The 72,089-nt window shown below is 39.7% G+C and overlaps 1 protein-coding gene across 1 annotated transcript; it reads right to left on the reverse strand.

The window, feature by feature from the left end:
* Positions 1 to 3,775: 3,775 nt before the first annotated feature.
* On the reverse strand, positions 3,776 to 24,728 carry LOC122787989 (melatonin receptor type 1C-like). The gene is made up of 3 exons (XM_044054915.1): positions 24,584 to 24,728; positions 11,048 to 11,805; positions 3,776 to 3,901 (listed from the first exon to the last, which is right to left on the reverse strand). Exons 1-3 carry the CDS (start codon positions 24,726 to 24,728, stop codon positions 3,776 to 3,778), a joined length of 1,029 nt encoding a protein of 342 aa, XP_043910850.1.
* Between the last annotated feature and the right edge of the window lie 47,361 nt (positions 24,729 to 72,089).

A 72,089-nucleotide genomic window follows, 5' to 3' on the forward strand; every position in this document is an offset into this window, starting at 1 on the left:
ATAGCAGAATCCTTTTTAACCCAAACTCCTAAGTGCTTCATTATATCATGCCCCCATAAATATGGGTATTACTGAACAAATTTGTGTGTGAGTACACAGTTTACAGCTATCTTTGTTTTATCTTCATTAATTTTGTATCCCAAAAAGACTTGAAACTGTCTCAAAATATTCTACAACTCTGAAATGTCCTCTTCTGGTTTAATGAGGTAAAAAATAATATCTGCAAATAAAGCCAACTTTTCTTGATTACAACACCAATTTTATCCTTGATTTTCTGAGTCCCATATTTTCTTTGGCAGTAGTTCTAAATATAACACAAATAATAAAGGGAAAAGAGGACACCCCTGCCTGGTACCACTTTTCAAACAGAACGTATCAGATAGGATCATGCCTAGTTTAATTTTTGCTGCCAATCCCTCATGTATCCTCCTAATAAATCTTATTATTTTATCAGGGAATGCAAACGCTTCTATTGTTACCATTTTTATTCATCTCCTCCTATCCTGTTAGTAATTGAGCCTCAATTACCTCTAATCTTGGTATATTTAAGTCTTCCAAAAAATTTCCATTTGCACTTTTTCTTGATTTCCACATTTCTCTGCCTTATATAGATTTTCATAAAATTTGCAAAACAGTTCTAATACCTCTACAGGATCTCCAGTATTTTTTCCTGTTATAGGTGCCTTACGCTTGGCAACATTCTTTTCTACTTTCAGTTGCCTGAGCCATTGTGCTATACGTTTTTGTGCTCCGGAGATACTATCAAAAATAGTTGCTTAACAGCAATCTTTCTAAACTCATGCATATTATCCAGATACTCCTTATTTTGTCTTTGGCACTCTGCAGTTATTCACCTTCTTATTCTGTGAGATTTCCATTATTCTGCAATACTTTTAGCTTTGTCAGCCAGTCTAAATAATTCTACCTACTTCTTAACCATATGTCTTTTTCTTTTATTTCTACCCTATTTTAAATGCCAATTTCATTTTATCCCACTCATTTGTATGCCCTAGGGGATTGCAAATTGAAATTATTTTATCCCATAGCTATATTTTCTGGAGAAATTTCTGTCTTTCCTACTAACTCCCGAATAACTTCCACTATCTATTCCTAAAATTCTTCTCTAAAAGACAGCTGGGAAGTGCCAGTGTCTCATTTTTATTTTAGTTACTATTGGCACATGATGAGAAATAGTTATTGGATGCGTATCAAAACTTTCAATTAAATGCACATGTTCCTGTGAAATATAATTTTGCTTAGCCTAGCCCAGTTTTTGTACCTTGTAGAATAACATGTAAATTATCTGCGAGCTCCTACTATTGAATTTACATCTCCATATCAAATATTTTCAAAAAATTCTTCAAAATTGTACCCCCTTTTGTTATATTTTTCCTTCTAACCCTCATACATCCTTACTGTTGCAAATCAAATTCCAGTCCCCTTATAAGAAATAGTCCCTACTAAAATCTGATTATTTCTCCCAGAATTTTTGAAGCTCCATTGCAGCAGTTTTAGCCTCATCCTCCCTTGCCAGTAGCCCCTTACTATTACAAATCTACAATTATATTTTCCCCTCTTCTATCACTTTTGGAACTCCTCTAGCAATTAATTTAAGTACTCCCTTGCTCTTTGTCCCAGAAATTCTGCTGAATAGCCATCCTGAAATCCTTTCTTTATCAAATTCCCATGCTCAGTTCATTCAAAATGTACCTCTTGCAGCATAGGTATTTGCACTCTGCATTTTTTAACATAGTTTACTATTCCTTCTTTTTATATATACTTGTGAGGCCATTCACATTTAATGAGAATAGGGAAAGTACTGCCATTATTATAAGAAGTTATTATTCCCACCTGTTATGATTAACAGTTTTTAAACAAAATATCTAGTTTCAGCTTTTGGGTTACATGCATACATTAATGTTTCGCAGGCTATCTTTTATGTGGTTATTTATTGTCATACGCATTTGAATCTACATCATGTTACAAGACTTTTTGTTTTAATGAAAGCCCTCAAACAAAAAAAAATACACCCCAGAACACTCCCATTACCTATTAACTTAATACAAACACACAAAACTATGTACGTCATCAAATAACATAGTTTAACTCCTTTAATAGGAATAATTGTCCTAAATTGACAGCTATACTTGCAGGCTTGAATTGACCTATAATGAAGGTTATCCATGCTAAAATACATAGTGCAGCCTGTGCTTCTACTTACACTAAGTGCTACCTCTTTTTGCCTTATCTTTATCCTCTCCCAGATATAGAAAAAAAAGTATTCCATTTTTATTGCCCTAATCAGCTTGTCTCCACAGAAACATGAGAACCTTCTCATGTTGCACGATGAACATCTATTTGTTAAAGGACATTTTTTTCATCACATTCAAGGTTCTTTTATTTATTTACTTTCACTTAAAATTTGTTGTTAGCTCAAGCCAAGAGCCTTAATCCAGTCATTTTCCTATGCAAAAGTAAGAAAAAGCATATCAGTTTTACTTATACCATGCTCTTTTGTCAAGGCTTTCTTCTTTTTTTTTACAGTGCAGTGCCTAAATTTAGTAAAACTGAACAACAAAGAAAGAAAAAGGGAAATGGCACCTGTTTACTTTAAATATCCATATTACACACAAAAATAACATGTATGTCATGTTTTATAATAGTAGTGTTAGGAACAAAAACGGTTTTACTTACAGTTACCTCTTTCCTTCCTCTTCCCCTATCCTTAACTTTCTTCCAAACATTAATTACATGAAGTAGGGCATATGCTTGGGAGTCCCCTACAAGTTTAATAAAGTCAAAAAAGTCCAGTATTTCCAGGTTTTCTTGTCACTCCATATTTCATGAATGTGAATGTTGCTTTGTAATCCCACATTTATTTATTAATTTCCAATTTGCTAGCTTTCTTCCCATTGATCTCCATCTCCCAACTCCAATCTCTGGTTAATTTCCAAGGTATTCCTGTTTCTTCTAGTTACCTCCTGTGCTTTTTTTTCTGTCTCTCAAACATTTCCTTTGGAATATTGGAAAGGATTTCACTGCCATTGTCTCTCTATAAGCTTTGTTATCAAAAGAATGAGTAGCAGAACTCCCCATATGCTTGATAGCTCACTTTTGGTTGGACAAACTTTTGTATTTCCTCTTTAGCATGTTCTGCATCAAAAAATGACTTTTCCCTCCAGGAAAAATATTCTGAAGGTAGCTGGATACGGTGGCTTGAATCTTACATCTGTTTCTCAACATCCTCAGATTGGTGGAATAAATTTACTCTTCTTCTGCCTGCTGCACAGTGAGTAATCATTTTCCACAAACACTCTACTGTCTCCAACTTTTAATACTTTGTCCTTCTGCCACAGTTTTATCAGAATCAACTATTTCTGCTGGTAGGCTTGCATATTTACTATTAGAGGTCTTAACTGCTTTCTCATGGCCAGGTTTGAAACATATACATGATGTGCCCTTTCAATTAACAACTCTTAATGTGGAATACCAGTCCAGTTGCTTATTTGAGCTTTCATACAATTAATACAGTCTCCTTCCGTTTTTTTCTGGTATCTCAGAAAATCCCAGGTTTTCCCTAAGTGCTCTGTCCTCTAATTCTACCATTTTTTGAAACATCTCTTTTTGACCAGTCTCATACTCAGCCAGCCTTTTGGCAATTTTATCAGCTCATCTGAATATCTATTTAAAGCTCTGTCCTTTTTTTCAGCCTTTTTTATTTGAGTTGATATATTCCTTCAGTGTTTCATTTACTTTAATCAACTCTGAGCAAATTTTACTTATTTTGTTCTTCTAGATGTCTTACACCAAACCTGGAGCTTGAACTGCTTTTTGCTGAACAGCTGCATGATTCTTCCAAGCCACCTTTTGTGGATGATTTTCTTTCAAATTCTCTAAATTTCTTCTTTGCTGGCATCCATGCTATGTACTTACTAGCCAGTAAATGAAAATGGCCCAGAAAGTCAAATTCAATGGCTGTCTTTTCTGAATTTCTGTTTTCAAACTGGCAGAGCTCAAATTAAGCTGTTATTCAGTGTGCAGCCATCTTGAAAGTCAACTTTCTCTTCACACTGATACTTAATAGTCATTTAGGCCATTTAAAGTCTTTCATCTATCTCTAAATATACCAGTCTGTTCTCACTTAGATCATTCTTGGTATTTTTTATACTCTTGACACCAACTACTTTGAACTTCTTTATATTCAGTTGAAAAAAAACACCCCAAAATCTTTTTTTTTTGTTTGTTTTTTTTTTACTCATTTACCTGATGATCATCAGTCCCTCTCTCAGCAAACTGGCCTATTCATTCACCTTACCAGGGTGAGAACAGACCAAGAGAAACCATCCCCAAGACAGCTATTTTTTTCTATTTTTCAAGCCCTAACTCTTGCACTTGCTTGTTCATCTGCAGGGAATTAGCATGTCCATAACTTTTTTTTACTTTTTAAGTCTTTATAGTTGTATTCAGGTCAATGAAGCCAATAAAGCCAAACCCATTGACTCTATTGTCCTGAATGCAGCCACAAAGACTTAAAAAGTAAAAGAGTTATAGACATTCAGAAGCTATGTAGCTGAAACACTTGATGTCCTTAAGGGGTCATTGGCATATATTCCACAGGCCTCCAATACAGGAGGTTTAAAGTATCACACAGTGAAAGCTCTAAGATGCTATTTTACAGAAAAGGAGGTGAGTAAGTAAAATGAGACCTTGGTTTGGGTGGTATGGGCTAAGACAACTGAGATACTTAGGGCAGCATTGTAGAGTTGGGCCAATATCATGGATTAGATGTAAGTATGGATCCATACAGGCTGATTGCAGGTATGCTTGATGTAGGGAATTGCCACTATACCCTGAATTTAATATAATAATTTCTAAGATTGCTGTCCTCTAAGGAAACAAGAAATCCCAGAATACAGTGACCTTGTTTAATGAGACTACATTCTGTCCAATTGCAATTACATGAACACTTAGCAATTGTGTTAGTGATAGGCTCCCAACGAGTGCATACGCATACACAGTCACCACCCCCCCAAACAGACACGCACATCTATAAATGCACAATTTCAGCAAATAAAACACACTATGTTATAGTTTATGCTTCTGAACCGCATTTAAGCAAATAATATATGGCATGATATAATGTTTTCAAGAGGTGGGTAAAAAGATGAATCTTATTAAGAATCAAATGTTTTGAATTAAGAGATTTCCATATTATATGTATGGCATTGGTCATGTGTATTCCCTTTCTACATTTGCTCATTGTTGACAATTATACAAGTATTACATGATATAATACTTTTTGCTATACTTTCACATTGTTGATAATTGTACAAATATTATGTAATATGATACAGTGTATTTATGACCTGGGTAATTACATTGCTAAAATGGAATACTTTGAATGTCTAAGTTATATGCATATCATAGATTGTTATATTTGTTATGCAACACTTTACTTTGCATCATGGTATTTAGACAAATATTAGATGTCATAATACAAAAAACAGTGTGTTAATGAGCTGGGTGATAGTAATGTTCTGTAAAAATGCTTACTTTAAAGTAAGGGACTATTATATTACATGTGTCATATATTATAAAGTTAATATTTTTTCCAATTAATTTGTGGTTCAAAATATTTCCTTTGTACTCACAGAAATTGCCTAAAGTCATAAATATCTCAAGCAACTCAGAGAAATTCATGACAAGAAAATCTGATCAAATAATATTATGAAACTGCAGGATTCCTAAACAAGTTATAATTTTTGGACATGGTGACTGACTGTACAGATATACAGTGAAACAAATGTCAGACAAGACATTGCACAGAAATGAAACACCAGAGTACTATTCATCACATGGAGTTTGTAGATATGCTAGTAAAGGCATACAACAAGTAATAGCAGGACATCAGATACACATGGCATTAAATATACAACCCTGTCACAACAATAAATATATTAAAAAAGAGAGAAAGACATTATATTATTTCTTATTTTAATAGCCTCAAATATAATAAATAGTAATGGCATTTGATTAAAATTTTGCAGAATGTCTCCTCGGGTTCAGTGAGCTGTTTCAGGCTGTTAGCAAATGCATTGCATATTTGTCTTTTGAATTCCTGCACCCTCACATAGAGACACTAATTAGTATGAATCCTAGCATGCCTCCTGTAGCTTAACAGGTTGCCAGAAGCATTTTCACTAAATGTGAGTTTCAGGGAAAGAGAAGTTTAATGCTTTTCCTGCTAAGTTTGTTTTCAGCGTGAAAGTGATTTGTTTAGAAAATCACTGTCAGTGTTGTTTTCTGTAAAATTTGAAACCAGAAGTTTTAAACCAAATCCAAATGTCTGATAATTGTAAAAGTAAAGAAAAAAATGGTATATACACTGACAGGTTTGAACTGTGTAACTGGAGAGAGACAGGCAAGTACTCGGATATTGGAATGGCTGCTGGGGGGGGGGGGTCCTGGTCCATTACCCTACCTAGGGCCTAATTTGACCATAGTCCACTTCTGTCCTGTGGTGTGGTAAAGACGTCATTATGTGACCTTTGGCAGTGTCCATTGTGTTGGTTTACATTGTCAGGGCCTGATGTGATAGCAGGGAAGGGACAGAACTATGGGATAATTTGGATGCACTTTGAGGAGGCATCTCATGTGTTGAGCCTGATGCTCATTGCCACTCGTGACTTGGGTTATGCATATGATTGGGGGTGTAGACCATATTCTTAGGGGTGACAAGGAAGGGACAGAACTATGAGATGTGTGTGTGCAGCCTGATAAGGTATTCCAGATGGTGAGCTAGGGGAGCATCACCAACAATGACCTGGATAATGGCCATAAATGGGGTGGTAAGTTGTGTGCTGAGAGGGCACAGTGATGCTGTCTTACCAATGGTCTGTATAATCTAACTTGGGATAGATTGTACCCAACCAGCTCACTTCCAAGCTTCCTCATTGCCATGGTTTGCCACCCCATGACCTCAGCAGAACTGTGTGATACCTATTCCTATACTTCATCACTGTTCAGTTGATGCACACAGTCCCAAAAACAATGGAGCACACTCATCATGTCGACAGAGATGTGGGTGGCAGTCATCTGTGCTTTAATCTCTGAACTGCACATCCACTGGTTAATTCCCAGTACATACCTCTCAACTGTCCAGATTTTCACACAATGCCCAGATTTTTGCCTAATATGTTTGGTCTGTTTCTCATACAATTTGTGATTTTCTGGATTTTTGCAGCAAATTAGTGAGGACTGAATGCACTAAATAATGACAGGCATTTGAGTTTCAGGCTTCATATCCTTCAGAAAATATATGGTAACACAAGACCTTTTAGTTTAGCAACTTTCTAAGTTTCTAAAAGCAATATTTAAAATGTCTCCTTATTTGAGGGCTTTGTCCCCCATTATTTTTGGCTTTGTCCAGATTTTTTGTGTTAAGAGGTTAACAGTTATGTCCCACAGTCATCCCTATATCAGGGACAGTCCTGGAGTCATGGCAGTGGTGCGCCTCCATGTGCATATCTCTTATGGTGGGTATGCCCACCTAAATGCTGGCATGTATGTCTGAGGATGTGTGGGCTGGGGATACAGGTGGTGCCCTTAAGGGACTCAGAGTACAGGTTGCCTGTCATGCACTGATGAGGCTGTGGGCTCAACATGTACCTCTACAGGGGCCTCTGTAATGGTGAATGTGGGTAACACCCTCCCCCTTTAGTAGTATAGGCAGTACCTCTCTGTCATTAGACTGTGCCACTTAAATGTTCTAATCCTTGTGTGACACAGGTGCCTTAATGAAACCAGCAATATGCTGTCCTGTCATGCTGGACTCCTCATTATTGGAACCTTTGAAACCAAGAACACACATGACACTCTTTGACCCAGTGCAATACTTCTAGGTGATGGTCCACACACTGTGGTGGACCTACCTGTTGCAATATCCTGTGCTTTTTCTTTTGCTTGGGGTATCATATCAGGAATCTTTCATCACAAGTGCTGTAAAAATGACTATCCACAGTATTCACATTCTGCACCAGTCTCTGTTAAATCTCCTCTGATAATGCTTATCTGCAACATCTTTGAACAGGCAGGAAGTGCATGTCATGTGTGCAGATGGCCTGCAGGAGTAGTTCATTGTCTTGGCTAATGAAATTTCTCAAGGCATTGCCTCTCTTAGGTGGCTATGGCAGTACCTGTTCACTTGTATCAGAACATTAGTCAGTAGGTGTGTATGACACACTCTGCAATGCACATAACTTTGGCCACAACCCTTCCTTTTGTGCACCTGGATATCAATACACTTAATGATTTGCACAGCCTCCCCCTTTATATACTGTAGCCATGCCTCAAGATATGGTCTTGAAACTCTATGCCGCTTGCAGCATGTCTTCCCCGTGGTTTCCTATTTTGATGGTTTGAACCCTTACATCCACAGGTAGATGGCACCATGCTATGTCAGTGTTATGGGTTGCCAGTTACACTTACACTATGATAACAGTCTCACTACCATTGACATTCACCACATGTTGTGTTGTTACTGAGGTACTTTATCTGTCAGAATTCCTTACTTAACTCTTGGAAGTTCCACATATACAGAGGGTATATTGAAATTCCTCTATTTCGAAGCTGTACTGTTGTAAGTAGTGGTTCACAAAATGATACCAATACTTTATATTATGCTAACAAGGGCCAGTTAGCATGATAGTTAAACAAATGAGGCCAGTCAGTGCCACTTCCTGTAAATTGCTGCGAGTGTGCAGTGCACAAGCATACATATCAGCATGAACCCCACATGGTATGGTGAACACAAAGTGTGTGATCTATATGTTCCTGTATACAGTATGTGTACACACACAACACCACAGTGCAGCACTGAGTCCCTGCTGTAGCACTACATTGCATAATATCTGCTGCACAAACATCTATCCAGGCACATGGGACTACCATTTTCCTCTAAGTGGAAATGATTGAGTAGCCATGGTTAGTTTGGGCTGTGGGGAATGTAGGCCTTCAGCTAGGTGGTCCAGCAAGGGTCAGGATTTTCTTTCTGCTCAGGAAATGCAGGAAGCACCTGTGGGTCATTACAGTAGTCCATTCAGGAGAGCAGTTGCCTGGCATGAGCTAGCATGGGTGCCAATTAATAACACTGTCATCACCTGTTCTGCTGAGCAGTGCTGGCATTGTTAAATGACCTACAGCAATGCCACCCTGAATTGTTTCACCAGTAAGAAACAAAGGTTCAGTAGAGGTAGCCAGAAAGGCTCTGCATGCATTATTTTCATTGATATTGTCTTCTGCTTTCCTAACTATTTTACATTTATACTTAACAGTACATCCTTTCTTTTCCAGTAGATCAGGAGCCACGTCTCATCATGATTGGCTGACACAGTAGACAAGAGTGCCTCTTCAGACAGCAGAGTGTGAATGTGTTGCCTGCACTGGTGTTATTATCATGTGTATGTCTGGTGATCTTCTCACAATCTGTCTTTATATACAAGTCCAGCTGTGGAGAAAGGGGAGGACACATTGCTCAGATCACCTTTGTCCCTGACAGTTAATGCATCTATTGCTAAGTCACCAGTCTCACTGGCATGTCTGCCTCACAAACAGGAGGTCACCTGGAGGAGTTAATGGTGTCCTCTGTGTCTGCATCTTGGGAAGTGAGTGAAGACTCATGTCCAAAGGCTGGACAGGTGGACTTCTGGCATGAAGTGCAGAGACTTCTGACTGTCAAGGTGCATAGCCAGCTGGACGCCAAGTTAGGAAACATCAAGCATCTTTTTGTGAGGTTGGTCAAATCACAAGGCTGGCAGGCCTCAGACATAAGTCTTCCAGAGGAGCAACTGGCTCATAACATTAGACACCTGAACAATTGATCCCTGGGGTTGTTGTCTTATGGGCTGGGCTGGCAGCCAGTCTTGCCCTGAGCTCACCCTATACCTATTTTATTGTCCTTCCCTTATGCATCATTCATCATTCATTATTCATTGTCCAGCCCTCACCAGCACATTTTGTACACATGTGGCCATTCATTGTCCTTCACACCTTCTGTGTGTATACCACCCCTGTGTGTGTCTGTGTTCTATGTTTGTCATTCTGCCCCTGCTACCTACCCTTTTCCCTCTCCAACATCTCCATCCAGATCTCAGGACCTTCCCCATCTACAAATCCTTTGTAATATTTGCAAAAGGGATTGCCCACCCCCAAAATTTACCCCCCCCCAGCTAGCATGCCTTATGGTTACCCTTCAGTATTTAACTCTACTTGCTGTACTTTGTTTTCTTACTTTTGTATCTGCCCCATGTCCTTCCCATTTATGTGCTGAACAATTTTGCCATGCTGTTTACAGCTGAATTGGCCTTTCTCTGCTGTACACTCTGCTGCCCTTCTGGAGTAGAGAGGTGGTGTCTGCATGTATGTGACACCAGCACTGCACACGTGAACAGGTACTTACTAGGTCATGCTAGCTTGCCTTAGTTGTGATGTCCATCATATCAACCATGTAGGCTACTGTGGCATTGCTTGAGCCATACTACAGCCTAGTGCTGCTTATCTCATTACCACTGTGTTTTTCTTTTCATATGTGACCCATTGCTTGGTATACATGCTTTATCTACTGCATAATTAATATCTGATTTGCTCTGTGGTACTTTGCACAGCAATTTAATGAAATATTATTCCTACACAGATGTACAACAGTTGGCTAAGAATCCTGTCATCTCCAAAACAGCAGCATATTGTATCTTTGTATTATTTGTAGAGCAAAGAATGAAAATAATATTAACAAAGATGCCCCAGCTCTTCGGCCTCGATGAATATGGAATCGTAAAAGTTCATTATATAAGACTCATGGAATCACATTGTATGTTATTCTTATTAATAAAGTAAATGTAACAGCCATTAATTGTTTTTCTTCTCCCCCACCCCTCCCCCCTGTAGTATATGCAAAGTCTATGTCACCTGCATCTTTCATTTTGTATAATGCTATACGCATTGGTATGTATTTCATTTCATGTCATCGTTTGATATGGACACAAAGGTTTGCACAGAAGGACATTAGTATTCTTTTGTATTCCTTACGGAAATTTTTGTTCAGTAGGCCATACAAAACTCCATTGAGGCAACTGTTAAAGTAAGCCATGAAATAAGTTGATGAAAACAGCCAGCTGGGTATCTGGGTTGTCACAGCGTCAGGGTTACTAACGACAACAAGAGCAATAAAATTTAGTGGGCCCCAGCAAACTGCAAAAAGTACAAAGACCATGAACATAGAAAAGAAATGCCGTAATTCATGTGGTTTCAGTTTCTGCTTTTTGTCCTTTCTAACTTGATACTTTACTTGAAGCACAAGGGCCCAGATCCTTAAGTAACAAATTATCACAATAGTTATTGGTAACATAAAGTGGACCACTACTATTACAATAGTATATGTTGTACTCACAGTCTGTGCTAAAGTACATGAGTATATACGTGGATCATAGCGGAGTGTATCAAAATATACACATGGGAGAATAGCAATGATCGTCAACATCCAAGTTAAACCTAGCCAGCAGTATGTCTTTTTAAGGCTGTACAACTTGTCATAAACCTTGGTGTGGCAGATGAAACAGTATCGGTTGATCGCTACTGCTGCAATGTTGAACACTGACCCAACGACACTCAATGCCAGAACAAATCCACTTGCTTTGCATTGAATCTCTCCTAATATCCACCCGTCATGAAACATAGCTAACAAAGTAAGAGGGTACGGATACACAGCTATTAAAAGATCAGCCACGGACAAGCTGACAACAAACAGGTTACCTAACAGGGAAATAAATCAGACAAAAGAAATCAAAGTTACTATGCATATTCATGAAATTAACATAAACCAACATCAATACTGCAGAGATTTTTTTCAGTCTTTCAAACTACCAGTAAACATTTTTGAGTCTGTTGCTTTGCATGGACGCATGCATGGTGAAGCTAATGCTACTGTTAGAGACTGACTTTTTTTGTTTAGGAATATTACCAGAAACTCTATTTACATTTATTCAGACATGTACATGGTCTGAAGAAACAATTTAACCTTTATTGCAAATCGTGCGAGAAAAAGATGAATAATACTGTTGTGGAGGATAATTCCCTGCATTTGTTCACTTCAGAAGGTTTTGTGCATCTTCTATTGTCTTGCACATTCAAAAAAAAGATAATTAGCACACAGCAGCAAATATTACAGTAGTCAAAAATAAAAAAGTAATAAATCCCAGGTTTAATGTGAAAATAGGTAACTGGACAAAGTACTTGATAGATATGTTAGGATTTGCAATAATTAGTATTGAATGTCATTATCTGAGAAGGCATTTTCATTATATTTCTCTTTTAATGATACATTTATATAGGACATTTTACAAATTAAAGGCAACATTTCTTAAAACTATAACCACGTTTAAAGAAATGAATGCGTACTTTATATCACAGCTGAAAATGCTAAAAATAGTTTTTTAACAGATGGTTATGTGTTCAAAGGAAGGATATTTGAAAAGTCATTGGCTACCAGCACTTGCAGTTCAAGTTGACTACAGAATTATTACCCAATAAAGATTTAACAGCACTAGTATGAAAGTTGTTAAATAACTTCTGAGGAAACAGTTGTTAAGTACCTAGAGTCCAGTATAGTAGTCACAAGATGCAAGGCAATCTGGAAGGCGCAGTGGTGCAGCGGTAGCGTTGTTACCTCACAGAAACAGGTTCTCCAGGTCGATTCTCGGCTGGGGTGCCTTCTGTGCAGAGTCTGCATGTCCTCCCTGCATTCAAGTGGGATTCGTCCGGGTGCTCTGGTTTCCTCCCACATTACAAAGACATGCGTCTGGAGCATTTCTCCCCAGCCCTCCGCTGAAAATTGGCTTTGTTCCAAGTCAGTCTTTCTTGGTTAACAAATGTTAAATGAAAAAAGAAGAAATACACTGTTACACACAAAGCCCATGCAAGTGAGTGGGATGGATTTCTTTCTCTAGATACATAAATTAATAGAAGAGTGAGGTGCTGTGAATGTGATGTACCTGTAGTTTAGACTGTTGAAAAGATTGGCAGAGTCCACAAAAATCTATCTTTAATAAGCATGTAAAGCAGCCCACTAGCTTGTGATTTGCCTTACTCAACACAGCATCATCAGATGTAAAGCACATAAAAGTGAAGCACAGTTATGTCACAAACCAAGCAAGCAGTACAGAAAACAGAAAAATGTGCCCAAATATGTCAGGGGATTATTGTGTAGTTTTTTTCAGCAGGTACAGGATTAAGGCCTGGTAACACAGAAACATCCAAACTGACTCCATATCATTAATATCACCATCCATGAGGCTCAGAGGAAACTGGTCAAAGACCAGTAAAATGAAATTCAGCTTGATGAGTGCCTCTGTCACTTTCTAAACAGAGCATTATTTTGTACTTTATTTGAATCTCTGAAAAATATTATGTAATTTTGATTTTAGGCTTTTAGCTGTCGAGATCTTCATGGAGCTGTTTGCAGATATAAGCTGAAGATGGTGCACATTTTAAAATATTTCAGTGCTTTTTTAACAATACTGAAAAAAGGCCTTACATTCTTACTAAATGTACATAACTCGGGAATTGCAGATAATCTATTTAAATGTAGATGAGACAAGTAAAAGCATAATGAAATACAGTTTTGGATAGATATGTTAACAGGATATGAGGTTCTTCCGGCAGCTTTCTGCTGTACTGCAAGATGTGTACGCTTTGTGTTTCCTGATTTGTTGTACTGTGTTTCTCAAACCAAATGATCCTGAGTTCGTCTAAGAAAAAAGTAAGGTATTCTATCCACTATACCAAATAGGCCAAACAGCTTTTAACAAAAGCATGCCATATGAGCAGATGTCCCCTTTAAACACCATCTCTGTATAGATTTAATTATGTTCTGTGTGCCCATGAGCTAATTGACAAAGGTGGGGCAAAACTGCACCATTACTGTGCAGCAAAACTGTTGATAACAAGGTTTAGAAACATGTTGATGTAGACAAATCACAAAAAATCTGTTCTAAAATAATAAATATTGCGGGAAAAGTACACCAGATTATGACAACCTCTATCCATTTCCTTTGATGGGTACTTGTGCACACTACCTCTGTATTCAATTGTGATCATAAATGATGTTCTTAGTAACTGTAACTCACCAACTAAAGCCAGAAAGTACTATTTTTATTCAGTTTAGTATGGAGAAAACCAAGAAAAATCTCAAAAAGTTATATGATGACAATTCTGAAATATTATCTGTGTGCCCCTTCCCCACCTGACTCAATACGGTATCTAGCTGTAGGTGTAAAACTATTATGGAGTTTATGTAGTATACAGAAAAGATGTTATAATGGAGTCATGGGTAACAGAAAAAGAGCTACCTATTTGATATCTAAACCTTCCTGTAATGCACTGTTTAAATAATTCCTGCCCATAAATGCATGCAGGATCTGTCTTATCAGTAAAAAGAGGCTGAAGTAAGTTATCTATGTGTCTCATTCTTATAATCATCTCTTGTAGGAATCCCCCATCTGTTAGCATAATAACAAATTACTTATCTGAAAGCAAGCTGTGCCTAACAGTCTGAAACAATGACATTAGCATGACAATTTTCTAAACAGTGGAAAAGCAGGCAGTCACGTGTATTTAGAATAACATTCTGAAATGACAAAACAGCAGACAAATATGACAGGTTAAAAGCAGAGTTAGGACAATTAAAATTACAGAAATATGCATCGTGCAAATACACACTCTCTGCAAAATAAACCTTTCAATTCAGTGGCTGGTAGACCTTAGCATTTTTAAATATTTCAAAGAAACATGGTACAAGACAGAGTCCTTCTGGTAATAAACAGTATTTATCGAGGAGCAACAGTCTCTTTCGTACAGAATGTAATAGCAAGCATATTCATTACCTTTTCTTTACTCGGGCTATATTGTGTTCTATTGAGCACCCATATTTCTTCCCCCCCTACACATCCTGCAGTCTACTTGAGTTAGGTGCTTTATAAGGAATTGTATAGTTCTGTAGAGTGCCAGGTCTGTGTAGATACATCTACACTCGAATAATCACTAATGTGATACTTGATGTCACCGGATGATATAACACAGGAAAAGGTAGAGCGCTCACAGACAAGTTTACAGTTATATCGGTGCAAGATTCCAAAGCAAATACGGAAACCAAGAAAAGGTTATTTATTAGCATGTATAGCAGTCCATTCTAAAAAGACTGGTTTGACACAAAATATTGTCATTGGGCATAAATCACGCAACAGTCAAGCAAATTATATTACAAACTACTCAGTCAATACAGAAAATAGATTCATATGCTAAAATATGTGAAGAGACATTATTTATTTATTTTTTCCATCAGATGCTTTCTTAAAACCTAGTAACATACAGGATCTTAACCAAAAATCCAAAAGGGCTCCCCATCCCTAAATTTCTCTGGGAATCACCAACCCTATGGCTCAAAGAAATTTGTTCAAGGAGAATGAAATAAAATGACTGTACATGATGAAACAATGCAAATGATGTTGTGATGTCTGTATAATGGAGCTTTTCTTCCCAGGCCTCTGATGAAAAAGGGCACTGCTCAGTCAGACTTTCCTGGTACACAAAATGTCAGTAAATAAATAAAATCCATCTGTTGTATGTTATAGGCCACATCTAACTGGATTATTTTTGTAAAGCTTTGTTAGAATTTATGAAAAAAAAGTTCAGTAATTCCAGTTTGTAGATCTCTAGCTATCTGGCCTGCAAAGGAAGCACCCCAAATGAAAGCTGTCATGATCATTACTGCTCTTGTTTCATATGTAGTAATCTCTGTAATGGTAAATTCCCTTTAACATTAGCATCACTGAATATATTCAACTGCTTAGCATTCTATAATGAATGCAGTCACTATGGGGAAGAAAGTGGGGGACACTGATTTTATGTTTTTAAGTTGTGTACCAGTGTATAGGAACCAACATTATCTGAAAGATCCAAGTCCATATCATGTATGTCAAGGCTTTTCGAAAATATTAGTTAAAGATGTCACATGCATTGAATAATGAGTTGCTTTTTAGGACTGCTGAAACACTCTCCAAATCTGTAAAATAGCTGCAATCAGTTTCTAATTCCCTGAGACTCTAGCTGCATGTACAATGGATATAGAAGGCTGTGCACTGCATCCTTATTCAGTTCTCTTGCAGTCATGCTCCCCATTTTTATAATTTCTAAACTAATCATATTACCCACTTAAAGCCTAAATTGTACATTCAAAATTACTGTTTAATGATCAATCAACCGCATCCATAACCATAGTGTAGAACACATTGCAGAAATCCTAACAAAATGATGTTACCATAATGTTACAGATCATATCTTCAAATACCTCATGGCCTCTCTGATAAAATCCCCAAAAGATCTAATCATTAAAGTTGCTTTTATAATTAAACAGAGCAAGAGAAAAGTATCCAGTTGTGTAAACTCAAGACTAAGAGTCTCTAAATGCATTCCAGTGGCTGAGCATCTTTCTGGCTATACTAATGCAGGAAGACGCATTATTGCTTTAGGGTGGTTAGTTTCAAAATTAAATATCATGCATAGAACCTGACTAGCTGAATGGGCAGTTTAAGATGGCTGTTTTCTAGCAGCAGTTTAGGATGGCTGTTGGCTAGCTAGGCAGCAAGCCAGGAATCAGAACAAGGAAGTAATCTTCATGAATAATTCTTGAAGACAACTATACCAGGTTTGCCCTCCAGTTAAACATATATTTCATATTCCTTTTTTAATAAACAAATTTTATTGAATGTACATGAGAAGGAAAATTTTCATAGGATCACAGGAAGTTACTAGGCTAATGACTCTAGGGCCCTTACATGCCGAGCCAAGTTCTCCCCTTATTTCCACAATCAGCACCTAATGCCCATATCCAAGTGGGACACAAGTTGAACCCTTGGGGTGAATTTACAGTTACCCATCCAATCATCCAGATTGTGTTTGGAGAGGGCTGATGAGGTGCTCTGTTTGACATGAAGTGGGAATCTGTTCCAAATGTGTGGCAATCTCTGGGAGACAAATCTGTCCCTCCAGCAGGTTCTATTAATGTCACATACCAGGTTAAGGTCTTTAGAGTCAGTAATCCGTGTACCATTTGGCTTTCGGATATACAGAATTTCCAATAAAGCAGGGTCAAAGATTGCCTTATATGAAAGGCAGAGATCATCTCTGAGTCGTCTGTATGAAACAAAATAAAGTGACAGTGATTTCAGATGATCCACATAGGACAGATGCTGAAAACCTTGAATTTTCCTTGTGAGGAACCTTTGTGGTTTCTCCAATTGCTGCAGGTGCTTGGAAAGGTCCATGCCAAAAGGGGGCATTGTACTCAATTATTGGCCTGATGAGGGATGAGTACAGGCAATGCCCTTACTTATGAGATGAGCAATATAGAATGCCCTTCTTACCACTGTGGAGATATGGTGATCAAAGGTATGATTGCTGTCAACCTGTGTGCCCAGGTCTCTCACCACTGAATGCATACTTATGGTGTTGCTATTGATGTGGTAGTTAACAGGAACATTGCTCTTACCGAAAGGATGATAATACATTTTTTGCATTGAGTTTAAGGTCATGACTTTGGCACCAGTCATTTGTTTGTGTAAGACTCTCTTGTAGGATGTTGACATCATTTGGAGATTCTATGACCACTCCCAGTTTGCAGTCAGCAGCAAACTTTGTCAGCCTCAGACCTTTAGTTTTTGCTTGTACTTCAGAGAAATAGATTCCAAACCAACAGGTTAGCTATGTCCACAGGCTCAGTATATGTGGTATCATTAACTACCAGTTCGGCAAAAGTCTGGGCCTTTCCTTTTAGGTTACAGATGTAACTAAAGAATGCCTTATGGTTGTCCTTAGTTGAGGAAGCTAATTTGGATTTGTAGTTTGCTTTGGAGGACTTCACAAGAAGTTTTATTTACTTATTTAAGCTGAGTAGGGAGTGTTTCCAGTTTACGGCTCTTTCCATCTTACTCTTAGACAGTAATTTCTTCCCCTTATTATAAAGCTATTTATGGCAGTCATCCACCAGACAGGTTTGCTCTTCCTTGAGGAGCTTGATTTGGTTCTATCAGGTACGGCCAAGTCAATGCAGTTATACAGATGTTTGTATAAAGCATTGGTGTAGAACTCGGCATAATTGCCAATTCTGTCTAGGGGGGTGCAGTGAAGCTATTTATACTATTGAGACAGTGCAGTGGTGCAGTGGTAGTGTTGTCACCTCACAGCAAGAGGTTCTCTGGCTCAATTCTCACCTGGAGTACCTTCTGTGCAGAGTCTGCATGTCCTCCCTGCATTCGTGTGGGTTTCCTACGGGAACTCCAGTTTCCTCCCATATTACAAAGACATGCATCTGGAGCATTTCGCCCCGGGTCTCTGCTGAAAACTGAGTTCATTCCAAGTTGGACTTTCCTGGTAAACAAATGTTAAATAAATAAATAAAAACGTACCATCTCATAAGATGTTATAATCTGCTTTGGAGAAGTTTTTTAGTTTAGTTGCTGCTGGGGGTGGTGAAGTCAGGTGTGATAGTTACTTGGACTGAGACTGATTTGTGGTCAGATCTCACCAGGGAAGACCTCACAGTGGGGAGCTACAGTGGTCCCTCATATTGGTAAGCACCAAATACAGGATGTTGGCCCTCCCTTGTGGGAATCTCAACCAACTGGTTCAGGGAACTGGAGTTAACAAAGTCAAGGAATCTATAGGCAAGTGAGTTTGAGCACAAGTATTTTCCCCAGTCGATGGATGGGTAGTTAAAATTGCCAAAAACATGCTGTTCGGATGTATCTTGATAGACTCAAGTAGATCCAAATAGGCAGGGTGGGTGCCCTGATTCAAGGAGGGGGTCATGTAGCTGGTACTGACTTGAATTGGTGTCCTACCAACAGATAATTGCACCTGAAGTATCTCCAGGAAATCATACTGTTTAACGAATCTAGAGGTGCATTTATCTTTAATAAATATCGATACACCACCTGCTTTCGTTTTCATGCCTTCTGTTTGTGGTCTGAACATGTGGAAGGAGGTGTAGCCCAGTATGGCTGGGGTGCTCTTTACAGCCTTGAACCAGGTCTCTGTGACTGCACAAATGTCTGCGTCTTCCAAGGTGAGGACTGCTTCCAGTGAGAGCAGTTTCATGTTAAGACTCCTAGCATTTAGCAACATAACCTTGAGGTTGTTTTTATATAGAGATTTTATATCAGGAATTTTGTCCTTGAGACACTGCCTAAAAAAGGCACTATGGGGATGCAATAGCCTTAGCCAGTAGCTATGGGGGTGACAGATGAAGATGATCTCTGGCAAAGCATAGAGGTCTGTCGATCATGTCATCCCAGGCTGACAGATACTAGATCCCCTTAGAATGCCACCAGAAACTGAGCCAATTATTGAAGTCAATAATTTTCTGTTTGTAGTGAGGCATCATCCTAGGTGAAGGTAAAATGCTGCTTAAGGCTAGGGACATACTTGCCTGAAACACATAATCTGACAGCTTATTCATGTCTCTCTTCATAAAGTCCAGAGAGGTACATCTCAAGTTGTTCACACCAACAAGGACTATGACAGAGTCATAACAGTACCTGTTGTTGAGAGACCTGAGTGCATGTGTGATAGGGCAGTCCTTTTCCTTATCTAGCCTGGTGAGAGGGACATCTGTGTATCTCACAATGGAATCACCTACGACTAATATATTTGGTTTTGTGTTTTGCCTTAAGGGCTTGACAGGTAAGACAGTGGTGTGTGTGCATGCTATTATGTGTATTGTGTTCTGTAGAGGAAGACTTATGTGTAGTGTGTTTGTGTTTGTGTTTGGGAGGTCTCTGGTGTTTAGATTTGTTTCTGGTGAGGACCTCCACATATGAGGTATGTGTGATATGTGTTTGGGTGGAATAGGAGGTGAGATGTGCATGCTGACAACCCACTCATTGTCATATGTACTAACTGGTGTGTGAGACAGCATGGATTCATGGTATAGCTGCATCACATGTTGAGTTTGTGTGGACTAGGAGTAGAGAGTTGTTGGTGAACATGAGGCAGTTGCTGCACTGCCTCAGGACGCCCATGTCGATCAAGCTGCGCTGACTTGAGAAACTGTGGGAAATTGTCATCCATAGTGTTAGGTAAAGTTATACAGTCAGGAAAAGAGGTCACACTTAGGAATGGCTAGTTGGTGAGAGGTTTGTTGGCACCTCTGAGGCTAGGCTGAATGTTCCACCTGACAGTAGAGCAGGGACATGAAAAGCCTCTGGAGGACCATAAGCAAAGTGCTATGGGAAAATTTAACAACCAAAACGTTTGTGGCTATAACCCTCAATTGTAACCACCACTACTCAGCAGTGCATAATGGTGAGCTACACACAAACAAGCACAAACACGGGGCTTAACTAAAACAAGAAATAACCTTTTTAACTCAAACTAGCCAATAAGGATGCTGTCTCTGAGCTCTAGTCCAATCACCCCCAATCAGATGGTACCCAGACAGCACTTTCCTCCCACAAGAATGCAGAAGGGCCTTCACCAACAAGGATGGCTTGAATTTGATGTACAGAAGTTACAAAACAGACCCAGAAACAGCAAACCTGAAACTGGGCTATGCTACAGCTCATCTAGTACAATATAAAGTAAAATGTGGCAAAAAAAAACAGTTCAGAGAATTCAAACAGACAGTGGAATGCAAATACAAATGCAAATACAAATTAAAAGTGCAATATAAGAGCAAAAACAAGTACTTATAGTTAGTTGGAAGCAATGGATGCCTCAGATCGAAGAGCTGGTTTTAATGCTCAAGTGCTACCAAACAGTATAGATTCAGCAAGTCTGAATCTGGCCTATACTATAAAATGCAGAAGTACTAGAAATTCAGAGTGCATAGAAACACAGTCACAACAGCAAAAGACAGTTCGAATGCAACAGCAATTCAACATGCAGACATTTACAATATAGGAATTGCATTACAAAGACAACAAAATAGTAGCATGCAAATCAGTGTGTTTTAGCACCAAAGACCATTAAGGAGACAGTTTTTTATACAGCCTAGTCTCAATAGATGGCTTTTTGTGCTGAGATGAGCAATTGCAGTAATCTGTAACTGCAAAATGGATTTCTACCAGTTAAAGCTAACTAATTTAGTATATTATTTAAGTAATACAAAAATTCATGCTGCATAGATCTTCATACTAAAGTACAATATTTGTTTAGGAATTAATTATGTTAGACCCAATATTTGTGTCTTACCTCAAAGTCCACAAACATAACAGTTGCTAGGTCATAATGGTGTTACTGATATAACAACCACATGTTGCTCACTTTATATAGTTCAGCATATTTACTTGTTCTTCTTCATCGATTGCTTGGATTTTAACATAACCATGCTAAACATTTGTGTGCTTTATGGCTGATGATGCTTTTTTCTGTGAAAACAGACTTTTCCTTTGTTTATGTGCTACTTTACATGTTTATAAAACTTGAATTTTCTTAACAGTCAAATTGTGCTATTTTTTTTTTTTATTTACTTTCTTACATTTGGTTTTGATGATCTACAATGGGATAAAGGAAATGCTTTATTAGCATTTTTCTCTTACTTTAATAAGGTATTTAGCATACCCTCAAAAAATAGTGCCAGGAGGACTTTGGGGATTATACCAAATGCAATACTTTCTGAAGAAATAACAGAAGTGTTTTATATGACAGTGTAGCATTCAATGTAGGAAAGAAATTATCAGATGCCTTTATAAACAACAATTTAGAAGAGTGGGCTGAAAACTGAAGGCTGCGTCTTTGCTAGTCACAAACATTTCAGTGGTAGAGATATACAAGACAGAAGGAAAAGAAAAAAACAAATCCTTAGTAGGGTTGGAATACCAGTTAAAATATGGTGTTTTATGCAACTCCAAAAAAAGGATTTAATACCATCACTAAAGGAGCAGTTCTTGGGAAATGTATATAGCTGAAAAGGTGATGCTAACAACAACATGGTTAAGGATCTTGGGGTACTTGTATCAGATGGCCTAAAACCTGTCTAGCAATACAGGAAGTCAGTAAAGAAAGAGGTACCAGAACTGGGCATGGTTGGAGAAAATAGGCCAGGAAACAGAAAATTCAGGACCAAGAAGGTAAGGAATAATATGATTAAATATATATATATATATATATATATATATATATATATATATATATAGATAGATAGATATATTCACTTTATAATCTCAAAATACTGAAATATCAAATTTCAGTATTTCAAAACTATGAAGTCGAACCTGTAAAATGCCAAAACCCCAAAACCGCGAAAGTAAAAATCGTGAAGTTAAACAAACCATACACCACACCACACATACACCATCCCACCCACACTACAAAAAACAAACAAAACACAAACAAATACAAAAACAGAAATTAACAAACCTACACTATAAATAAGCAGGAGGGCAAGCCTCCCTGTACCCCTCACACCCCAGCTAATTATAATAACTCTCTATACTAACTCTGACATTGCACCAAACAGAAAAAGACACTAAACTCACAACAAGACATTCTACAGTCTCCTCGCACACACACATCACATATATACAAACACCACCACTTTCAACACTTAAACACTCATACTTTTACCTGCCTACCCAAACCCATACGTACAACTTCCAAACACACTCACATACACTCAAACACCTACCCAAAACTCTTACAAAATAGGCACTTACCTTAAATTCCACCTAATTCCACACACTAAACCGTACACCATGCACACAGTACATTCCAAGTCACATACCGGAAAACCATAATCACGGAGTCGACATTTCCGGATTCGCTGTTATGCAGTTTTGCTATTATGAAAATTTGACTTTAGGGTCTCGAAATACTGAAATTCAGTATTTCAGTATTTCAAGATTATAAAGTGAACCTATATATATATATAGATATATATATATATATATATATATATATATATATATATATATATATATAGTTATGTCAGATTATAGAGTTTTTGGAAACTCAAACTTTATATGGTTGAGACCATATGTTCAACATTAGGAAAACTCAAACAAAGCAAAACAACCAAAATCTTTGTTTTTGCAGAGGGGTAAGTCCCACTGCATCCCCCACACGACATGAAAATTATATATATATATGCCAACTCTGAGATCACAGTACAGTGGGGAAAAGGGTGAGTTCCCCAATCCCCATTGTACTGATATCTCCATATAAATGCTTCAAGTTTTCGGAAAATTGAACATATGATCTCAACAATATGAGTTTAGAGCTTCTGAAAATTCAGTAATTTGACATAAATCCACATATCAATATGTATATATCTATATCTATATCAGCTGCATTATACTGTTTGCAGTATATCATTCCTCAGGCAAGTCACTCTAGAACTTTCTGCAGCACAATTAGTGCTCTTCAGAGTATCAGCATTTGTGTCTGCCATTTCCTTTATTATCCACTGGTGGATTTAACAAGATTCAGAATCATATTGGAGGTTTCATATTTTTGTTTCTCTATTCTTTTTTACAAACATATCAGTTAGTTTGTGCCAGGGGATGTTTATTTCTTTCAAAGGACAGCAGTATGTTTATTTCTTATGTTGCAAGTATAACTGACCTGAAGAAAGAAAGCATAAGTCATTTTATATAAAATACAAAATTTTCTTTCTTAAAAAAATTAAAAAACACAAAGTAATCAATTTAAGCAGTAATAAATCTTGTAATCGAAACTTCTATATGATATTAAATATAATCTGCATGTTCCATATTTTCCTTAAACCTAAAAATATTTTACAGTCTGTAGACATTTACATCAATAAATAAGATTCTTCCCCCAAAATGCTTATCCTACAACAATGTGGTAAGCAGAATAAAAAAAATAGAAATTTTTTTATCGTCACAAAACAATCCACGGGGGCATGTTCAGTTAAGTAAAACATTATGAAAGACACTTGATAAGTTACATAATGAGACTGATATTCACTGATATATTTTGTCATGATGGCTGCTATTAATTTAACTTCAGCATAATTCAAAACTGCTACATGATGAAATATATTAACTTTGAAAAAAAAAGAGATATTACAGCATCCTACATTTGTTAAAACAATATTAAATGAAAAAAGATACACAAAGGAAATTAATTTCCTTTGGTATACTGGTCAAATAGTTTAAAGTGTTGAGGAGGTACTGAACAGTTAAAAATCATGCGTTATAAATATAACCTTCGCAATTGGTACTAATGTGTGTGTGTGTGTGTGTGTGTGTGTGTGTGTGTGTGTGTGTGTGTGTGTGTGTGTGTGTGTGTGTGTGTGTGTGTGTGTGTGTTTGTGTGCACATCTGTATGTGTTTGAAGTAAATACAGTGTTGTTTAAAACTGAAGAAATGAATTATAGCATTTAGCTAAGCTACAAAGGCATCAATGCTTTTAGCAAAAATATATCACAATTTAAAGTTATATATTCAGTGCATGAATACCATGCTAAATGGTTTTAAAACTGAATACTAAGATCATGTTCTTAATATTTACATACCTGTGTTTCTGAGTTTGTTATTTCGGAGTACAGATAAAATGACCAACACATTCCCAACAATGTCCATCACAATGGTAACAATAAGGACAGAAGCCAGTCCAGTGATAGAATGATCATTATAGTCCTCAGTCTGATTCCAGAACATAGTGTAACTTACTCTGCTAATAGGCATGGCCAGAGTATATAGTCCTTGAAGATTTCATCTGTATTATGTAGTTATCTGATCACAGAGTTATTAAGAAAACTACACAAATAAAAATGTTTCTCTTCACAAAATTATGTACATGCTTTGCATTAACTAATTACTAACATACCAGCCATTTTACATTTTACTCCTGCATTTTGAAATTCACCTAAAGAAAAGTTTGTGTTCTTAGATTAAAATAGTTGTGACACTTTGAAAACACATTTATTAGTTTACAGGTAAATGCAACTACTCAAAATAGTTCATTAAGTGTATTCCAGCAACATTTATTTCTACAGCAATGTCATGTAGTGAAGGAGTATGAATAGTGTATATAGTGTCTAGTGAAATCAATAAATATTAAGGATACAGTCTGTTAGTCTGTGTGACATATTATCAGGTATGTGCTAAAGTAGAACAGCTCAAGTTATTACAAACCAGGTTTGCTTTATTTCATGACTGCAAATAGTTCCCTGCCACAAGGACTCTTTTTTTATATCACTTAGTTGAGTTTTTATTGAAGCTTTATATTCTCATGGGACAATATCTACACAAGAGACACACCAAATTGTTCTGTATTGTGAGTGCTAATGTATTTTCTGCTACATGTTTTTAATGAAGTGCTGACAATGTATTCATATTCTCTTATGAAGAAATGCGTCTTATTGTCTCACTTTATAACAACATCAACAGTTACTTGCACATTTACTCAGACACAGCTGTGTTAACCCCTTAAATTATGTAGCTAGCCAAACTATGCTTGTCTTTCATTGAAAAGCGAATATGTTGATAAGAACAATACTAAATGCTCAGCATAGCATTCTAACACAAGTGGAACTTGAAATGTTTCATCCTTTGGTTTCAACTCCTGTAGAAAAATAAATAACACATTTATATTAACTTAAAATACATTCATATTTAGAATTTATATTTGGAAATGAATATTTAATTTAGCGCATCCAGTCAAAATGCAGAATGTTCACACACTCAAGATGGACAAAAAAAATGAAACACAGAGCTCAACAGGATGCATTTGACAATGGTACTGATATGGTAAGGGTGTTGTTGTTGTTTGTCTTTCGGCTTTTCCTAGTAAGGGGTCGCCACAGCGGAACTCCGGTCCGCTAATGATTGGCAGTAGATTTTTATGAAACGCCGAGGTGCCAGCTCGACACCCAACCTTCGACGAAGGCATGCCCATTTACGCACGCATGTTTTTCGAACATTACCCAACCACAGGGAGGACAAGCAGACTCCACACAGAAGGCAATGGTAAGGTAATGTCCAGTAAAAACAGAAACTGGCTGCAATAGGAGCACATGAAAAAAAGCAACATCAGAACAGTATAGAGCCTCTACATTTGCCCAAGTTTCCTTGCTAACCCACTTATTAGCTGCTCCACCCCTCACTCAGCCTTCCAGAGATGTCGGCCATGCTAAGTTCCGTTGCCTTCATCTGTTGAACTCTACTAGCTTCTCTGGCAGGTTGTTTGAGGACCTCATTCCCCTCTCTGCAACTGTAAGATTGGTCTGAACCCTTTCCTTTCAGTGCCAATACCCATATCATGTCTAATGTTTTCCTTTCCATATTAGTACCCATATGATGTCCTCCATCTTTACTTCTAAATGGAGTGTCATAAAGGTTCATAGGTTCATAGATTGCTACTAGGCTATTGGCCCTAGGGCCTATATAAGCCTAGCCATAACAATTCCCTGGCTATTTCTTCCCACACTATTTACTTCCCTGGACCCCTGTCTAGCAGGGTGACTGACGTGATCCCCGGGGTGAATTTCCTTTCTCCCATTAAATCGTCAAGGTTCCTTTTGAAGAGGGCCAAAGAGGCACTCTGCTTGACATTTATGGGCAGTCTATTCCAGACTCTGGGGAGTCTCTGGGTCAGGAACCTATCCCTCCAGGATGTTTTGTTTAATGTGATAACAAGGTTTAGATCCCTGGAGCGTGTGGCTCTGAGGGATTGGGATTTCTTTAAGTGTAGCATGTCCAACAGCTCTGGCTTTGACATGGCCTTGTATGTTAAGCAGAGATCACCTCAGAATTGACGATATGTGACAGAGTATAGCTGGAGTTTTTTAAGGTAGTCAGCATAGGGCATCTGCTTTAGGCCTGTGATTCTTTTAGTGAGGTATTTCTGCGGCCTTTCCAGTTGTTGCAGATGTGTTGAGAGGTACATACCAAATGGGGCATTGTATTCTATAATGCGTCTAATGAGGGATGAGTACATTGGGACAATGACCTCCTTTTTTCTGGATGAAAAGCCCTTAGTAATGAGGTGTGCCACACAGAAGGATTTCCTGACTGTTGTGCCGATGGGGTTATAGAAGGTGAGACCACTGTCCACCTGTGTCCCTAAGTCTCTTATCACACTTTCAGTGTTTAGTGTACTGCCACCTATGTGGTAATTCACGGGTACATGTTTTTTCCCAAAGGGGATAACTATACATTTCTTGGCATTGAGCTTGAGCCCATGGCTCTGCCACCAAGCATTTGTTTCTGTAAGGCCCTTTTGTAGAGTATCCACATCATTTGGGGATTCAATAATGGCTCCCAGTTTGCAGTCATCTGCGAACTTTGTTAGCCAGAGTCCCTTAGTGTTGGCCTGTACTTCAGAGAAGTAGATGCCAAACAAGAGCGGTCCCAGGACTGACCCCTGAGGTACTCCACTTGTCACTTGTCTGGAGCTGGATTTGGAGTCAGCTACTTTTACAGTGTGGGTTCTGTCAGTAATCCATCTGGCAACCCATCGAGTGATGTAGGGATTAATGCCCAGCTTAGTAAGTCTATCTATGATTCCAGAGTGGGGGATGGTGTCAAAGGCCTTGGCGAGGTCCAGATAGGCTGTGTGGACCACCTTACCCTCGTCCATGGCTCTGGAGACTGATTCGAAGAAGTCAATCAGGTTCAGGAGACAAGATCAGCCCTTCACGAACCCATACTGGTTGGGGTCTAATGTTTGAAGGTTGCCAATGTCTTTGTTTATAAGTTCCATGATAATAGGTTTCATGGCCTTGCAGATCAGGCTCGTCAGACTGATGGGGTTGTAGTTCCCGAGATCCAAGGTGGATCGCCTCTTGTGGAGTGGGATAACTGCAGCTGAGGGCCACTCAGTGGGTATGAAGCCTGAGGTGAGGCTATGATTAAACATGACACTTAGGTGAGGTGCCAGGTCATTTTGTAGTTCATGCAATACACAGCCCAGGATGTCATCTGGTCCCATGGATGCTGTATTCTTAGCTCTGGGGAGTGCGTTTTTTACCTGTGTGGCCAGAATTTGGCAATCTGTCAGTATTGAGATGGGCCATTTAGGGGGTGAGAGGGGGTGAAGTTGGCACTGAATTTATCTGCCAGGATATTGGCAATATCCTTGGGATCAGTATATTTAATGCCATTCTGTTGTAGCTCAAAGCTGATCTGAGCATTGCCATTTAGATTCTTGACATAGTTATAGAATGCCTTGTGGTTGTCTTTGGAATCTTTGGCAATTTTATTTTCATAACTAGCTTTGGAGGATTTTATGAGGGATCTCAGCTTCTTACTGAGGCTGGTGAGTTTTTTGCATCCTGGGATTTTCCTCTTTTCTGCAACAGTTTCTTCCTTTTGTTGTAAAGTTTGTTTATGGCAGGGGACCACCAGATTGGCTTCCTTTTTTTGGAGGAGAGCATCTTGTTTCTATTTGGGATGGCACAATTCATGCATGAGTGGATGTGCTCGTACAGTGCCTTAGTGTAGGATTTAGCAGTCAAACTTTCAGTTCCCGTCTGCATGGGTGTCATGAATTTGTCACTTCTGACTTGAGTAGCATGAAGTTGACTTTGGAGAAGTTTTTTATGGAGATTTCCTTACTGGGGGGGGGGTGTTAAGGGTGATTAGCTTATGGTCAGACCTGACCAATGAGGGGATGACCATAGGTGTGGAGCATCGATTTCCTATGGTGGTAATGACCAGGTCTAGGATATTGGAGCCCCTGGTGGGACTATGGATTAGTTGATCCAGGGCGTTGGAATTTATGAATTCCAAGAACTGTTGGGCAAAGGTGTTGTTACACGAGTAGTTTTCCCAGTTAATGGCAGAGTAGTTGAAATCACCCAGTATTAGGGTGTTTGGTTGTATCTTAATATTTTCCAGTATGTTTAGAAAGGTGTAGTGAGAATCTTGGGGCATGGTGGGGGATCTGTAGCAAGCTACAGTTTGGATTGCAGTCTTACCTAGTGTTAGTTGCACCTGGAGAATTTCAGACACATTGTGTTGGGCAACTAGCCTGGTGGTGTGAATATCCTTGGTGAATATGGACACTCCTCCACCTTTAGTGTTTCGGTCCTGGTTTGGTGGCCGAAAAGTGTGGTAAGAGTTGTAGCCTGGTATTGCAGGGGTGCTCTCTGGAGCCTTGAACCAGGTCTCAATTACTGTACAGTTATCGATGTTCTCCATTTTTAGGAGTGCCTTGAGAGAGTGCATTTTGAGGTTTAGACTTCTAGCATTGAGTAGCATTACCTTCAGAATTTGCATGCTTGTACCTGTTATGGTGGTGGCTTTGTCCTTTGAACTTTATGTATTTTAATTATTTATTTATTTATTTATTAACTTTGCCTAAAAAAGGCACTATAGGAGTGGCATGAGCCTTAGCCAGTAATCTGAATCCCAGGGGTGACAGGTGCAGACCATCCCTGGCAAAGCATTGCGGTCTGTCAATCATGTCGTCCCAGGCAGACAGATACTGGATCTTCTTTGAATGACACCAGAATCTTAGCCAATTGTTGAAGTCAATCATTTTGTCCTTATATTGTGGTATCATTCTGGGTGAAGGCAGGATGCTACTCAGGGCTAGGGTCATACCTGCCTGGGCCACATGATCCGAGAGCTCTTCCATGTCTCTTTTCTTGTAGTCCAGGGAGGTACGTCTGAAGTTATTCACTCCAACATGGACAATGACAGAGTCATATTTGTACTTGTTGTGGAGTGACTTGAGTGCATGCGTTATGTGGCGGTTCCTGTCACCCAAAAGGCAGCTGACTGTAATTTTCTCCTTGTTCAGCCTGGTGAGTGGGACATCAGTGTGCCTGACTATACAGTCACCTATGACTACTGACAATATCGGGAGACTATATTATGTCCCCCATGTCCTTCATTCTTATAAAATGCACCTACTGAGTGTACACAGACCTTATTCATTTTCCTTCACCTGTCCCCCTTACCATTTTAGGTGGTAGTCCAATGGTAGAAAAACGTTCATTGTGGTCCTTAGTCTGATTCCAAAACATAGTATAACTTACTCAGCTAATAGGCATGGTCAGAGAGAGTACAGTCCTTGAAGGTTCCATCTGTGTTACATCATTATCTGATCACAAAGAGTTAGTAAGCAAACTACACAAATAAAAAATGTTTCTGTTCACAAATTATTTACATATTTTGCATTAACTAATAACTCTCATACAAACTGTTTTACATTTTACTCATGCATGGAGTCATGATAGTGGCCAATACATCGCTCACCGAGAGAGATGGTCACAAGATCACATACAACACTGGCCAATATGCAACATGGTTAGAGCTCCTCCTAGTAAGGGAAGTGCACTGGGGTGGAAGCAGAGATTGCAAAGTCATCCCCACAGAAACAGTTGGCCCACAGCATAAACCACTGGTGGCCACAATCAACAGCAAACAGTGGTCAGAGAAGGCTCTAAGGTCAACAGAGACTAGGCTGAAGACCTAGAAGTTGGCTGGAGTAAAAGTGCAAGAGTTTAAGGAAATGCTCTGGGCTCTAGCACCTGAGTAAAAAGAGGAAATATGTGGAATCAAAGAAGAATGTCAGTGTTTCAATACAGTATGCGTGAGGACTATAGAACAGCTATGCACCCAAGCCAGGTACAGAAATAAGGTACATAAGGAAAGCTGGTGGTTGAATGCAGAAGCCCATGAAGCTAACAAAAGAAAGGACTGCAGGAAAAAGTGGGAGATAGAAAATATGGACCAGGCTAAGAAAGAATAGCAGTTGGCTGACATGCTAAGAGAGTAGTAGCAATAGCAAAGAACAAGGTGTCAGAGGCACTCAACCAGCTTCACACAAAGACACTGTATCAGGTTACAAGACAAAGACAGAAAGATAAAGAAGATAGTCATTCAACATCCTTCATAAGAGATACTAGTAACAAACTGCTCACCAGTGCACAGAACATCAAAGGTAGCTATAAGGAGCACTTCCAGCAGCTTATGATTGAAGAAACCCCCCACAGAAGCTGTACTGCCCAAGACTCAGCCTATGATGAAAGAGGAAGAAGAGCCCACCCTAAAAAAAAATACGAACAGCACTGATGAAAATGAAGTCAGGGAAAGTAGCAGGCTCATGAGACCACCGCAGATGTAATCAAGATGTTGTGAAAATTAGGGGTGACATGACTCCAGAGGGTACGCATAGCAATATGGAGAGAAAGGCACATCTCAGGTGACTGGAGAATAAGCATTCAAGTGCCAGTGTACAGTGACAAAGGGTACAGTCCCAAGTCTAGGTACTATAGAGGAATCAGACTCATGCCGTACCACATGAAAGTGCTGGAGAAGATGATTGATAAATGAATATACAGGGCAGTAGAACTTAAGATGGGAGATTAACAGCTGGGATTCAGATCAGGATGCAACACAACCAGCCCAGTGTCTGTAGTGAGACAGAAAGAGAGAGCTGAGAAGAAGTTAGAGATAAGGAAAGAGTCCAACTAGGCATTCTTAAACTTGCTGAAAGCATATAACCAAAACCCAAGAAAGCTGATTTTGTCAGGCTTGTGATGGTACAAAGTACTGAAATCATTGGCAAAATCAATACTGGCTGTATAAAAAGACCCTATGACACAAGCTAGAACATTGTTTAGACTCACAGAGAGGTTCTCAGAGAGAGGGAGTGTTCATCTCTAAGCCCACTGCTGTTCATGCTGCTGATGGACTATATTAGCAAACAGGTTAGACAGGACAGATCAGCAAAGCTGCTGTATCCAAATACATAGAAATAAATGGAATCTGTGGGAATAGTACATGCAGAATAATGCTTAAGAGGAGGACTGGAATTTCCCACGTAAATAACCGGTGTCAAAACTGCAGACTAAAATGAAATACATAGAAACTAATAATCACATTCTTTGGCAAGCATGACTTCCCTTATAGCCATCAAATTTACAAAACACCCATGAAAGTTGATTCTCTGGTCAGGGATCTGGAAACCTATGTCACCAAAGATCTATCCTTTGATTATCAGGTATCCAGTTTTGTAAGGAAGCCCTTTTTCATCTCAGGTCCAGGGAGGTAATCATTCCACAATAATCAGCTGTTATTAAGTGAATTATTGAATATAAGGCCCCATTCACTATGTACCCTGTCCAAACAGTTATCACAACTGGAGTGACAAAAATGCTTTCTTACTAAAAAAAAAATCAAGGGCTTAAATCACAAACTTATGCAGAGCCGATCTCAATGCCATTTCTCTCTTCTTGATATCACACAGGCTACTAATAGGCAAACTCTGACTCACATATAGGGCCTCAACAGACCCTATTCTGTCAGGCCTATTACATATTCACAAGTCTAATGGTAGCTCAAGGGTTCAATCTCTTTTGAAACATAACTAGAACATGCTGGAGGAGATAGGAATGCAGCACAGGGAATACCTCTTCTAAAGAACCATCTTCCACTCCACATGAAGTAAAGTACTTGTTACTCTACTCAAACGTAATATGGATGAAGGGATAGGAAAACACATTTTCACTCCAGGTTTAGCACCCATGTCCCTCATGGATAGAGGCAACAACTAAATCACCACTGATTCTAAAGACAACCACAAAGCATTCTATAGCTATGTCAAGAATCTCAATGGCAACACTCACTAAAAACCACACTCTCCAAAGCCAAGAACACAGCATCCATGGGACCAGACAGCATCCCAGGCTGCGTTCTACATGAACTACAGAATGAACTGGCATCCCACATAAGTACCATGTTCAATCATAGCCTCACCTCAGGCTTTGTGCCTGCTGAATGGCACACAGCAACGGTTATCCCACTCCACAAGGGGGGAGCCACCACGGACCCCGGGAACTACCACCCCATTAGCCTGACGAGCCTGGTCTGCAAGGCCATGGAACGTATCATCATGGAACTTATAAACAAAGACATTGGTAATCTCCAAACTCTGGACCCCACCCAGTTCGGGTTTGTAAAAGGCAGATCATGTCTCCTAAACCTGATAGACTTCTTTGAAGCAGTCACCAAAGCCGTAGACAAGGGTAAGGTGGTTCACACAGCCTATCTAGATCTTGCCAAGGCTTTCGACACCATCCCCCACTCTGGAATTATAGATAAACTCACTAAACTAGGTATAAATCCCTATGTCACAAGATGGGTTGCCAACTGGCTCACTGACAGAACTCACACTGTGAAAGTAGCAGACTCCAAATCCGACTTCAGACCAGTGACAAATGGAGTACCACAGGGCTCAGTCCTGGGTCCACTCCTGTTTGGTATCTACTTCTCTGAAGTACAGGCTAACACAGAAGGTCTTTGGCTAATGAAGTTCAAAGATGACTGCAAACTAGGAGCCATAATCGAAACTCCTAACGATCGGGACATCCTACAAAAGGGCCTCAGTGAGACAAATGCCTGGTGTCAAAGCCATGGCCTCAAGCTCAATGCCAAAAAGTGCATTGTCATCCCCTTTGGTAAAAACTCTGTACCCATGAACTACAACATAGGCAGTAGTATACTTAACACCAAAAGTGTGATAAGAGACCTTGGGACACAGGTGGACAGTAGTCTCTCCTTTGATAATCACATTGCCACAGTAGTCAGAAAATCCTTCTGCGTGGCACACCTCATCACAAAAGGTTTCTCATCCAGAAAAAGAAGGTAACTGTTCCCCTCTACTCATCACTCATTAGACCCATTATAGAGTACAATGCCCCTTTTGGTATGTACTTCACAAGACATCTAAAACAACTGGAAAGGCCGCAGAAATACCTCACAAAGAGGATTACCAGCCTCAAACAGATGCCCTACGCAGACCGTCTCAAAAAACTCCAGCTTTACTCCATCGCATATCACCTACACAGAGGTGATATCTGCCTAACATAAAAAGCTATGTCAAACCCAGAGCTGTTGGACATGCTGCACTTAAAGAAATCCCAATCCCTCCGAGCTACATGCTGTAAGGACCTAAACCTTGTCACCACAATAAACAGAACATGCCGGAGGGATAGATTCCTGTCCCAGAGACTTCCCATACTCTGGAATAAAGTACCTATCTACATCAAACAAAGCTCCTCATTAGCACTCTTCAAGAAAAATCTTGATGATTGAATGGGAAATAGGAAATTCACCCCTGGGATCACCTCTGTGGCTCTGCTTGACAGTGGCACAGGAAAATAATTTTCTTGGGTGGCAAAAGCCAGGGTACCTTTTTGGCTGGGTTTGTATAGGCCCCAGGGCCAATAGCCTAGTACCTATCTATGAACCTATGAACCTATATCCTTATTCTGCCCACTTCTGGGTTATTCATATGCAAAATATACGGGCTAACATCTACCAAGGGAATATAAGGCTAGGCCTAACAGATCAATAACCTAGTTAAGTACCTATGAACCTATGAACACAGATCACCCTTGTGAGATCAGATCACCATCTCTCTATCAAGTTTAAATCTAGGCTTCATTAATAATGCAGAACCATGAAGGTATAGACTTTAGTTCTGTTTATTTATTATACCTTTCTAAGTGGCTGATTCACTGCACAGCCTGCCTGCCTGCCTGTCTCACTACTTGTATAATGTTTTCATTCCCTCAGTACAAAGCAGCTGCACTTTTCTGCCAATAATATTTACAGTATGGACTGTCCTGAGTTTTAGTGGGATGAGTTTTTTTCTGTTCCCTAGAATTAGGACTTAGAGGTTGTTTTAGCTCTGCAATCTCCCCAATAAGGAATACATCTAGGATCAACTAGACATTTAAATTCTTGCATCAATTTAATGAGTTCTATGATATATACCAATTTGTGCAGACTTCTTTGAAGGTTTGAACATTGGGTCTTCTCATCTTCTTTAAAAAGTCTTTATTTTACTCCTGTCCTCAGGAAGCCTTATTTGGATCTACTTGCTCTAGCAAATCTCCATGCAGCCTCAAGTCTTCTTTTTTAGAAGTAAGATTTCTGACAAAATTAGTTTACTTACAGCTATAGCCATATTTTTTTCTCATGTCTTTTCAGTGCAGTTTGCCTTAGTTTTGTATCACTTGAGCCCCACCTCTTTATTTGCATCTCTATAGATTCCCCTTCATTTCTAATGTATCAACCTACTCTAATCTGTGCACAAACTGGCTACTAATAAGCAAGTCAATGTGAAGACACACGTCCAACCTTAATAAACGTTGCTTTCTCATCTCTCCTTCACTTTACAAGTAGAGTTTGTATTATTACTCACCCACTCTGAGGTCTTCACTGGTACGTTTTCCACTGCTTGCCTCTATGGATTTGTCTGAAACGAAAAGAGAAAAAGAAGGAAAGCTCAGTCAAGATGCACAGCAATCCAAGGTTAGTGACTATGGCAAAAGGGAGGGGCCTACAAATAAAAATGAGGGATAAGCTAATGGAAGCACAATACAAGGAAACAAACAGGGCAGTAAATGAAGTCAGCATGCAAAGGTGCAGGAGGAGGTGGAGTTGGCAGGAGACAGGGAAGGGTAACAAAGGTATACTACAGAAAGAAAGCAGCAAATGACAGACCCAGCCAGCCAGTCAGGATAATGATGGAAAGACTGTCACAAAAAAACAAGAAACAAACATAGGCATATAATGCATATTTTACCTTGATCTTCATAAAGGAAAGGGATGCCAGGTGGCCATACTGGGAGACAGTTAGGGTCGAGTTGGGAACACAGTGGATGGACATTAGCTTAAAAACAACAGTCGTTGAAATCATCTGACTACACTATCAAAGGGTAAGGCACAGGGCCCGGACAGTCTGTTTTCAACGGTCCTCATGAATCTGGCATGTGTGCTGGTGGATCCCGTAATGGACACATTTAACAGATTACAGGTCAGTGTGGAAGTGGCTGAGAATGGTGGAAGCAGGAAAATTCAGAGGACTGGAAGTCAAATACCCTAGCACTGACAGCAATGAAAGTCAATGAGAAATTCCTGAGGGAATTGTTGATGATTTTCCTAGATGGCAACAAACTCCAGGACAACAATTAATGTATTTTCATGACCAGAAAAAGTTGTCAGTCAAACAAAACCAGTTTTATGACTGAGTTATTAATAACATCATAGTACAAGTCAATAGAAGTCAATATAAGTCAATATGATCTACCTGGACTTCAGCAGGGCCTTTGCTTTGTCTGCATCTAGCAGTTTCCAGGAAAAGTACAGAAATTAGAGTAGGGCTGAGCCTGAGGAACCGTACTGTTGTATGACTAGAGGGGAGGACATATAGTGTAATGCTGACAGATATATTGTGATGAATAAAGGAAGTAACATGTAGAGACCAAAGAGGTCAGTCATGGTTAAAGCAGTCTTTAATATGTTCATCCCAAATTTATGTTAGGGAAGAGAGACTAGGATAATTCTGTTTCATACATTTCAACTTCTTTGCTCAAGAATTCTGGACAAAGACAAAAATAACAGAGGCCCAAAATCAGAGACAATATATGATAAACAGGGTAAAAATATGAGGCAAAATCAGGAATTTTCTGCAAAATCAAAGACAGTTGAGAGGTATTCCTTGTTTGTGGTTAACACAAAAGCAGATACAGCAGTGTATGAGGACGGAAGATTCTGAGACAGGACTTAGAAAGGCTAAATGAACAGAAAGATGGCATTTTTGGGTCAGTGCCGGCAGATGCAAAGTACTACCATTTAGGGCACAACAACCCTGCTGAGATGTATTATCTGAGAGGAATGGAACTAATGGCAACAAACCAGGAAATGAACCAGAGTCAGGCAGTCATGGTAGCACCAAAACATAATGCTAAGGTTTTTCCATGGGAGACAGACTCCAGATGAAATGAAGTAATGCCCCAGTTCTAGCAGACATGCTGGAAGAATTCTGGAGGAAAACCACTACAATGTACGGGAGTAGCAGGAAAGGGTATTACCGGAGATTAGAGGAGCTGTGGCTATTCTTACTACATTCCAAAGGGGATGTGATATGCTGCAAATGGGCTTGCTAGAAAGATGTAAAGACACAAACAAGAAAAATGAAGGAGGGGTACAGGATACAAATTGTACATAAGAGATATACAGGATCTGTAAAAATATGATTCACTGAGAGGATTGTAGACCCATAGAATGAGCAACAAGAATTGGTGGTAGAGAGGAAATCTACTAGGCATTCAAGAGATTGAAGGTGTAGGAGAGGTGAAGGGGTGTAAAGCGAGAGAAGCATGTGAGACTGAGTGCTAAATTAATTTACCATGCAGATTAGATGAGCTGTCTCTATCCACTGTTGGTCAAAAGTCATATAATGTAATAACAGTTTCAGTCTTGTACCATAATGAAGATGCTTTTCTTACATCAATATCCTTGATCAACCGAAGATCTATGTGTCCAGCAAAATAACACCACTGAAAATATGTGCATTTCCCCTGGCAGTGAGTAATTCAGGGTGCAGTTCCTGAGGTTTGCCCTTTTGGAAGACAAGAAATCAAGATACAGCACACACACACACACACACACACACACACACACACACACACACACACACACACACACACACACACACACACCTGACAGGGAAAAAAATACTGAAGTTCTGTCTAGTCTGCACAAGTCTTGCAGTCATTTGCTCCACACTTTTCATTCTCTCTTGCCTCAGTCTGTGCTGGGCTCTTTGAAGTTCTGCTCTGTACCAGTCTGAGTGCCTATTCCATCTGCTTAATACCCTCTTTTAGAATAAACACTTTCTTAAATTTAGAATGTAACATTAACCCATAGTTTGAAAATTGTGATTCCTTCTACCACATTCATCCTTTCTTTTTAGCTCAGGTTCTTTGATAATTACTTTATGTATATATCCTGTTATCAAAGGGGAACAGGCAGAACTGTTTCAGCCTCACTGCATATGCCATTTTGTCGATCCCTTTCACACTCCTTGTAGGCTTCCACTCCACGATTTATTGTATATTTATTTCTTGATCTTTATGTAGCATCCAAAAATGCATATACTATTCCAGCTGCAACATGACCATTGATCTATAGAGTGGGAGTAAAACCTTCCTTGCTCTGAAATCTATGCCTCTCTGAATATAGTATATGAAAAGAAGTATAACAGAAGTGGGAATACACTCATTTTAATCCCACTTATCATCCCCAGAATGTCAGAGGCAAGTTAACTGATTTCTCAGTATCCCCTTTAATCTAATCATTAACATTATCAAGGTCTTTTATCTGAAGTTGAGTTCTCTCTTTAGTGATCCATATCCCTAGATAGAGAAAGCCTTCTTGAGACTATGTAATACTGTACTCAGAAAACATTGAACACATAGGCAATGTGATACGTTTATGTACATAGCAAGTAAAATATAGAATTATCCTTAATAGATCTGAAATGTGAGTAAGAACCATATATTTGGATTATATCAAGGTGCAGTCTCAATGTTACATATGATTTCTCCAACGACATTAACGAATTATTAGCATAGCCCAATGTTCTCTACTACGCATTTCTGTCACTCACACCTCTCTGGTCATCTGTGCCATTCAGTAACTGATTAAATGAGTACGTAGCCCAATTCAGTGGTGGAGAGATAGAGACAAAGGCTTAACTATAACCCCGTTGACTCAAGTATAAGTATTGACCACCACTGGTGCCACCACCCTAGATGAAGAAAGTGATAGCATCAGCTGGCAGATCACCACCATGCAAGGTGGGACTTGCGTAATACTATGAAGGCCAGGACCAAGGACATGGATTGTGTATTTCAAGTTGTTGATGACAGCCCTCATTATCGTATGGATGGAAGGGTACACATCCATAGGGAGGACAAAAAACACCCTACAGTAATGGGGTGTACACATCAGCCACCAGCATCAGTGTTAGTGCCTTAACAAAAAGTACTTCATTGTTGGGATGCTAGAGAGTGCACAAAACTTCTCCGTGACTGTCTAGGTGATAGCCCCACTGCTTGGCTCTTGACTCCTGACTCCATGTTGGGGATTCCCAGTACAGTGGATCAAATGGGCTCAAGACTGGTGGGGAGATTAGATAGCTAGCAGGCATGGAGTCAAATAGCACAAAGAAAACGATAAATAAATAATTGCTAAGTACATCTACCTCATACCTGATCAGATCAAGATGGTATCTAATAAAATCCCATTACAGCTCCACTGTAGCAAATATAAAGTTCCAATTAAGCCTGTCACATTTTCATTCCACTTAGACAGGCAAATATCCATTTTTTATCATTTTTATCTGGATACACTGTATGCACATCCCTTAATGAATCTGTACCCTTACAAATCTAGTTAGACAGTCACTGACTAGGCTCTCCACATATGGTCTATTTTGACATTTACAAACTTTGTCAAGATATTTGGGTCATAACTAAAAAGTAAAGTCAACAGTGTGATGCAACCAGAAATAAATCCTGTTTCATATTTAAAATCAAAGTTATTTAAACTCATTAACTAGAAGGAGGGCACATAGCGAACAAAGACAACCATGTAGGCACTAATCAGAACCCGCAGCTTGATCCCACTTTGTCCATGTAACATCTGGCTTTGGCACTTTTCCATTAACCAGTAGATGGCTAGTTCCATTTCCAGCAGTGGTGCGAATAAATTGCAATTATGTAAATAACATGTAAGGCTCAAGACTTTATCCTCAAGTTTCAACTTAGTCAAGTTTGACATGACACACACACACAAAAAAAAAAAAAACAGATCATGTCGTTGTCCACATTCACACAAATCAAGTCAAATTATGTCATAGCACAATACTGATAACCAGTAAAATGTTTATTTTCTACAGCTATATAGGAATATGTAATCAGGATTCTGGTAACATTGTAATAAGTCTGTTTCACACAGATTCTTGTACTATGCACACTATGAAACCATTTACCTGTAAAAAGAGTTCTAATGCATTAAATCATTGTTTTAACAATAAAATACCTCATATAAAATGTACTGACAGGAGATGTTTCATTTATAGCTTATCTTATACTTAACTAATATCTCCAAACTCTTTCAATAACCAGCTCTGTATGATTTGTTTAAAAGTAGTTGATTACAACTAAAATAAATTATTTTGAACAATTTCTAAAAAAAGTTAATTAAAATATATTTAAGTATGTGTATAGTATACTTTATTTATTTTGACTTTAGATGCCTTATAACTACATAAAAATTGTATACAGGACTTAGTCATTTGTGAAGCAAATCTTCATTTTCACCCGTCATAGCCAAACACTTTCTAATTGTGATGCCATCACTGTCATTGCTATTACTGTTTTGAACAGTGTGATAGACTCAACCTTCGTGTCCCAAAACAAAATACTATTCTGTCCATTAAAATGTCCAGGTAATGGTTCAGTCGAGCTAGAGGACTGCAGTGAGCCATTTGCTTATGTTTTCTCTGGTATGCTAAAAACTCAGCACCACTTTTTTACCAAAGGTCAAACTCACCCACTGAAGGACTACTCTTGTAATAATGGTGTGGGCTCTGCCATAGCTGCCTCTTATACAATGACATCTAGTGCAAAGAAACAAAGAAACACAAAACATTGCATTACAATTAGACTGAAAACACTACACTTAAAGGAGAATCGAACCCAAAAATTGAAGAAAAATATATGTTTTTCAGCAAATCTTGAACTTTTCTGCATTGTTAATGCCTCCGTATCAAAGTTAATGGCTACTGTTATTTTCTGATGTGTTATACCCAAAATGATCTGAAGGAAGCTGCCATGGCTAGCATTATTCTGTTTTACAGTCAGTGGTTTCACCTTCCTCATGTCATGTTAGAGGGACAGAAGGAATTTTTTAAGATGGAGGGATGAGGGAGGCTGGCATAATGGCAAAGATATTTCTCTTACAGACACAAAGTGCAGCATTTGATTCTCACATGGTTTAATTGGCTAGGCTTAGGATGGCCCACAAGGAGAGTTAATCTATGAATCGTTTACTGTAGTTTCCTCTCTCATCAGCTGACAACATTGCTGTGACTGCTTACCTTTCACTGTCAGCATCGATCCACATTTGTAATTACTACGCTTCCCTTGACTTTCATTAGTGGCCACTTCGGTTCATAGGTTCATTGGTTCATAGGTGTGTACTAGGATACTGGCCCTGGAGCCTTTACAAGCCTAGCCCATAGAAGTACCCTAGCATTGTGTGGCCCAATGTTAGCTCCCAGTGCCTCTATCAAGTAGAGCCACTGCAGTGATCCCCATGTTCAATGTTGCAGCATTTAAGGAATGTTTGAATGACAGGCTTGAAAATGTATCTGAGTTAATTGTTCTTTTCAAAGTAACAACTGTAGTTCAGTGCTCAAGTGTGAGAAATCTGACCCTTGTGATTAATAGGTGTTACTTGGGCTGAGATGGTTGTGCTGCATTCACAGTTTTAAATATTGTAGCTAGAATTAAAGTCTTTGATGTTAAACTTCTTTCCCCAACTCCAGGAGAAACATGCACTTTTGCAGAAATTACAGTGTAGAAAATATGCAAAATCATATACTGACAGAAAGTAAGAAAAATTAGACATGGTCAGCCTTAGGCATAGGCGAACTAGGTGACCGCCTAGGGCACCGTACAGGCCAGCCTCTTAAAGGGCGCATTTTTTATTTATGTATGTAATTATTTTAATTAACAAAGTTTGAGCTCTTCTCAGTGTCCAGTTGAAGTCTAACTGGAAGCTGTAACCAATGGGGAGGGGGGTGAGCTGCAGGTTGGCCAGAATGCTTAACAAAAAAAAAAAACTTTACTTCACGGTACAAGAGTCTGTAAGGAGGAACATGAACATGCATTCGTCACGACGCATTTGGCCATTTGGTTTAGAAAGGCTCTGTTCCCCTCCTCCCCTCCGCTTGGTTTGAGGAAAGTAAGCAACTTTAAGAGTGACTTTTGGTGTTATTGGAATAATTATGCAAGTTCAGCCTATGGGGTCTGTAGGGATTAAAGCAGATGCATTTGCCAACATTTTCCATAGGGCTTGGCAGGTAATATAAACCACAGAAAAGGTGACTTATTGAGCTGTGTGCTAGTCAAACTGCGCCTTCTTTTGTGGGCTATATATGGGGCAGGAGGGCGGCCCGAGTGAGGTGTTGGGAATTTAACCACTGCTGATATAGGTCTCCCCTCCCCCATTCTAGTGCATAACCAATCCAACCATGCGACTTGGGCCTTGCTTGCTAGGGTGTAGCAGTGTATGGTTGCAGATCTAATGTCTGGCATTCAGACATGGGTGTTTTGTGGTGTATTAAACAATTTTGTCTTTCATATGTGCGGAGTGCAAAGTTTGTCAGACTTCTCACTTTGGGTGATTGCCTGTGTAGTACTGGTTGTCTGATACTCGGTAGTTTGCTAGTAAGTAATGATTACCTGGACAAATTGGTTGTTTCATGTTGCCAGAACTATAAAACTGGTCACTTTTGCACTGTCTGCGTGTTGAGTCTTGTAGCACGTAGTTTATTAGGTGGTAAAAAAGTACAGTGATGTGTATCAGTTATTGCATTCGGATGCGAATTTTGCAGAGTTCAATGTAAAGTTTAGTTTTCAGCATTGCTTGTGACATGTTGAGTACTCTAGTATAACTTTAGTACTTTGTTTATAACATCAGTACCATGCTACTGTTTAGAACGTCATACCATGACAGGGATAAAAGTAGTAATGTAGACAGAAACGTCTTAAATATATAGTGATGTTTAACTAGTGATGCATTTTTAAGGTTAATGATATAAACTTCCAGTTTCATTTTTTTTTTTGACACCGAAGAAGTGGAATTTATTGGGAAGCTGACATTGTAAGCAAATATAGACTGAATTAGCTGAATTATATCTTGAAAATGTATTGCTGGTCTATAAAGACGTCAGGCAGTGTTTTATGGAATGATTTTTTTCCAAATTATTGAAAGTAATGTACAGAAGATTTAGTTGCAGACAGGGACAAGTTAACTTTTAGCTTATGCACCATGCAGGTACTTTGTTCTAAGTTTTCACTGAAAGAGTTACAGAAGAGGATAACATTTCTGCTGTTTTGAGTAGTTGTGAAGTGGGAGAACTGTAATTACAGTAAAGAATCAACTCTGTTGATGCTATAAGCCATGCAGTTTAATTTTCTCATTCTGTCAATGGCATGTCACATTGCCACACTCTTTTTTTGTTTTGTTTTGTTTTTTTTGTTTGTTTTGTTTTTTTTTACTATAAGTCTTGCTAAACACTCTAACAATAAGTGTCATGATTAAAGGATTTTGCTTAACATCTTTTTTTTGTACTACAGGTTGATTTGTTGTTATGTGATAATATAACTGATTATTATTGCATGATCATCAGGCTGATGAAACCCAAGCTCCACTTTTCTGTATATTTTTTTAGAAACATCATTGTATACTTAATTGAAAAATGTTTACAATTGTGTCTGTATTTCTTATACTGTGTTATACTTTTTGCACTACCTTATCTCCATCTTGTGTATGAAATGCTTGTGATCATGACTGAAAAGGGTCCTTGCAGCAGCTTGCATACCAGGGAAACAGCTACATGTAACAGATAAATAAATTGATGAGTATTTCTTTGCCTCTTGCTAAGAGTAAGAGGGAGTGAGCCCTCCTAAACTGGAAACACTCCCTCCTCAGCTTAAACAAGCATATAAGACTTCTTGTGAAGTCCTCCAAAACAAACTGTATGTCCAAAGTAGCTTCCTCAACAAAGGACAACCAAAGGGCATTCTATAGCTACATCTGTACCCTAAAAGGAAAGGACCAGATTTGTGCAGAACTGGTAGTTAATACACCACATATACCGAGCCTGTGGACATAGCTAACCTTTTGGCTGACAGGTTCTGTGAAAAGTTCACTCCCCTGTCCCTGCCAGGCTGCCACATGTATGCCATGACATCCCTTCCACCTGTCCACTACCTTGTATCTCTAAAGAACAGGTAGCAAATGCCTTCTATAAGGCCAAAAACACAGCATCTATGGGACCTGATAACATCCCAGGCTATGTCCTACATGGGCTCCAACATCAATTAGCAACACCACTGTTAACTTTTTACAGTCATAGTCTAAGCACCAGCTTCATACCAGCTGAATGGAAAACAGCCACCTTGCACAAAGGAGGTGCTTCCACTGACCCCAGGAACTATACACCTATTATCCTGACTAGCCTTATCTGCGAGGCCATACAGCAAATCATCTTGGACCTTATCAACAAAGATGTGGGTAATCTCCAAACACTTGACCCTACTCAGTATGGATTTCTCAAAGGGAGATTATGCCTGTTAAACCTGGTAGACTTCTTTCAGAAAGTCACCAAGGCCCTGGACGAGGGGAAATCTGTGCATACAGCCTACCTGGACTTTGTAAATTAAACTGTTTAAATTAACTTAAGCAACCCTTTGAAACAAGGCACACGGGCTTCTATTTTCTGAGGACATGACTTTTATAGTAAAATATGTGTGAAGGAGAAACAGATAAAGCAGGTTTATTAAAGGAAAATTCCACCGTCCTTCACTTGCAGTTTAACTAAATTACAAGGTATCTTTTCTTTCTATTCATTTAAATAATTGAAGGAAATGACTGGAGTGGCTTTCTTGGGGATCAACCTACCTGTGGGTGTGGCTTATAGGGGTTTTCATGATTATGGTGTGGGTGGGGCTTAAGGGGCGCCAGTGTAATACTTCGCCTAGGGCGCCATTTTAGCTAAGGCCGGCCCTGGAATTAGATTAACTTATTTGTGTTCTTTCTTAGTGGCATTGCATTTTATTACAGGGAAAAACATTTGCATATGAAAACTAAGCTTGAAAGCCCTGCCTTTGTCTAGACTCCAGGCTACACTATTTACTTGAGGTGTGGTGCTGGCAATCTGTAACTGATAAGGCACATTTAAATGTCGTTGTTTTCTTAATGGCTCTGTTGCTGGGATAAGTGACCTAACTTAAATACTGTGCCACTCTTAGTAGCTGCTGTGATGTAATAGCTGAGACAGATGGAGGAAAGAAAGACAAACATAATTATTAAATGATGTTTTTTTTTCTATATGTGAAGTGTTTACTCTTGGATTACAGGGAAGGAAAAACACTGTTTGGAAAGAAAAACTTGACTTTGGGTGGAGTTCTCCTTTAAGAAAAATATTATGGTATACTGTATGTGACAATGTAAGGTCTCACTTAAAAAGCTATTTTTTTTTGTTTTGTTTTGTTTTTTTGCTTTTGAAAGCAAATGCCCTAACCACTTAGAGTTTATGATTATTAAGATATGTGCATCTCCCCTTCCTCCAGGTTATCATTAATTAAAACAAATGGCTAATCCTGTATAAAATTTCTAAGTGGTTATAAGTCTTCAAAAGCCAAATGAAGGATCCAGCAGAGTAGATTTCAGAAATACAACATCAGAAAAGGGGTGATTACTCACATCAGTGTGATGATCAAACATATTTTATATTCACAAAGTTCAGTTGGAATCATTTGTAGAGACACTCTTGAAGACCATCCAAAACTTCCTAAGTTACAGGCTTCTTTTGTCTTTTTTTAAGTGATAATTACGTAGGAGACACAGTCAGCTGTAGCAGTCATTCTCACAGCCCTCAAATCCTGTGTGAGAATGGTAGCATATACAAATAAAGTCACAATACCAACACGTGGCTTAATTTGATGTCACAGTTTCACTGAACATTGTTCCTTTTGTCCATGTACTTCAAGAATGTTGCACAGCTTCTGTTAGTCACAGAAGTGCAAAGCTTTAAGCTGTCTAATAGTTGAATTTCAATGAGTTATGACAGTGGCCAGGATTCCATGTTGCCCAAACTCCCTTTCAAATTTACACTTTAAAGATTTATTTCTGGCGTGCAAAAAGCTTATTAGAGATGTCTTAAAAAGAGTTGAATTTGCTGTCCTGTTCTCTTTAAGTTCCTCTTCTACAACAACCATTTGAAGTATGTACTGTGCGTGTATGAAAAGCTGCGCACTCTGTCAGAGTCCTGTTCAGATTCTCTTGTTCTTCACATACATACAGGCCATTCTAAATGTTAGCGTCACAAAGACGGTCATTGTCATCACTACGCTCTCTGATTACTGCACTTGGGAAGCATTTGATAAATTCTTTCTTCATGTTGGCATCATTGCTGCAGGGGATGGGATTGAGTTTGTCTACAAGTAGTATTGATCAGATATTTGCTCAAACTCTTCATAAACTCTGCATCACTTTTTTACCGAAGCTCATGCTCATCCACTGAAGGACTACTCTTGTAATAATGGTGTGGGCTCTGCCCTAGCTGCCTCTTATACAATGATATCTAGTGCAAAGAAACAAAGAAACACAAAACACTGTATTACAATTACGCTGAAAACACTGCACTTAAAGGAGAACCGAACCCAAAAACTGAAAAAGAAAATATGTTTTTCAGCAAATCTTGAACTTTTCTGCATTGCTAATGCCTCTGTATCAAAGTGAATGGCTACTGTTATTTTCTAATTTGTTATACCCAAAATTATCTGAAGGAGGCTGCCATGGCGAGCATTATTTTGTTTTACAGTCAGTGGCTTCTCATTCCTCATGTCCTGTTAGAGGGACAGAAAGAAATTCTCAAGATGGAGGGATGAGGGAGGCTGGCATAATGGCAAAGATATTTCTCTTACAGACACAAAGTGCAGCATTTGATTCTCACATGGTTTAATTGGCTAGGCTTAGAATGGCCCACAAGGAGAGTTAATCTATGAATCGTTTACTGTAGTTTCCTCTCTCATCAGCTGACAACATTGCTGTGACTGCTTACCTTTCACTGTCAGCATCGATCCACATTTGTAATTACTACGCTTCCCTTGATTTTCATTAGTGGCCACCTCGGTTCATAGGTTCATTGGTTCATAGGTGTGTACTAGGCTACTGGCCCTGGAGCCTTTACAAGCCTAGCCCATAGAAGTACCCTAGCATCGTGCGGCCCGATGTTAGCTCCCAGTGCCTCTATCAAGTAGAGCCAATGCAGTGATCCCCATGTTCAGTGTTGCAGCATTTAAGGAATGTTTGAATGACAGGCTTGAAAATGTACCTGAGTTAATTGTTCTTTTCAAAGTAACAACTGTAGTTCACTGCTCAAGTGTGGGAAATCTGACCCTTGTGATTAATAGGTGTTACTTGGGCTGAGATGGTTGTGCTGCATTCACAGTTTTAAATATTGTAGCTAGAATTAAAGTCTTTGGTGTTAAACTTATATCCCCAACTCCAGAAGAAACATGCACTTTTGCAGAAATTACAGTGTAGAAAAAATGCAAAATCATATACTGACAGAAAGTAAGAAGAGTTAGATTAATATATTTGTGTTCCTTCTTAGTGGCACCGAGTTTTATATCAGGGAAAGCCATTTGCATCTGAAAACTAAGCTTGAAAGCCCTGCCTTTGTTTAGACTCCAGGCTACACTATTTATTTGAGGTGTGGTGCTGGCAATATGTAACTGATAAGGCACATTTAAATGTCATTGTTTTCTTAATGGCTCTGTTGTTGGGATAAGTGACCTAACTTAAATACTGTGCCACTCTTAGTAGCTGTTGTAATGTAACAGCTGAGACAGATGGAGGAAAGAAAGGCAGATGTATTATTAAATTATGTTTTTTTTTTCTGTATGTGAAGTGTTTAGTCTGTGATTACAGGGAAGGAAAACACTTTTTGGAAAGAAAAACTTGACTTTTGGGTGGAGTTCTCCTTTAAGAAAATATTATGGTATTACTGTATGTCACAATGTAAGGTTTCACTTAAAAAGCTTTTTTTTTTTTTTTTGCTTTAACCACTTAGAATTTATGATTATTAAGATATGTGCATCTCCCCTTCCTCTAGGTTATAATTAATAAATAGTCAATCCTGTATAAAAATTTCTAAGTGGTTATAAGTAATCAATAGCCAAATGAAGGATCCAGCAGAGCAGCTTTCAGAAATATAAGATCAGAAAAGGGTATGATTGTCACATCAGTCTGATGTTGAAACATATTTATATTCACAAAGCTCAGTTGGAATCATTTGTAGAGACACTCTTGAAGACTATCCGAAACTTCCCAAGTTACTGGCTTCTTTTGTCTTTTTTTAAGTGATAATTATGCAGGAGACACAGTCAGTTGTAGCAGTCATTCTCACATCCCTCAAATCCTGTGTGAGAATGGTAGCATATACAAATAAAGATAATACCAAAAAGTGCCTTAATTTGATGTCACGGTTTCACTGAATATTGTTCCTTTTGTCCATGTACTTCAAGAATGTTGCACAACTCCTCTTAGTCACAGAAGTGCAAAGCTTTAAGCTGTCTAATAGTTCTGACAGCAGCCAGGATTCCCAAACTCCCTTTCAAATTTACACTTGAAAGACATATTTCTGTGGGACAAAAAGCTTAGAATTTGCTGTCTTGTTCTCTTTAAGTCCCTCTCCTACAACAATCATTTGAAGTGTATACTGTGTGAGTATGAATAGCAGCTCACTTTTTCAGAGTCCTGTTCAGATTCTCTTGTTCTTCCACATACAGGTCATTCCAAATGTTAGCGTCACAAAGACGGGCATTGTCATCACCACTCTCTCTGATTACTGCACTTGATAATAAATTCTTTCTTCATGTTGGCATCATTGCTGCAGGGGATGGGACTGAGTTTGTCTACAAGTAGTATTGATCAGATATTTGCTAAAGCTCTTCATAAATTATTTTTCCGCTATGTTAGTTTTTCAATCAACTACATTCAAGAGAGGTTCCAAATGAATATCTTCCACTTTAAACATTATCCAATAAGCTGTGACTCCCGTGATAATTTCCCATTATTATATTTCAATCGATGTCTATTGTGGATGTTACTGCTTCTACATTATTTTACCTGTCCTTCATCCACCAGTATTTCACTCTTTGCAGTTATGGTTCTCTGGCTTACAGGAGATGACTTGCTCTTCATATATGATTAAAGATCATGGAAGTGCTTGTTTGCAATTATGGAGACTGGCACATTAAGATTTATAACTTATGTTTGGGGTCTACATTCTCTCTCCCATTTAACAAATTTAAATAAATAAATAATCACATCTGGTAATACAGTGTGCATGACTGTTTTTTGCTTGGAATAATTTAGTGTATGTGCATATATATATATATATATATGTATATATATATATATATATATATATATATATATATATATATATATATATATATCTATATGTATATATATATATATATATATGTATATATATATATATATATATATATATATATATATTATATACACACGTCGGGAGGGTGGCCTAATGGTTAAGGTGTTTGCCTTACACATATAAGGTGCAGGGTTTTTGTCTCACAAGGGATAATTGGCTAGGCTTAAAATGGCTCACAAGGGCAGTTAGACTATTACTAACCTATGAATCACATTATTCTGGACTGAAAGATTGAATGAACTGAAGATTGTCAAAGATCACGGGCAATGACTATGTTACTTTGGAGAGATTCTTCATAGCTGCAGAAATAGAAGTTAATAAAAGTTAAAATGTCACTATTTGTAAATTTTGTGACATGCAATAAATGCATATTAAGTATATTTAATGCAGACACAAATCTATTTCTATTGGCACCCTGGGCAGTCCCCAGGCTGGTACCCCTCATCTCAAAGCTGAGGACCAAAAAATGTCTTCTGATGTTCTGAACTGTAACAAAAACTCATACAAACGCATTACTACAACTAAACTACAAAACACATTAATTTAAATTGGTATGATACCTGTTTAAATGAATCTTATCAATGTGGTCATGTCCGTTTGTCATCTCCTCAGCACTGACATTCATGCCCCTGACAGTGTCCTCCCAGAGTGATCATCATCTTTGCCCTGCCATAGTCTGCAGTAACTATCTAAATAATTTACCAAAATTAGGACCGCCATTTCCCACACTAATGCACATTACAATTTTAAGTTTTGAGCAATTTTGACATTATTTATGGCATGTTCCTGTCCTTTCCTAACTTTTGCTGAAGTGCTATGCCAAAAATGCCTACTTTCTTACACACATACACAAAAAAGCTTGATTCATTTTTGTCTCTGTCTCTCTCTTTTTTCCTTATTAATCCTCCCCCATTAACTGTCAAAGACAATGCTGTTGAAAGTTGGTAACCAAGTCTGTTTCACTGTTTCTTTCATTTCTGGTCTGCAGTCAGATGTATTTGCATATTCTTTATTGTTTCTGTAATCAGCAGACAGCCATTGAGTGCTAACACTAATTTTAGAAATAAAATTGCTACTTTTTTCACTCTGTGTGATAAAGATGATGATTAAACTAAAATGAATAATTGTAGGATGTCCTATTATTTATATCAGGAAGTTATTTTCAAAAGCTTCCAAAGGTTTTACATTCTGAGATAAAGATGATAACACTCAAAGAAGAAGAATTGTGGGTGGTCATATTGTCTGTATGTAGGAGCTGTTAATAAAAACTTCCAAAGGTTTACTGTTGACTGCTGATACATAACATGATATTTACATAAAAATGTAGTTGTAAAAAAAAAAAAAAAAACAAGCTGTTTATCCAAAAATGTGATTGTTTTATCCTTCATTTGCTGTTATTTTATTTACTCAACTAAAGTACTCACATTGATTAAAATGTGTTGTTTTACTTATCAGCATGGCTTTGGAACCATCAGATAGATAGTGGCTAAAAATATTTTACTTTATGTGGAATTAATGCCAGCAATGATCACATTTTACGAATCCGCAAGCTGAGAAATGACTTTTACGTGCTCTCAAACTGTTGTTATATAATATGTCCAAAGTTTGTGTGGCCGGGCATTAGTTGTACTAAAGTGACAGAAGACTGATAGTTCGTTAGTGAAACAGAGGCATATGTCAGGATAACACATTCCCAATACCTAGCAACCATAAACTATAGTGAGGACAGAAATCAATAATTTCATTGAGGGCTTCTAATGCATGCAATGGGTGGATTGGTGGCTGTAACTTGTTCATTGCTATCTATGCAATATGTGTGAAATACAGAAAAAAAGGCCTAGCATTGTACTTCCATACTCTACATGCCTAGTAAACTTCTGAGTGATGGCTACTATTCAGGGGGTCGCTATAAGAGTTAGCTGCAGCTTAACAGAAATTGATGATGATGATGATGATGACTCAAAGAGAAAGAAAAAAGAATGTACAAATTCAGTTGTGTGATCTCAGAGGAGACAAACTGTGATTCACACTTTTGGTGTTTAAAGGGATTCTAAGGTAGAAAATAATTCACATATTTAGTTTCTCAGTGTAATTTGAAAATTATAACAACTAACAGGGGGGGGTTCAATAAAGCCTACATGGTTGTTTTTCCCCATGTGTGCATCGTGGTGTGATGTGCAGATGGCTGCGGAACATTTTGGATTCAGTAAGTGACGTATAGCAGTGCACACCACCAAGCAAACAAGGTAAACACTGTGGCATGCTAATTACAGCATAAGCAGCTAAACTGCACGCTAATTAACCAATCCAACATGGTGGAGCTATTCAACACGCTATAAAGCAGCCATGTAGACCCTATGTAGGATTTCCCTGTGAATTCCAAAACTTTTGGAATACAGCCACAGAAAGAAGTCACACAGACAGAATATAAAGTAAATAGTGGGAGATTTGTACAGAACTGACCTTAACATGTGACAGCAGAGACATATTTCAGTTAGACAGGCTGCATGCAAAAGAAGGAGAGTAACAATAGCAACATATGCTTTCTTATGGCATAGCAGAAATGTAGCTTTGCTCCCCCACCCCCAAATAAACAGGCAAATGACACATTTGGCTAAGAAAGCATCAATGAAATCCCAAAAGTGCTATGAAATGACCTGTCCCTAAAACATGTCTACAACTTTAATACAGAATATTCCATGTGAAGGCTTGCCAATCATATCTACCTGTGGAATTCCCTGACAAACTTGCCCAAGATATCCACTTGTAACTTAGGCAGACAAATAAAAATGTAAAAGCATGTGCTAATCAAAATAAATATAAAAACCATTAAACAGACTATTCATAGTTACATGTCAGCACATGCAGTATGATGAAATGCAGGCATACCTTCTCAAAATCAGTATTCCTCTGTGCAGCTATATCACAAAGTAATATCATCTCTTCTGTGTTCAACACAAACAATTCAGCTTCCCTTCAGTTTCCCTAGCTACACTGTTACTGTGGTGTAGATTCAAGGCTGTTAGAATGGTGAATATGCAAATGAGCTGTGAATTTATTAGAATTGCTAAATCCCAAATCCATCTGTCAGGTTAGACTTAGAAAGTATTACAAGTATATCTGTCAAGGTGGAAATCCACGTAAACAGCACATAATTCACAGATTCTGTTTCATTAACATCCAACCTCCTCTTCATTTCTTGGCAAATTAGATTTTCTCTGTCAGTTCTTTACTATTATTTTATTATTTTTTGGCCATTGTTTGCATGATGTGGTACTTAGTACAATCAAGGGAAACGGAGGAATGAATGGAAGGTTTGGCTGTTCTTATCCCATTTGCACAGTGGGCAAAAGGGAGACATTAAACATGATTAGTACATAAGGAAATGTCATGTAACTATTCCAGCGGCAGCGTTGCTAAAGTCTGACAGTTAGTACTGACTCTCTGGAATACACCTGCTACTTAACTAATTCTGTGGCACCAAGTGTTAATGCAGTGACACATTACTTTTTGGGGCTAGATGGTACTGGGTTCGAATACAGGTATATGTCATACTTTAAAATACTTTTCATTACAGAGTGATAATGCAATGACATGAATTGTTTATACAAGATGTGTTGCTGTGTGTTGACATAGCACAGCAGTGTTAAGCGACATTGCGTGGGAGTAACCACACCTGTTTGCTAGCCCTCACTGTTGATGAGTGATGCACACCTCTACGCAAACATGTATGCCAAAAAGTGAAGGGATCCATTGCTTCTTCAGCATTGCTAAAAACTGACAGTTAGTACTGAGTCTCTGGAATACACCTGCTACTTAACTGACTCTGTGGCAGCTGGTGTTAATGCAGTTAATGCAAAGATACATTCCTTTTTAGGGCCAGATGGCACTGGGTTCAAATGAAACTGTATCTAATACTTTTAACCACTTTTCGTTACCATTGCTATGCTTTGGTGCATGAAGCACACCATCGTGCAATAATGTATTAGAGAAAAGAAATGGGGAGATAGGACATGGGTGTAATGGGAAACAAGCAGGGGGAAGAACAAATGGAAAGCAATACAGGAATGTGCAGGAGGGGGGTAGCAAAGAACCATAGCTATCCATTTCTTCAACAGTAAAAACTAATATATACAGAATATTAGCTGAATTTGGACTGTCACCTCCAGAGACGGGGTGACCACAACACAATCATGTTGTATAGCCAATTAGACTGAATTAAGGGTGACAAGAAGACATGCGTGCAGAATGAAGAGTTATAGATAGGATGATTTTTTTTTTTTTTGTGGTATAGGTGCCCATTTTTGTTTTTTTTTTGTTTGTTTTTTTTTTGACAGACAGAGAGAGGAATGTTGGGGAGGGGAAAGTAGGTATGTCTGGGTCTGGTAAGTTGGGTAGGTGAAGACGCGATTGTAGACAGACAAGAAAAACAAGACAAGAGACAGGGACAGTGATGGACACAAGAGGTTAGTGGACAGCATGGATGAGGTTTTGGTGAAGACATCCAGGAACCATGGTTGTCAAGCTGGGTGACAGTGAGAATTGAGTCCTCACCCACAGGACTGTCATCAATGTCACCTCACTCCACCACTGGCTGGAGAGCTTGCCACCTGCTACAGATCCCCCACCATACCCCAAGATTCTCACTACACCTTTCTAAACATACTGGAAAATATTAAGATAGAACCAAACACCCTAATACTGGGTGATTTTAACTACCCTGCCATTAACTGGGAAAACTACTCATGTCCCAACACCTTTGCGCAACGGTTCTTGGAATTCATAAATTCCAATGCCCTGGATCAACTAATCCATAGTCCCACCAGGGGCTCCAATATCCTAGACCTGGTCATTACCAACATGGGAAATCAATGCTCCATACCTATGGTCACCCCCTCATTAGTCAGGTCTGACCATAAGCTAATCACCCTTAACATCCACATCCCACCCCCCAGTAAAGAAACCACCATAAAAAACTTCTCCAAAGCTAACTTCATGCTACTCAAGTCAGAAGTGACAAACTTCATAACACCCATGCAGACTGGAACTGAAAGTTCAACTGCTGAATCCTGCACTAAGGCACTGTACGAGCACATCCACTCATGCATGAATCGTGCCATCCCAAATAGAACCAAAATGCTCTCATCCAAAAAAAGGAAGCCAATCTGGTGGTCCCCTGCCATAAACAAACTTTACAACAAAAGGAAGAAACTTTTGCAGAAAAGAGGAAAATCCCAGGATGCAAAAAACTCCCTTACTGGCCTCAGTAAGAAACTGAGATGCCTCATAAAATCCTCCAAAGCTAGTTACGAAAATAAAATTGCCAAAGATTCCAAAGACAACCACAAAGCATTCTATAACTATGTCAGGAATCTAAATGGCAATGCTCAGATCTGCGCTGAGCTAAAACAGAATGGCATTAAATATACTGATCCAAAGGATATTGCCAATATCCTGGCAGATCGATTCAGTGCCAACTTAACCCCCCTCTCACCCCCTAAATGGCCCATTTCAATACCGGAAGATTGCCAAATTCCAGTAATAACGGACACACAGGTACAAAACGCACTCTCTAAAGCCAAGAATACAGCATCCATGGGACCAGATGACATCCTGGGCTGTGTACTACATGAACTACAATATGAACTGGCACCTCACCTAAGTGTCATGTTTAATCATAGTCTCACCTCAGGTTTCGTGCCCACTGAGTGGCGCAGAGCTACAGTTATCCCAATCCACAAGGAGGGATCCACCTTGGATCCCAGAAACTACCGTCCCATCAGTCTGACAAGCCTTATCTGCAAGGCCATGGAGCGTATTATCATGGAACTTATAAACAAAGACATTGGCAACCTTCAAACACTGGACCCCACCCAGTTTGGGTTTGTGAAGGGCCGATCTTGTCTCCTGAACCTGATTGACTTCTTTGAATCAGTCTCCAGAGCCATGGACAAGGGTAAAGTGGTCCACACAGCCTATCTAGACCTTGCCAAGGCCTTTGACACCATCCCCCACTCTGGAATCATAGATAAACTTACTAAGTTGGGCATTAATCACTATGTCACCCAATGGGTTGCTAAATGGCTTACTGATAGAACCCACACTGTAAAAGTAGCCGACTCCAAATCCAGCTCCAGACAAGTGACAAGTGGAGTACCTCAGGGTTCAGTCCTGGGGCGCTCTTGTTTGGCATCTACTTCTCTGAAGTACAGGTCAACACTAAGGGACTCTGGCTAACAAAGTTTGCAGATGACTGCAAACTGGGAGCCATTATTGAATCCCCAAATGATGTGGATACTCTACAAAAGGGCCTTACAGAAACAGATGCTTGGTGCCAGAGCCATGGGCTCAAGCTCAATGCCAAGAAATGTATTGTTATCCCCTTTGGGAAAAACATGTATCCATGAATTACCATATAGGTGGCAGTACACTAAACACAGAAAGTGTGATAAGAGACTTAGGGACACAGGTGGACAGTGGTCTCACCTTCGATAACCACATCGCCACAACAGTCAGGAAATCCTTCTATGTGGCACACCTCATCACGAAGGGCTTTTCATCCAGAAAAAAGGAGGTCATTGTCCCACTGTACTCATCCCTCATTAGACCCATTATAGAATACAATGCCCCATTTGGTATGTACCTCTCAAAACATCTGCAACAACTGGAAAGGCCTCAGAAATACCTCACTAAAAGAATCACAGGCCTAAAGCAGATGCCCTACGCTGACTGCCTTAAAAAACTCCAGCTATACTCTGTCGCATATAGTCTACTCAGAGGCGATCTCTGCTTAACATACAAGGCCATGTCAAACCCAGAGCTGTTGGACATGCTACACTTAAAGAAATCCCAATCCCTCAGAGCTACACGCTCCAGGGATCTAAACCTTGTCATCACAATAAACAAAACATGCTGGAGGGATAGGTTCCTGACCCAGAGACTCCCCAGACTCTGGAATAGATTGCCCATACATGTCAAGCAGAGTGCCTCTTTGGACCTCTTCAAGAGGAACCTTGACGATTGGATGGGAGAAAGGAAATTCACCCCAGGGATCACGTCAGTCGCCCTGCTAGACAGGGGTCCAGGAAAGTAAATAATGTGGGAAGAAATAGCCAGGGAATTGTTATGGCTAGGCTTGTATAGGCCCTAGGGCTGATAGCCTAGTACCAACCTATGAACCTATGAACCTATGAACCTATGAACCTATGAGAGCAGCCACTCCATTCGGCATAGGCATGCACCAACAATGGGGTGCACAACCCTTTGTATCATCCCTGGCAACTCAGTGCAGATGATAAACTCCCCACCTCTACCACTGCTCCCAGAGGGAAGCACTGGTCTATCCTCCAGGGTAGGACTACCTGAGGGGGCAGGTAGTGCAGGGGCAGCAGAGGGGGTGCTGCCAGGTTGGCTCCCAGACATACTGGCCAAAGGTGCCACAGCCAGTGGACTGGGGTAGGCAGATCATGTGAGGCAGGCCTAACCCACTGTGCTGTGAGCATTCTGTGATGTGGTACACATGGATGACATGGACACATTTTGATGTCATATAATAAAATAACCCCCAAAATTAAAAATAAATAAATAAATAAATAAATAAAAAAGAGAGATAAGGGTTGGGGTGAGAGAAAAAAAAAGAGATAAGATTAATACCCTCATATTGACATACAATGCATTAATAGTATTTGACTCTATTATCCTAACCTTTACTCTCTAGAATACCACCCCCTAAAAGATAACTTTTAAGACTACCAGCTCCTAACAGATGGACACTATACTTCAGATTGTAGCAAGTACTCCATTACATGTGCATATATTGCACATATGTGTGTTCCAGTTTTACAGATTAGAGTTTCAGCAGGGCATGTGTGCCACTGATATACAGCTTTTACTTTAAACTTTTACGTTACAAATGATTGAAGAATTAACAGTATTGTATATTTGGGAAGTGTGGTATTTAAACCCACAACCTCTGACTAAAGTCTAATATTGCACTCTTGGTTTGTGTTATAGACTAATTGCTTTTACAGTTGAGATATGCATGGTCAATTTGATACAACTCTATAAAATACCAAAAATGCTATCTTTAACTTTTAATGCTACAATAACACTACTCTTCTGCTGAATGCATACCACATGCCTCCCTCATCCTCGCTAATCTAGCGCCATGAGTCCTAACATTGACCTCCCTTTCCATGGCAGCTGTGAAAAAAACTGAATGGAATACCATTATGAATGCTAGTGTTGCCTATATTCAGCTTTTAAGCCTTACAAGTACTCACTGTAGTTGATACTTACACATCTGTGGGATGTCCACAGTTCTATTTTCCTTGATCCAGGCATCAAGAGTATCCCTATTCCTGTGACATAGGTCAATAAAGTGGTGTCTACATTGGTCACAAGTGTGGGAGATACCACTGGCACTGGATACAGCCCGGGTCAAACTATCCCAAGCTTCTGATTTATACTGAGAGCCAGAATAGTCCCCCTGCAGCAGCCTGCCACTGTGGTGTTTTACTAGGAGTACAATAAAAATCTTGGACTCCTGGACACCCCCATCTATGTGCCTTAAATCTCACACCATCTCCACAAACACCTACCATGCCTACCATGGATCAAGAGCAATGGAGACTGATGCTTTCCTTCCAATTCCAGTTATTGTGTTTACTGGGAGTGTGAACTGTTTGAAAATGTTGTCACAAAAACACAGCGTGCAGCAGTGCACATCCCCACGCCCCACATTTGTGTGATGGTAAGCATTGCACAACAGTGGCAAGCAGTGATAAATGATATAACTGAAGTTGCAATTTTGTGAGTTATTGTATGTACAGGCAGTTATGTATAAATGTGAAGGCCATGCCACTCCAGATAGCAGAAATATACTTAGAGGAATATAGTACACAGTATGCCCACAGTCTTACATTTGATAATAATGTGATAATACATAATGGGTACTGGTATGCTGTATTCAAACACAGAACCATGTGTATGGTAGTCCTACACTTACATCTGTTGAGAAAACACTTGTCTATGTTGCAGTTCATTGCTATAAACTACAAAGTCACAACATAGGATCATAGGATCATGGGATGTTACTAGGCTAATGGCCTTGGGGCCCCTTACAAGCCTACTAGCCAAGAGTTTTATCCCCAAAATAGAAAACTCAGTCAGCACCTGTCACCCCTGTCAATGAGGGACACAAGTGGAATCCCTGGGAGAAATTTGTGATTTCCCATCCACTCATCAAGGTTAGGCTTGAAGGGGGTCAGCAATGTACTCTGTTTGATGTGTATGAGAAGTCTATTCCAGAGATGGGACAGCCTCTGTGAGACAAATCTGTCTCTCCAGCAGGTTTTGTTAATATCACATATTAGATTTATGTGCGAGGTGTTAGACTTACGGATATGGAGCATCTCTAGTAGGGCAGGGTCCGAGATTGCCTTGTAGGCATGACACAGATCACCTCTGAGCAATCTGTATGATTCCAAGTAGAGTGACAGTGATTGAGCCTGTCCACATAGGACAGGTGTTGGAGGCCATGGATTCTCTTTGTGAGGTATTTCTGTGGCCTTTCCAGCTGGTGCAGGTGTTTGGAGAGGTACATACCAAATAGGGTATTGTACTCAATTATTGGCCTAGTGATACAGGAGTACAAAGAGGTAATAACCTCTTTTTTTTCTGGATGCAATCACTTTACTTATGAGATGAACCAAGTAAAAGGCTTTTCTGACCACTGCCGCTACATAATGTTCGAATGTGAGATTGTTCTCAACCTATGCACCCAGGTCTCTCACCACAGGTTGTGTGCGTATGGGGTTGCCATTGATGTGGTAATCAGTAGGGGCCATGTTTTTGCTGAATAGTATGATAATACATTTTTTTGTATTTAACTTAAGGCCATGACTTTGGCACCATTGGATTGCTGTGAGACCCTCCTGTAAAATGTTAACATCATTTAGGAAGTCAATGACAGCATGCAACTTGCAGTCATCTACAAACTTGGTCAGCCACTGGCCTTTTGTCTTTGCCTGGACCTCAGAGAAATAGATGCCAAACAGTAGGGGTCCCAGGACAGATCCCTGGGGAACACCACTGGTGACAGGCCTGCTGTCTGAGGTGGATGCACCTATTTAGATTTTGTCTGTCCTATCAGTGAGCCAGTTGGCCACCCACCTGAGGAAATATGGATCTACACCAAGTTGTGTTAGCTTTTTGATGATGCCTGAATGGGGGATTCTGTCAAAGGCTTAGGCCAAGACAAGGTAAACTGTATGTACTGACTTCCCCTTATCCAGGGCCTTGGTAACTCTCAAAAAAGTCAACCAGGTTCAACAGGCAAGATCTGCCCTTGACAAATCAGAAGTGGGTGGGGTCAAGTGCTTGGAGATTGCCTATGCCCTTGTTTAAAAGATCCAGAATAATACGCTCCATGGCAGTAAAACAAAGGTTGCATACCCTGTATTAGAACCCAGCACAATCTGTACTCCAGCCCTATGTTTTACTCCTGCTGCCATAGGACTAATTACATGAAATCAATAGCATTAATTGAATGTATCCAGTTTCTATTTGTGGCTGTCAGGCAAATACTGGCCAAAAAAAGCCATTACACAACACAAACCAAGACAGAAAAGGAAAACAGGAAAAAAGGGGGGGGGGTAGTTGAAATGAGAAAAATCAATATATGACATACACACAAGAAAATTATGGTCTTAGCCCTCTTTGCCACAGAAACAGCTTTGCAGCAAAGAACTGAAGTAATTCTTCACACAACCAACTGCAACAAGATGTACACTGAAATCAAACAATAAACTGTTATTTGTATGTTTATTATATTTATTATATGTGGTCATAGTGTGCTTAGTGATCACACAACCTGTTATGATTATTGCTTGCAAATATACAACTCTGACTTACCTTTCTGTGTTCGTTGCTTTTTCATCAGTTATCTGAGCAGTACTCTGGCACATGCAATATGTAAGCCATTATACATAACTGGCCATAATATGTGTGAGGATATTAACTGGGAATAATATGATATTCAGTTGCCAACAACTGTAGGGCAGGTTGGATGGCACAAACAAGCACAGACTGCTCTTTTTTTGGGGGAAGCAAAGGTGAGTTACTGTTATGGCACATACAAGGGTACATTGTTCTTTTCTGAGGGAGGGACAAAGCTGAGTTACTGTTATGGCACAAACAAGCACAGACTGTTCTTTTTTGGGGGGGGCAAAGGTGAGTTACTGTTATGACACAAACAAGGATATGTTGCTCTTGATACTGTCCTTGTTTTGCATCCTGCCTGTTGTTTGATCTTGTGAGGGATGTGAAGTCAGAAACTGCAATGTGTATCATTACTTTCTAACTTCTCACTAATGATTTTCCAGTACAAATGTATGGTGCTAAACTGAGGGCATGCAGTGATCATCAGTACTTTTGAGTGGTATGACTGTGTGAATCTTTGAAGCATGAGGCCTACTACTTAATAATGGACACATATAAGTCAAATAGGTCTGTGCTGTTACATGTTAAGGTAATGTCTGTACAAATCTCTCACCTTTTACTTGCTTACTGTACCAAGTGATGAAATACAAGGATATGCCATAATATTATTAAACAATACACTCCAGGTTAGGACTTACCTTGTAAATGCAGCAGTTTCCACAGTGTTTGTTGAGGACTAACTCTGTCTGATGCAAGCAGCACACAGCCAATACATGAGGAGGTAAAGGTTGTGTGAGTTGTCTGGCATCAATGTTACTATATGTATATGAAAAGGAGGAAGGTTTTATGACCCTAGGTGGTGATTGAGTGTGCTATGCATTGCCTCTTAGCCAGTGCAAGGGCACACTGAGCACATCTATGTCTGCTTACACCAACAGCAGCTGGTGGTTCCCATATGACTGCTCATCTGCCTATGGCTGTGGTGACCTTGGCAATGGTGGTGGGATGTGTGCCCCTTTCCTTTGCTGATCCTGCTGCAGCGGTTTCCTCAGGATTATGGTGTGTAGCATGGCACATACTGTGAAGATTTCTGTAAATGTCCATGGATTATATTGCGGAGCTCCCCAAATGTATCTAGGCACTAAAACTGTGACTTCAGCAGCCCAAACACTGTATGGCATTTCTGGTTTGAACTTGTGCCTCATTATGGCATTCTTCTGTGGGTATGTGTGCATTTCTGATGGGTGTCATCAGCCACGGTTCCAGTGCATAGCCTGCATCCCCCAGTAAATTCCCCTGTGGGATATCTCCCTTAGCAAACATCTGGTGCATTTGGCAGGTGTGCCAGATTTGTGAGTCATGGTAAGTGCCAGGGCTGTCAGCAGACATGTTCAAGATGAGTCCCTTGGCATTACCCACAACTTGGCAGTTGATAGAGTGGCAGCCCTTTCTATTAATGTAGAGTCTATATATATCACTATGGCACCCAGTACTTCAGGTTAGTGCACTACCTGGTAGCACTGTTGCATATTTATGGCCCTCTCCTCAGAACTACTGAGAAAATATATGTGCTCACTGGCATGTTGGTGCATACCATCCAGGAAATGGTGGGAGGATCCTGGATGCTGATGCCTGTGACACCCCCAATATGTCCCCTGTTGGTCTCTGAAAGATATCTGTAGTTAAGATTCTAAGAAATATACATAAGTTGGCTCTGGCTCTGAGTTGACAATGGCAGAGGTCGCAGATTTCCTGTAGTGTGTCCTTGTCCACCCTGTAGCACTCTGCAATTTCCACATCATGTAGGTTGTGAAAAGTTAAACAGGGCCTGAAAACTCTTCTCCTTCTCGGCCTAGGCCTATTGGCAGGAGCAGCAAAACTGGCTTCAGCCTGTAGCACACACAAATCAGTTAAATCAGCAGCAGCCCCTAACATTCTGTCTGTGTAGACTTTCTGTGTCTGTACTCCAATCATTATTTAATCCACAGGAAAAACCAGCATGGAATCTACATAACTACTTTATAGCTTGTTTAATAGCTCCACTGTGTTGGCTTGGTTGATTAGCATGCAATTCAGCTGATTATGCTGTAATTAGTATCTGTGAAACACATCTGCTGCTTAAATTGACAGAAAAGGAAAAAAAAAAAAAAGAAAACAAAAGGGGCAAGTAGTTGAAATGAGGAAAATCAGTGTATGATATACATTCAAGAAAATGATGACCTTAACCCTCTTTGCCACAGAAACAGCTTTGCAGCAAATAACTGAACTAATTAGTCAAAAATCAATTGCAACTGAATGTACACTGACATCAAACCATAAACTATTATTTGTACATTTATTATATTTGGATGTAGTGCACTTAGTGACCACACAAACCCGTTATAATTATTGCTTACAAATATATGTCTCTGTCTTACCTTTCTGTGTTTCTTGGTTATTCATCAGTTATCTGACCAGTACTCTGAGACATGCACTGTTTAACCCATTCTATATCATTAGTCTTAAAATGTCTGAGGATATTAAGTGAAAATAATATCATATGCAGTTGACAACAAATGAAGGGCAAGTTGGATGTTAAGGAATACAGCCTGTGAATTGTGTGCTGTATCCAGCCTTACATCTAACACTTTCTAGATCTAACCTGACACACCCAGTGGAAGTAAGGCAGCCTGCAGTGGTGTTGTGTTTTCCTTCTCCCAAACAGTAATCACTCACAGTTGCAATCCATTAGTAATCTACACCTCATATAAAAAGGCAACCATGTAGCTAGGCAAACTGATGGTGAGGAGAGTTCTATATGTTTGGAAGACTGTAAAAATGCTTTTTCGTCAGAATATATCTATTCAGAGGAGTACTGAACTTCAGAAGGTATGCTTCCATTTTGTCACCTACATACTGCATATGCTGGAATGTATTTAAGAATAATGCAAAGCAAAGGCTTTTGCACTTTTTTCTGTATGCATTAGTTAAATATGTACTGATGGCATGGGCATGTTTGTCAAGCTATTTCAGAGGTATATATGATTGCCAATACATGAAAATGGAATGCTGTGTGATAAATATGTCCAAATGTTTCAGGGTCAGGACCCTTGATAGCACTTTTAGCATTTCAAAAAATGTTTTGTTAGCAAAATGGGTCATTTGCCTGTTCTTATGTGGGGGGGGGAGCAAACATGAGTTACTGTTATGACACAAACAAGAACATACTGTTCTTTTGGTGGAGGAGAAACAATGGTACAAACAAGGATATGTTGCTCTTGTTACTCACCTTGTTTTGCATCCTGCCTGTTGTTAGTATTTCACATCTGTAGGCTGTTTGTGTTTCTCCAGTGGGTAATACTAAGTGGCTACCTTTTCTCTTTTATCTGGAAAGAGTTATTTTGTAGTTATGTGATCTTTATTTGTATTATACTTCTGTTGTCTTTTAGGACACCTATGAGTATGCCACCCAGGGTTGTCCGTCCACGGAGACCTCCCTTCACCGATGCCAAGAACCAAATTATTGTAGATGGGTTTAGGCAATATGGGGCCTCTCTCCTGGAAAGTGGACGGGGAGACTTGGCACAAAGGATGCGAATATGGCAGCAGATTGTCCATGATCTAAATGCCATGGGTGGCCATGGCAGGGCATATGAACAGGTGGGCCACAGGGCCACTGATATGATCACATCTGCATGGAGGACAGCAGCTGCAGTGGGCTATGGCCAGATGTTTACTGAGGGATGGCTAGCTAGGGAACCACCACTAACCCCCAGTGAAGAGTTCCTGGCCAATGTCAGAGATCCAGATATCTCCCAGGAGAGTGCAGTACAGCATGTCCTGGATGGCGGAGGAACAATTTCTGAGACAGTCAGCATATCACAGGAGGGGCTTTCAGGCAGCCTTTGGTATCTGAACAGTTGAAAAGTGCTGTATAGTGAAACAATTTAAATTAGTAAGTTAATTCTGTGTCACATGTCTTTTTTGTGGGGGATTGAAGATTGCTATAATTATAAGCTCAGGTTTCAGTTGTCAGCCACATTCTTGTTGAAATAATAGTTAATGGAACTATAAAGGTGTAAATGTATTAGCCCCTGTTTTACTGTTAATTATGATGTTTCCCTTACCTCTTGCTTAACTTCTTCCAAGACCAGCTGGACTACAGCAGAGTATGTCTTCTGCAAATGGTAAGCCAAACATTTTTATGCCAGTACTGCTGAGCAATTTAAAGAAATATTGTAGTATGTGATTTTGTTCTCAGGCCTGTTGTGTGTATTACTGTACTGTCTATAATAGTGGCAGCACTGTTAGTTTGTTAGCATATATTACAGTATAGTAGTGCAGGTATTAATTTATTCCTGTGTTTCTTGCTTTTTATCATAGGTGTGAGCCCTATGCAACCTGATGTCAGTGTATCAGCAGGCTTTTATGATGATGGTGGCCAAACTGAGGCACATTGGGGGGGGGGTTGACATACAGCCATCCCCTGCATTTCCGCTGGACAAAGCCAGTAAGTGTACATCTAACCAGTCCACTGAGGCCACAGGTATTGGACAAGTGAGGTTGAGGACATTGAAAAGGGAAGTGTGGCTACTGTGGCTTCAGTGCCCATTGAGTCTGGCGTTAGCCAAAATCTGGGTGAGGTGCCACACAAGAGGACTGATTGGGTGCTGGGAGGGGGCCTGCTGTCCCTCCTCCACCTGGTGCAGGTGTCTCTTCCCATGCCACTCAATGCATGTTTAGGATTGTCATGGAGGCACAGGCACATTCACATAGGTGTTCCAAACAAATCCTCATGGTTGTGGATTTGGCGCAGTCTGACATGCATGACTGCCTCCACCATGTTGCTGATTCACTGGATTGTATTAATGATGCATTAAAATGAAGGGTACCTGTGATGGACCAAGGTGTGTCTATCGTGGAACATCTGCTGAGAGGGAAACAACATCCTTGTGGGCATAGGTCAGCCACATCATCTGCTGTCAGCCAATGTGGCCATGCCCAATCATGCTTCCATAGTGGCAGTACTTCCACTGCTCCATCAGTGAGTGTGCTGTCCACACCCAGACATGCCAGGCCATGAGGTCATGGCCCTGGGCATCCCCCTGAAGGGAGCTGTTCCAGCAAATATCAGTCACATTCAGGTAGCAGCACTGCATCTGACTGTGGATGTGCCAGTATAACTCCTGGCAGAGCCAATTCTCATGGTCGAGGACAACAATGATGAACTGCCACCTCTACCATGCATGTCTCACACCTGTCAAACATACCAAGATGTAGAGCCAGCATAGAGCTTGCTGTGTTCATGCAGTCACTCACACACCAATTTCACCTAGAGGACCCCTACAGGCACAGACAGAACAGTTACTCATTTTGTCTGAATGGCCATTTGTTGCTTTATCCAAATGTCTGCCTTCTTCTCTTTCTTACTCATACAGAATCACTGACCTTTTGTGTCAGCCTAGGCTTCCTGTCCCCCCACACAACACCCTGTGCAAGTGATGATAACTACGCCATTTCCCTGTTTCCTATCTTTTGTATTCAGGGATACAAAAGCTTTGTGTCTGATACTTAGAGTGCATAGCTAACTTAGTGCTTAGTATATCTGCATCTGTGGTGTTGAACTGGTAATTGTACCTTTGTCTTATATTGGCTTTGGAAAGTTAGACAATTGATAGCATCTGTATTTCTCAACTTTATAGTGAATGCTCTTGTGAGGGTTGTGAAGTCAGAAACTGCAATGTGTATCATTACTTTCTAACTTCTGTATTTAATGATTTTCCAGTACAAAGGTATGGTGCACATTATAAGTCACACCATCATATTCAGATCTTAGGCCTGTATGAAAGCAATGTAGTCAGATCTCATCAGACCAGTAATACAATATAATGCTCTGTTTGCATGTACCTCACCAGACACATGCAGCAGCTGGAGAGACCACAGGGTCTGTCAGCAAGATAGCACAGGGCATACAAACCATGCCATGATTATGTGGATAGATTAAAAGCCATGTCTCTGTAATCTGTCTAGTATAGGATGAGGTGACATCTGCCTGGCCCCCAGGCCAGTGTCTGACAATACCCTGGTGGGATGACTGGCATATCCAAAAATCTGATTTAGCTGATGACATCAGCATCTGTTGAGAATATGGTAATAACAGTGTCCCACATGCTGCTGTAAAAGGCTCTCTGTAATGTCAAGCAAGAGCTCACACACACACAAACACACACTTGACTGCAATGAGAATAGAACCCCTACCTACCCCATCTAACTACACAGACTACAGAACTCAGTATTTTATGCAAGCACCATGGCACAAGTCTGACTTGGAATGTCTCAGACAACACTTTATAGCTGATGACATCAGCAGTGTCTGTTGAGGAGAATATAACAGTGCCAAACATGCTGATGTAAAATGCTCTCTGTAATGTCAAGGAAGAGCTCTCTCTCTCTCTCTCTCTCTCTCTCTCTCTCTCACACACACACACACACAGTTGGCTGCAGTAAAAATAGAACCCCTACCTATCTACGTACACAGATTACAGACCACAGTACTTAATGCAAGTGCCATGGCACAAGTCTGACTTTTGCATGACTGCAGCTGAACTTTGGCACGCCTGCATAGGTTCATAGCATCATAAGTTCATACGAGGCTGCTAGAATAATGGCCCTGTGTTCATAGGTGCATAGGAGGTTACTTGGATAATGGCCATAGGGCCTTTTCAAGCCTAGCCAAGTTGTACCATTGTTCCCTTATAGACCAAGATATGTAGTCCATATTTGCAAATCCACGATCAGCACTGGTTGCCCTGAATGACACAGGTGAAACCCCCAGGGTGAATTTATGATTTCCCATCCAATTGTCCAAGTTATTCTTAAATAAGGTCATTGAGGAGCTCAGTTTAATGTGAATTGAGAGTTTGTTCCATAGGAGTTGCAATCTCTGGGAGACATAGCTGTCTCTCCAGTATGTCCTGTTGGATGTTGCAGGCTAGGTTAAGGCTCCTAGAGTGAGTGAGTCTTGTCCCATTTGATTTGCAGAGGTGCAGCATTTCCATTAAGGCAGAGTCTGAGACTGGTCTGTAGGCCAGGCACAAGTCGCCTTTCAGCAGTCTATACAATACAGAGAAAAGGGACAGGGTCTTCAGTCTGTCCATGTAGGTCATGTGTTGATGTTCTTGGATTTTCTTGGTGAGAAACCTCTTAGGCCTCTACAGCTGCTGCAGGTGTCTGGTGAGGTACATGCAAAAGGGAGCACTGTACTATTTTATTGGTCTGATGAGGGACGAATACAGTGGAGTTATAACATCCTTAATCTTGGATGCTATGCCCTTACTTATAAGGTGTGCAATGTAAAAGGCCTTCCTTACCACTGTGGACACATGATGATCAAAGTTGAATTTGCTATCAATCTGCATTTCCAAATCTCTCACCATTGGGTTGAAATTTAGGGGAGTATTATTAATAGTGTAATTTGCAGGGACTTCTCCGTGGCTTTGGCAACAGTCATTTATGTATGTAAGCCTATTTTGTATTATGTTGACATCATTTGGAGATTCAATGATTGCACATGGTTTGCAGTCATTTGCGAACTTGGTGAGTCACAGGCCATCTGTTTTTGCCTGAATGTCTAAGAAATAGATTATAAACAGTAGGAAGCCCTGCACAGACCCTTATGGAACACCACTGGTAACAGGTTGGCTGGTAGAAGTGGAATCCCAAGTATAACTGTATGTGTTCTGTTGGTGAGCCAGTTGGCTACCCATCTAATGACATATGGGTTAATCCCTAGCTGGGTGAGTTTCGCAATGATGCCTGTGTGGGGGATTGTGTCAAAGCCCTTGCACCAAGTCAAGATAGGCAGTATGTACTGATTTGCCTTCATCCAGGGCTTTGGTGACACATTTAAAGACTTCCAGTAGGTGTATCATGATGATCTGCCCTTAACGAAGCCAAACTGGGTTCAGTCAAGAGTTTGAAGGTCACCAATGTCCTTGTTGATAGGATCCAAGATGATTCTCTCCATGGCTTTACAGGCAAGGCTGGTTTAGCTTATGGGTCTATAGTTCCCCAGGTCAGTTGAGGGACCCCCTCTGCGCAAGGGGATTACAGTTGCTGTTTTCATCTCTGCCAGGACAAAGCCAGTACTTAGACTGTGGTTGAAGAGAGTACCCAGTGGCTCTAACTCTTCCTTTAGACAGTTTATTAAGCAGCCTGGGATGTAATCTGGTTCCACAGAGGCTGTGTTTTTGACCTTGGCAAGTGTAGTTATGACCTGTTCTTTGGAGATAATAAGTAGAGAACTGGTGACAGGTATGCTTTGGGGTATGATTGGTGGAGACAGCACTGTGAAATTTTTGCCAAACCTGTCTGCTAACATGTTGGCAATGTTCAGTTTTAGTATAAGTGGTCCATCCATTATGAATTTGGTGCAAAGCATGGCCTTCCCTTTTACTTTACAGACATAAGAATGTGTTGTGATTATCCTTAGCTATGGATGCCAATTTAGTTTCGTAATTAGCTTTAGAGGACTTTACAAGATGTCTAATTTGCTTGTTCAACCTATAGATGGCGTTCTTCTGCTGACTCCGTTCTCTCTTATTCCTGGATATCAGTTTCTTTTTCTTGTTGTATAATCCATTTATGCTAGATGTCCACCAGGGCGGCTTGTTTTTTCGTGAGCAAATTTTGATCCGTTCTGGTACAGCTAAGTCTACACACATATAAAGACGTTTATATAGTGCATTTGTGTACACCTCCATATAGGAGTATTTACTGTCAGTGGTGGCAAGAGGTTTGAAACTATTTATGCCATCATTTAGGAGGCTATAGTTTACTTTGGAGAGATTTTTCAACCTTCTGGATCCTGAATGGGGGGGGTCATGTACGATTGTTATATTAAATGTAACTGATTTACAGTCAGGCCTTATCACAGGGAGGGTTTCACACATAGGGTGGTGCAGTGATCTCCCATGTTGGTGAATACTAGGTCCAGGACATTTGATCCCCTAGTGGGGATGCGGATTAACTGTTCCAGAGCATTCGTGTTTACAAAGTGCAGGAACCTTAGTTCGAGTGTGTTTGAGCTCATGTATGTATCCCAATTGATGGAAGGAGAGTTAAAGTCACCCATGCCTAGGGTATTTGGCTGTATTATGAGTGACTCACGCAGGTCCAGAAAGACACTGTGTGGTGCCATGGTTCATGTTGGTGGACCTGTAACTAACAATTATGTGGAGGGGGGGGTCTTTCCTACAGTTAGTTGGACTTGGATTAACTCTAGGGAGTCGTACTGCTTAACCAGTCTTGAGGTGTATTTGTCTTTTATGAAGATGGATGAACCTCCTCCCTTGGGTCTTTCACATTCGTTTTGTGGCACAGTACTCTCTGCATCTCTAAACCATGTCTCTGTGACTGCACAAACATTGACATCTTCCCAAGTGAGTAGTGCTTTCATTGAATGTATTTTCTGATTTAGACTCCTACCATTAAGCAGCATAACCATAAGTTTGTCTTTTGAGGATATTTTTACTTCACAGATTTTGTTCTTATGACATTGTCTAAAAAAGGCACTATAGGGGAGGCAAGTACCTTGGCCAGTAACCAAAGGGCAAGAGGTAACAGATGAAGACCATCCCTGGTAAAGCAGCATGGTCTGTTGACCATAAAATCTCAGGCTGATAAACACTGGATCCACCTGGATTTACACCAGTAGCTAAGCCAATTGTTGAAGTCAATACTACTTTTGTTTGTAGTGAAGCATCATCCTGGGTGAAGGTAGAATGTTGCTTAGGGCTATGGACATGTCTGTCTGGGACACATAATCTGAGATCTCAGTCAAATCTCTCTTCATATAGTCCAGTGCAGTACTGTGCATCTCAAGTCATTTACTCCAAATAGAGGATGACAGAGGTGTAACTGTGTTTGTTGTTGAGAGACTTGATTGCGTGCATGACTTTGCAGATCCTGGCACCTGACATGCATCTGACCATGACTTTCCCCTTGTACAACCTGGTGAGGGGGACATCTGTGTGTCTCATTATGGATTCACCTATGATCAAAACATTGGTTTTGAAGTGTTTTGCCTCAAGGATTTAATGGGTGAGACACTGATACATTTGTTTTTATATGTAGTGGGTTCCATTGGGACTATAATGTGTGCAGAAGGTTTGCATTTGCAAGATCTCTACTCTTTTGGTAAGCCTCTAATGAGTACCTCTGCATATGTGGGTTTATGTGTTGTATACTTGGTTTGTTGAGGAGGTGAAGTGTGTGTGTGTGTGTGTGTGTGTGTGTGTGTGTGTGTGTGTGTGTGTGTGCTGACAACCTGTTTGATATCTTTTTTTTTTGTTACCTGAGAGAGAGCATTTATTCTAGATGCATTGTATAGTTGCATCTCTCACATAATGTATTTGTAAGTTTTAGGAATTCACTGTTATCACTATACATGAGGCAATAGAAGCCTAGCTCTGTAAAAGCACAAATAGCCATATTATCCATATTTAGATTCACATTCTTCTGTAATAGGCTCCCACTTCATGTGAAGCAGTGTTCCTCGATGACCCAGTTCATGCATAACCTTGACAACTGGTTGGGTGATTGTAAAGTCACCTCTGGGCTGGCACCTAGTCCCTCATGGACAGGGCCAGTTGGTGCTGCTCACAAACATGCTATGCTAAAAACAACCATCCCAACTATGCTCAATAAGGGTACTTGTGTTTTTACACAGCTAAGCTTCTAAACACCCTGGTGCTAATAGGCTAGTAGCCTCATATGAACATATGAACAGATGAAGCTATGTATATATGCATGCCTCCCAACCTGTTGCCCCCTACATGGCCCGCTGATGTCATCTACTATAAGTTCACTTGCACTCGTATAAAATAGTACTTGTGCTGTGGTGCTTGCGTTAATAACTGTGTTTTGTAGTCTGTGTACTTAGGGGTTCTGTTCTCACTGCAGTCAACGTGTGTGTGTGTGTGTGTGTGTGTGTGTGTGTGTGTGTGTGTGTGTGTGTGTGTGTGTAGACAGCACAGTAGAAGTGTATATCCCACAGTTACTGCTCCAATGTCATGCAATGACAATATTTTGATACTTACTCATGCCTACATATCCATTTTATACAGGCCTCCCAACCTCTTCTCTCCCACATGGCCTGTTGATGTCATCTACTATAAGTTCACCTGCACTCCTATATAATCAGACTTGTGCCATGGCATTGCGTTAAGTACTGTGTTCTGCAATCCTTGTACTTAGATAAGTAGGGGCTCTGTTCTCACTGCAATCAACTGTGTGTGTGTGTGTTTGTGTTTGAGAGTTTTTCCTTAATATTAGATAGAGCATTTTATACTAGCATGTGGGACACTGTTATCTTCTCCTCAACAGACACTTCATCAGCTATATCACATTTCTGGATATGCATACTACTACCAGGGCAGCATCAAAAACAGGCCTGGAGGCCAATTAGAAGTCACCTCATCCTATACAGTAAAATTTACAGTGACATGGCTTTTAATTTACCCACATACATCATGGCATGGTGTGTAGGCCCTGTGTCATCTTGCTGAGAAAGCCATGTGGTCTCTCAAGCTGCTGCATGTGCCTGGTAAGGTACATGATACAAAAGAGCATTATACTCCATTAGTGGTGTAAGGAGGCTTGACTACAGTGCTGTCATACAGTCCTAAGATGTGGCATGACTTATGACATGTACAACATAGGCTTTCAATAACAGTGTGGACTCTTAGGTCAAAGTTCAGTTTGCTAACTAAATGTGTTCCCAGTGCTTGCATCACTGGGTTTCTGCACAGCATGACTGTTGGCAATGCTGTGATTAACATGGAACTCCACTTTTCACACAGACAACATTACACACACACACACACACACACACACACACACACACACACACACACACACACACACACACACACACACACACACACATTTCTGCATTTATTTGTATATTGTGTGTCTTTGTCACCATTTAGTTGTGTGTGTTAACTCCAAAGGCCATATACTTTAGCCTG

This window comes from Protopterus annectens, chromosome 13.part0 (genome assembly GCF_019279795.1).
Source record: "Protopterus annectens isolate FY-2018-M chromosome 13.part0, PAN1.0, whole genome shotgun sequence".
NCBI lineage: Eukaryota > Metazoa > Chordata > Ceratodontiformes > Protopteridae > Protopterus > Protopterus annectens.

Coding starts and splice junctions, on each gene's coding strand:
- LOC122787989 (XM_044054915.1), bottom strand. CDS start 24,728: ATGTTCTGGAATCAGACTGAGGACTATAATGATCATTCTATCACTGGA. Junction 11,806..24,583: donor TAACAAACTCAGAAACACAG/GTATGTAAATAT, acceptor TTTCCCTGTTAG/GTAACCTGTTTGTTGTCAGC. Junction 3,902..11,047: donor GAATACTAATGTCCTTCTGT/GCAAACCTTTGT, acceptor CCAGCAAAGAAG/AAATTTAGAGAATTTGAAAG.